This window comes from Leptodactylus fuscus, chromosome 6 (assembly GCF_031893055.1).
Source record: "Leptodactylus fuscus isolate aLepFus1 chromosome 6, aLepFus1.hap2, whole genome shotgun sequence".
Lineage (NCBI taxonomy): Eukaryota > Metazoa > Chordata > Amphibia > Anura > Leptodactylidae > Leptodactylus > Leptodactylus fuscus.
In genome coordinates this window covers 113,986,453-114,047,400 of record NC_134270.1, presented here as the reverse complement: position 1 = coordinate 114,047,400, position 60,948 = coordinate 113,986,453, and the positions used below count along the sequence as shown (strand labels likewise).

The following is a 60,948-nucleotide window of genomic DNA, read 5'->3' as shown; positions in this document are numbered from 1 at the left end:
AAATCTTGTGCCACTGTTAGGACTAAGGGAAACAAGATTATCTTCATAATCACTCGTTCCCTGTCGTCCTCAACAGCGGCACAATGTGGGGATATAGCAAGCAGGTCCCCAAGATGGGTGGGACAAACCCATGACCGAACTTAAACTGGTCTGGGCAAAGGCAGTGGAATCTGCCACTTGGTCCTTCAGGCGGTAATGCCGAATGAAGGTGGATTCAGATGCCCAAGAGGCAGCTGCATATATTTGGTCCACAGACAAAGCACTTCTTTCTGCCCGTGAAGTGGACACTGCCCTGGTTGAATGGGCATGAAGGAAAGATGGAGCCGACAGCCCTTGGGCGGTATAGGCGACTCTAATAGTCTCGGTAACCCACCGTGATATTGTAGCTTTGGCGGCTTTGGCGCCCTTGTTTTTCCCCGTGTAGCTGACCAACAGGTTTTCAGTCCACCTAAAGGGGCGAGTGCGCTGCAAGTAGATCTGCAGGCATCTAACCACATCCAGCTTGTGCCATCTTTCTTCTTCAGCAGAAGAAGGGAACGGAAAAAAATACTGGAAGGGAAATCAGTTGGTTCCTGTTTACAGCAGATGGCACCTTGGGACGAAACCCAGGGAGGAACCTAAGCTGTACATGGTCAGAGAAAAAGGTGGTATATGGCTCCTCAGCGGACAAAGCTTGTAGTTCACTAACGCGTTTGGCAGGTGTGACTGCCAATAGCAGCGCCATTTTGCCGGTTAGCGACTTGAGGGAGACCTCTTCCAGAGGTTCAAATGGCTGGCCACATAGGGCGTTCAGGACCGGAATAAGGTCCCATTGGTGGACAGGGGTGTTTACCACCGGTCTCAGCCTAGTTGCCCCTTTAATAAAGGTGCTCACTAAAGGATCCTGAGACAAACGCCTCCCCAGATAGGCGGACAGGGCCGCTACGTGTACCTTGAGTGTGGCCGCAGCAAGAACTCTGTCTAGTCCGTCTTGAAGGAAGTCCAGGATCACCTCCGTAGGGGGATCGGTGGAGTCCACTTGATGCTGCAGACACCAGGCATTAAAGATGTTACCTATTCGACGGTAGTTCCTGTTAGTCGAATCTGCTCTGGCGCTGGATAGGGTCTTCAAGACGGCTTGTGACAGTCCTCTATTTCTCAATAGGGACTGGTCAACCTCCAGGCTGTCAGGTTGAGTCTCCTCAGATCCTGGCATCTCAGCTCTCCTTGGGTTACCAGGTCTGGGAGTGGGGGAAGCCTCCAATATATGCCCTGACTCATTTGTATGAGCTGAGCAAACCAAGCCCTTTTTGGCCAGAACGGGATTATGGCTATTCCCGAGGCTTGGTCCTGTCTTATTTTTATCAATACCTTCGGTATGATTGGAATTGGAGGGAATATGTAAAACAGCCTGAACCTCCATGGGATGGACAGGGCATCCACCGCCAAGGGATTGTCCTCCTGGTACAGAGAGCAGAAGGTCCCCACCTTGGCGTTGAGTCGGGTAGCCATAAGATCGACCTCCGGGAGACCCCATCTCTGGACGATCTGTTGAAATACGTCTGGATTGAGAGACCATTCTCCTGATACGGTAATACCCTGACTCAGCTGATCCGCTACTATGTTCAGGGAGCCCTTTATGTGAACAGCGGATAACTGGACCAGATTCTTCTCCGCCTAGGCAAATATGAGATTCGTCTCTCTCAGCAAGGTTGGTGACCTGGTGCCCCCTTGTTTGTTTATATAGACTACCACCGTCATATTGTCTGACCGGTTTTTGACAGACTTGCCTTTCAATTCTGGGGCAAAGTGTACTAGGGCCAGGTACACTGCTCTGAGTTCCTTGAGATTGGATGACCCCAGCACCGGACATCTCCATCGTCCTTGTACAGTTTTGTCTTGACAATGGGCTCCCCATCCCCACTGGGATGCATCTGTTGTCAACAGGGTCCACACTGTCGGGACCGTGGACCTTCCGTCTTTCAGGTGTATCCACCATCTGAGGGAAAGACGGGTAGCGGGAGAAAAGCAGATCTTCTTGTGCAATCCCCGTGGAGACCTGTTCCAGGTTCTCAACACTTCCATCTGCAGGGGACGCAAATGCCATAAAGTCCAAGGCACCGCCCTGGCCGAGGATGACATCAGGCCCAGGACTCTCATGGCGGTCCGGATGGTTACCTGCCGAGTGCGCAATAGGAATCGTGCACTGGCTTGGATTCTTTCCTTCCTTGGACTGGAGAGGAAGATCTGCATCGCTTCTGAATCCACAATAAATCCGAGGAATTTTCTTCAGGTGGATGGAACGATTTCGGACTTCTCCCAATTGATAATCCTAACTCCTGTAGGAAGTTGATGGCAAGGTTGAGCTGCTGGAGGAGAGCAGCAGGAGACTGAGCTTTCAGTAGCCAGTCGTCTAGATAAGGGACGATGAAAAGACCCTGAAGTCTGAGGGCCGCGGCGACCGGAGAAATCACCTTGGTGAATACCAGTGGGGCGGATGTGATGCCGAATGGCAGAGCTGTGAATTGATAGTGCTCCCTGTGGCCGGCCATAGCGATGGCAATCCTGAGGAACTTCCTGTGGAAATGAGCAATGGGGACATGTAGATAGGCGTCCTTCAAATCGAGGGTAACCATCACCTCTCCTGGCTGAAGAAACACAGCCACGGAATCCACGGTTTCCATTCGAAATGACCTCTTCCTGATAAACTGATTGAGGTACCTCAGATCTATTATCATCCTCCAGCCCCCGGTGAACTTGGGGACCAGAAAGACGGGGGAGTAAACTCCCAGACCGAGGTCTGAGGCTGGTACCTTCTCCAGGGCGCCCTTGGTAACATAGTCGGCAACCAAGGCTTCTAGACTGGCCTGCTGAGAAGGTGGAAGAGTTCGGGTGGAAACGAACCGATCTGGAGGTGGAAGATGAAAGTCGATGTGATACCCGTGTTGTATGATCTTCAACACCCATGGGTCTTGGATATGGGTGAACCATGCTCTGGAAAAGGAGGAAAGACGTCCTCCCACAGGAAGGGGGGCCACAGGGAGCTGCCCCACGTCAAAACTCAGGCTTCCTCTTGGTGTCCTCCTTGGAAGCGCCACGACCAGCTCCCCTAGGGCGATATCTAAAACGCCGTTGTTGGGAAGGGCGTCTATAATTAGAGGAAGAACCTCTGCCTCTAGGGGGAGCACGTCTGCCCCTGGATGCTTGAGGTAGGGACCTTCCCCTACCTTCAGCTAATCCCTCCATAATGGCGTCTAAGCTTTGGCCAGACACCCTTCCCGGCTCAAAGGGGAGAGCACAGAGTGCTGCTTTAGACGCAAAATCTGCCCGCCAAGGCTTTAGCCAAAGGGGTCTACGGGCCGCAGTAGACAACGCCATAGATTTGGCGGAGATTTTAAATTGATGGCAGGAGGATTCCGCCAAATAATCTGCAGCCCTATGAACTCTTTTCATAGAGGCCAGAATCTCATCTCTGTCTACGCCCAAGTCTATATCCCGCTCCAAGGCGGCTAAGCGGTTGCGCAAAAAGTCACCAACCATAGAGGAGGCTATGGCCACAGAGGCTTGCGCGGAGGAAGCTGAGTAGACCTTCTTCAGAACGGAGTCCGCCCTACGATCCAGAGGGTCCTGAGGATTTGAACCATCTTCCAAGGGCACCAGGTTCTGCGGGACAGCTTTGCTACGGCCAAATCCACCTTCGGGGGAGGCCCCCAGGAATCCCACTTGAAGATCCTGGAAAGCGAATGTCCTTTTTCTGGCTGTTTCCACTGCTGCACCATAAGGTCGGTCAGCGTGGCGTCCGCATGGAAGGCAATATGTCCCCCAGAGGCAGACGTGGAGGCTTCCCCGTCAACATCTCGGCCCACTGTAGACCGGATGGACTTCAGCAGCCTGCCCGTTTGTTCATAATGGAACGCAGGTCTGCTGGAATAACTGAGTCGTCCTCGGAGGAATCATCCTCTGCCACCCGCAGGTGTTACAAGGGGGGGGGGGAGAGACGAGGAACGGTGCTCAGAGCATGGTCTCCTGGTGAGCTGAGACAAGGTGCAATGGATCCCTTTGAGGGAATCATCCTGCAAAACAAAAAGGAGAGTACAAGCAAGGGAAAAACTATTTACCCAAGCGATGCCCAAACTCACCATCTCCTTGACCCAGGCCATCATATCTCTGGGAGAGGGCTCCACAGGTGGAGGACCTCTGCTCCCGCGACAACGGGCCCACACGTAGCCTGAAAATAATAGGCAAGTTATAGGACCAGTAGTACCCCGCAGGGAACAACCTTTCAAGCCGCTACCTACCATCAGGGAGCGGTGTGTCGCAATCGAAGCAGGAAAGATGTTTCCTCTTGGAAGAGGTTTTCCTCCTACCATCCCCAGGAGGGGTAGTAGAGGATGACATATCCTACAGAGAGAGATAATAGACCATGCAACACTGTCACCATGACATCATACCAGCTTTTTAAAAAAAGGGTAAATCTTACCAGGTCCTGTAGACCGGACAGCGAGGTGACTTGGCGCCCAACGTGCGACTCGAACCCACGACCTTGAGATTAAGAGTCTCATGCTCTACCGACTGAGCTAGCCGGGCTGGCGCTGTGAACAGGATCTGAACCTGTGCGGGGAGACCCCATTGGATTTCGAGTCCAAAACCTTAACCACTCGGCCATCACAGCCGGTTCCCAATAAAGTTTGCAAACTGGAAAAGAGTTCAAGATCAATGAACACCACAATCGCACGCCTTCAGCAGATACTGCAGGAAGGTCTCTGACACCAGGCCAGCCAGCCTCTTAATTCTGGCCGGCTGGAAGTGGGCGGAGCCACAATCAAAGCAGGTGAGGCAACCTGCCCAGACAACTAACCCTGTAATCAGGGGTCTGCAAAGATATACATTCCCCCCCACCAAGAGGCCCTTAACACGGGCACTTACCCCCACATCTCCCCGTCTTTTCCGGCCTTTAATAAGGCCTGAATCTTCCCTGAGTGAGCGGCCGCCAGCGCCAGGCCGTTGCCATGGCGTCATGATACTTCCGGCGAAACCGGAAGTGCGCGCTTACAGCGGCCGGCGGGGAACAGGATACACAACAGTGTGGTTCCACCCGCCGGCAGTCCGCGCGGCCACCAGAGGCAGCATGCGGAGTCCCCGGACTCTCACCAAAATGTCAGGTAAGTCACAAGGAGCAGGGGAAGCGGAGGAGAGGGGGGGAGGGGGGATAGAGGGGGGTAGCCACACATGGCTAACAAGCACCTTCTCCCCGCAGGGCACAGAAGGTGACAAGAAGAAAACAACCGCTCAGGAGGTGAGTGATCCTGCTGAGCTTCTCAAAGAGGACACAAGTCCTCCCACCTGTCCTCTGTCCACACAGGACAGAAAAAAACACGCAGAGGGGAGGTTCTTGTGCCCTCTTATAGGGCCTGCCACGCATTTGATTGGCTAATTAAATATCCGCCTGTCCTACCAGCACACAGGGGCAGAAATACCCCACATTGTGCCGCTGTTGAGGACGACAGGGAACAATATGTTAGCAAACTTTTAGGAATTTGAGAAGGTGACAGGTAATGTTTGCATGTAAATTGCATTTTTTATTGCACTACCACTTATTATGTTCACTTTGTCAACTTTCTATTTATTCTACATCATACACTTTTACATAGGGTATATTTTTAAGATTGAAAGCCTCTTTACAACCATCCATGTTTTATTAAACCGTTTCGAAAAATCTGCCCCAGTGTTAAAGGAGTGTTCCTTTAAAGGGAAAGTGTCGCCAGGCAACGACCTATTGTTTATATCATGTTTTTATATCACTTTTTTTTATCACGTATTTAAGAATTTTTGGTAATGTAATTTTTAAGTTTCCATGTTATTATCTATGTTTATAAAAATAAATACAAAAGAAATCCTAAATCTTGCAATTCCAATTCTTGCCACTATGATCATTTGCAAAATCTCCTCCAAGTGTACCAATACAAATATATGTTTGACTCAATAGGTGGTAGTAAGATAAGGGGCTGCTGCAATCCTCTGACTCCGATTATATCTTTTAGGAGAACAAAAGACCAGACAGTTCTAAATCTAATCTTTGTTACCCTAATGGGAGATATATTTGGGCCTTTGACTCTAGCTATTGTGAAACTAGAACTCTCCATATGCCACCAGTAGTATGTGTATTGCCTAATGTGTATATGTACATAATATACTCCTCCCCTCACCCAATTTACCATACAGAAAATACAACCAGGCCTCTGTTACGTATATTGCAGACACCCATATAGGAGAACTCCTTGTAGTTGTAGGTTCCTGTCTTACAGAACACTGCCCCTGTCATGCTCTATCCGGCCCTGTGCATGTGATGAATCACACCACTGTATAAGGATCAGCTCTATAGTTACTAATTGTGATTCTCTGCACATACAGTAAAAGAGGGAACCTCACCCGTAAACTAGAGATTTATGTAAAGATGCAAGGTTTTGTCATCTTGGAACAATTCCTATGTTGCCCCATGTGTTGCAGGCCAATCCATAATTATATGTTTCTTGCTCTAAGTGGTAAGGGTCACTCAAGGGGGCACTACCATGTCTGAACACAAAGGACACTTCATATTGCTGCCCAAACAAGAATGCTAAACATTCCTGCACAAGCGGCACTCCTAATGCCAATGCTGGCTGCATAGGGTTCAGGCACGTCAATACTCTGCTTATTCAAAGGCATTTTAAAAGAAACTTAAAAAAGGGTTCTCCACATAGGACAAGCCGAATTTCATGAAGCAGCAGCCCCCATGGCGAGCCAATCACAGTGGTGGAAAGGAAGAATTAAAAGGCGGTTAATGATGTCTTTGTTGTGCCAATTCTTCCAGAGCTAAAGCAGTACCTGGCAAAAAAAGAATTATGTCTATGGTCCAGGTAGGGTATATGAACAAGCCTTTTAAAGGAACATTTCATTCATGAGCGTCATTGTGTGCATCACCTCTCTGCAGTAAAGTAACTGAGTGTATCATCTCTATGCAGCGACATCACTATGTGCATTACTCTGGTACTGTGTCATCACTATGTGCATTATCACTATGCAGTGACATTACTGTGCACATTATCTCTATGTAATGACATCACTACGTGCATTACTCTGGTGCTGTGTCATCACTACTTGCATCACTATGTAGTGACGTTACTGTGTACATTATCTCTATGTAATGACATCACTATGTGCATTACTCTGGTACTGTGTCATCACTACCTGCATCACTATGCAGGGACGTTACTGTGCACATTATCTCTGAAATTGCTATGTACATTATCTCTATTTATTGACAGTTTTGTGTACATTATCCTGGTGCTGTTGCATCGCTACGTGTAATATTTTTGCACTGTGACATCACTTTATACATTATCTCTTTTTAATGACATCACTGTGTACATTATCCTGGTACTGTGTCATCACTACGTGCATTATCTTTACACAGTAACACCACTGTATACATTATCTCCATACTGTGACATCACTGTGTGAATTACCTTGATACTGTGGCATAACTATGTGCATTATCACTATACAGTAACATCCATGTGCGCATGATCTCTGTGTAATGACATCACTGTGTGCATTTCCTGCACGCAGAGACATTGCTGTATACATTATCTCTAGGCTGTGACATCACTGTGCATTATCCCTATTCGGTCACCGAGCTGTGTGCATTACTGTGTCATCACTATGTTCTTTATCTCTTTGCCGTGTCATCACTGTGGGCATTATCTATATGCTGTGGCATCACTGTTTGCATTATTTGTAAGTGCTCTCTCCACACCCATAAGAATTTTGGAGGGGGTTTCTCCTGGCAGTGTTATGTGCTGCAACCAGTACGCTGTTCATCTTATTAATAGAAGAATCTGCTTGGTGCATCCATGGGAAATGATAACCTTTTGTGGGAAAGCTTGGAATCCATCTTTCTCACACTCCTAAATGGAATATATATTAAAGCTAGGTGGGCAGCCATTTAGGATATCAGGAAAGCTGGATAGAGTTTCTTTGGGAGCAATAATAGTATCCATATTGTTCGACACCCAAATTCCTTAGACTCCTGCCAAATATATATATGCGTGCAGCAATATTGGAATGGTGGCTTTTGTCTCCTGCATTACAGAGTGATTTGACATTCAGGATTCAAGGAAAGCTGAGTAACACTCTTTGGGAGCACTTTTTATGATACAGACAAACTGAGGGCATTGTGTAATATCTGTCTAACTATTTAAAGCTTATAAGATAACCCATTCCTATAAATAATTTTCCAAAATAAAAAAAAAAAAAATTCCCTTGAGGTCTAGTGTAGGTTGTGTGGGGCAGAGGGAGGTGCAAGGCTCAGGGGTGTGTTGTTTGAATTACAAAGTGACACTGGAGCCCTGTCCACACTGATATAACCAGCAGCTCCTTAGCAGCAGCAGCAGCTTTCTGCACAATGTCTGTACTTGTAGCTCTGGTCAAGAAAATTTGGTGCATTAAGAAGTTCATTGTCTTGGTTGTCACTCCTGTGATCTTGTGTCCTATCCTCCTCACACTTCCACCACAGGTAAGACTGTATCAGTTATAACTTCTGTCCTGTAGGGAGTAATGTAAAGAATACTAAATCAAATAGTAGAGTGTTATTTTTATAAGGAAGACGTATGCTTAAAATAGTGAGGCACCCAATTTTTCAGCCAAAGACCCTGTCACTAGGGCCAGGTGTTGGCTCTCTGGTGGGGACAGCAATGAGCATCCATATGTATCTGCATTAATGCTCACAATAATACAAGTAGTCCTTCTCTATAACTTTAAGATGATATAAAAATATAGACATCTCATGTGGATCTCATATTCAAGGGTCACCGAGATTCTGTTTAGTTCACTATGAAGAGCATAAATGAAAATTTACAAAAAAAGGGTCAGAGGATCATTTTAGTAGATCAAGTAAAGCACAGCAGCAGAGATCTTGTAGTGCTGTAACTGTGTAACTGTATACAGTATATGAATCCCAAGCATTGACTTGGGTGCAGGGACAACAGTGTTTGTGGGTGTATGCCATTTATATGAATGTGGTATATAATGTAAATAACTAATTCTCTGAGGGTACACAGGCACACTGATACAGGTACTATGTCATACATCTAGTAGCCCCTCCCCTAACAGTGAGCTGACTGGCGAGGATTTGTCCAGTTAAACCCTGCTGGTGGTAACAAGTCACTATAGGTGAAGTTAGTTATTGAAATCAAGGACTGACCATTTATATGACTGTCTGGCTTTCAGAAGGGGTTACTAGGTCCATATGTCATCCTTATGCCATTATGGAGAAATTAAGAATAGTTGGGCAATGGACCATACTCTTTAAAATGAGGTACTAGATACTGAATTAGATGACTTTTACTAAATTTGATTATTATAGAAATGGAAGCTAATTCCGAAAATCTGTACACCATCCAACAACTTTAGCCATCAGATTTCAATAGTTTGTTCAGGACCAGGTAACCCATTATTCACCGTGTTCATGGATGTCATTTATGGCCGCAATTAGATAGAAATCTAATCTAAGGTTGTATTCATGACTCAATGCCACATGTTATATTCTTTTGCTTTGTGAAAAAGTTCAGTTTTTGTTTCCATTTCCACCCTGTTTGCAGAAGTCCTTTGGGCACATTCATTGTGTCATTTCCTCACAATATCAGAAGTCCCAGCAATAATTGAATTGTATTGTTCTCCATAGACATGGAGGTGTCAATATTCAATGGAACTTGCATATCAGCACTCATTTACATTGGCCTTTTACTCTGGCTAATGGAAAATACACAATAGATACAGCAATTGTTTTCCATGCACATACACGAGACAATGTGTTTCAGATAATCTTGAATCTTTCAAGGTCCAATCCAGCATAGGGGCAGCCACATGTTGCCAAATCCACATTCATTCACTAATGGTCGTAACATACAGGCCTGTATGGACGCTTTTGCTACATAAAACATTGAGGCTACCCTCACAATGTCAGTTTCTGCATCTGGTTTTCTGATACAGTTTCATCCTAAAATCTGGAGTGAATTACAAAAATAAGGGTAGAAAAAAAAGATGTTAGGCATAAATCAGCCGAACCTGTCAATTTCAGCAAAACCATCTAATGTGTATGGGGTTCTACCCACTGTCCTCCGATGCCAGACGATAGAAAAGATAAGAAGTGGGCAGATGGATTATAACTGTCTAATACTTTTGTCCTTGGGTAGACAAGCTTCTGGTCAGAAAATAAGTGATATAGTGGTAGATTATCAATAATCATCTATCAATACTACATCTAACATAACCAAAACATAACCACTCACTTTAGTGTCATTTGAAATGTAAAGGGTCACTACAATCAAAACCTTAAAGGGATTTTCGACTCTTAAATTTTCTCTTTTACTTAGGTTAGAAAAAAAATAAAATAATGAACTGTCCCCTTTGCTCTGGTGTTCTCCCAGTCCGGTCCTACTGTATGGCTGCCTTCTTGCGGTGGAATTCCTTGCTGTGATGCTGCGGATTCCTTCTGGTGAAGGATTGGCATTAGTGGTCACGTGTGGCGGGGACTTTCGCCGGAAGACAACAACTTTGCTGCAGGACCAAACCACGCTGAGAGTCACCTGAGCACCGGCATCTGCAAACTTTCTGTTTCAATTATAGCTATACGGAAAACGCCAGCGTCTCTGTAGGTATAATTGACATGCTGTGATTTACAAAAACGCAATGGTTTTTGAAATTGCAGCATGTCCACTGTGGATGTTTTTCTGCAATGTATGGATGGGATTAGTTAGAATCCCATCCACTTTGCAGGACTGTAAAACACTGCGGTCTTTGCCGCAGCATACACGCCACATGGGGCTTCAGCCTAAACAATTTTTTTAAGCTAAAAATATTGATGACCTATCCTATAGATCAGGTCTTTCGGGGTCTGACACTCTGCACCACCACTGCATAGTGGCTTACAGGGATCCTATTATTAAAACTCAATTTTTTTCTCACTAACACGTTGGAATAGCCTTAACCAGTGCCGGATTTAGATTAAAAAAAAAAAATCTGAATATTCATATTATTTTCTTGTGGCTCGTTTGTATATTCGTGTTCAGTAAGTTGCTCTTGAATTAGTTCCATATTGTCACTTTAAGTTGGTGATACAGCCGTGTCCTCACATACAACGTGCTGCATTGTTTCCAATTGAGTAGTACTAGTTGGCACATACATGTCAGCAGTAATCGGCGTTAGCTTCTTTACCTCATACTCTTGTAGCTTCTTTTTCTTGCGTTTGCAAGCGCCACTTTCAAATCTTTTACTCATTCTTAGATTAGCTGAACAAATACTTTATTGTGGAGAGCGCAATCCTTCGTTGCTGCTCACCGCGTCGAATACAAAGTAGAAGAGAGAGTGACTTACGTCAGCTTCCGGTTTTTGTATGTCGCGGGCAAGTTGTTGCAGCCCTCTGGTGGTAGCTCCGCCACAATCGTAAGCAATACATTTTTATGTTTGTTTATTAGTCATATAAGTAGTGTGTGTAACTATGGCGACCGCCTGGGAGCCGGGCGGCCGCCATAGCCGCCGGGTGTCTACTGCTTTATGCAGTAGATAACTGGCGCTAATGTCTCCGATCGGTCCCCAGACCGATTGGAGGCATTAACTCTTCCGGCACCATGGTCAAAGCTGACCGAGGTGCCATTTTCCCGGTGGCGCGTGGGAGCCGCCATTTTTCTGGTGATCGCCGGCACCCGGAGTAAGCTCTGGGGTCGACGTCATGTTACTATGACAGCCTTGTGAAGGCTCCCCAGATTGTAGGCTATGCTACATATCCTGAAATAGAAGTGCCGATCTAATAAATGCAAAAAAAAAAAGTAAAAAAAATATTACACGTGTAATACATTGAAAGCAATAAGGAAAAAAGCCTCCCATTGATTTCAATGGGGAGCGCATGTATGCTGGCTCCCATTCAAGTCAATGGGAGCTGCTTTTTACATGCTCATTCTGAACGTGTTTTAACGATCAGAATGAACGCACCGTAACTCCGTGTGAAACCTCCCTAACAATGTTTTTGTGATCATATATTTATAACCTTCACAATGGAAGTAGAATGTTGTTCTTTTTTGCTGTGGTCTTAAAAATCTGGTTTGACACCAGTTCACCTCAGTATTCCCCTCCTACATTGTCACAACCAGGATCAGGTCAGGACGCTGACATATTAGGATTTGTATTGTGCAGTCCTCATATTGTGGAACTATACTCATGGAACTGAAGGGAAAAGGTATTCACAGGAAAAAATTTTTGTCATACATTATTAGTACACCCTGCACCCCACGTCACCCTCTTATTTACATAGAGCCTGCGTGCCCATGTACCCCTCTTGGAGGGGGCCCCATGCCAAAGGTTCGCCACGGGGCCCCGCCATTCCTAGTTACGCCACTGGTAGAAACCTGTCTATTAAGGGGTTGTAAAGACTTTTGATGTAAGGGCCTTTCTGTACTTCCACCTTATTGTATTGTACTGTTTTGGGCATAGACCATGCAGAGTATAAGTTACCACATAATATTGAAAGGGGAAGTGTATGTGCTGGTACGGATGTCATATACATTGTATTTCATGTAATTTACCATACGGGAAAATGAAGTCACTACACTCAACAAGCAATATAACTCAAAGTGTGTGAGACTGCTGAACTTGTAGTCTGCATATGAAATGGTTGACCATCTCTGTTAACCAAATTGGAGTAGTCTAATGGGTGTGACCCATCCATGCAGCTAAGGGTTGGTTCACAATAGCACTTGTATTCTGTCCGCAAGGAGTCCGCATGGAGACCCCCAAACGGAATACCAACGCTAATGCAAGTGCTGTGCAGTTAAGCACACGGAGCCCATAGACTATAATGGGCTCTGTGTTCTGTGTGCTTGCTGCGCACTGCCTGCACAATTCATTCGTGCGGGCAGTGCGCGGCAAGCACACAGAGCCCATTATAGTCTATGGGCTCCATGTGCTTTGCACATCGCTTGCGATTGCATTCTGTCCGGGGGGGGGGGGGGGAGGCTTGGGGGTGTCTCCATGTGGACTCTTTGTGGACGGAATGCAAGCGCTAGTGTGAACCAACCCTTAGGGTCACGCACTCATTCAAATGGCCTGTATTTAGTGCTACACAATATATGTCCAGCAACCATCATCCCCGGTGAACCCTAGACCCTCAGTAACTAGTTGGTTGTTGGGCCTCTGTTATTCAGCTTTGGAGCCCCATTTTCATGTGAATTGACATTTTATTTGTATACAAATGAGCCAAAAAGTTCTTTGTTCGCAAATCTAGAGCTGAGACCAAAGCCCTGGCAAGCTAAGGCACCTTTCCCCTTCTTTGCATATGAATAAAATAGTGCATTACCTGAAAATGGGGCTCCAGAACTGAAGATAATGGTATATGTGGAAACTGTGGAATTACATCTACAAGATTGACAGACTCCCTTTAATTCCTCCCTTACATATCTTGCTCATGCGCCGATTGCTCATCTGCATGGGATATACTAGGACTTGCAGTACCACTTCAATAACAGCAATGGGTGTTTTGTGAGAGCAGCAGCTGAAGAGTTATTGAACATAATTCATAGTATAATCTTATGAAGCTCCAAAAGAAGTAAAAATTCACTGTAAAGCAGTTGTTGTCTGGCATGTCTCTTCATGGAGTACTGTTCATTTCCAGCCATCTAGCTCCCTTCCCTCCTCATTAGACTCTGAGCTTCTGATTGTCCCAGTTTCTGTATTGAAGCAGAGTGTGAACAATACCTCACTTGTATAAACTGTTTCCATCATCAAAATCTTTGGCAATGTAACCTCATTGTAACGTTCCATGGAGCGCAGCTTGTTTTCTCTAACTCCATCTTTATGTAATATGGTGTCAGTAAGCGGCTATAATCCAGTTATGTTAATAAATCTGCTTTTAAAGTGGATTATATGTTATCCTTACTTGTACATTTCCATGGGAATTTATTGCCTTTGGTTACAGACTTGATTGACAGTAAAAGCTTAAGCCTTTAGTAAGAGTAATACATAGTCTGAATCTTGGGTTAGGGGCTCATTCATTGTTAACATGATCTCTCAAGTCCCAATTTTCCAGCCTAACTTCAAGTGCTTGGTCTCCAATGCAAAATCTGTAACATCCACCCACCATCCATGTGCCATTATAATTTTGTGACAACGAGGCCTTTGGGTCAGCAGACTTCAGGATCAGCAGCAAATACTAATTTTGCACACTCTATAAACATAATATAGAATATTCACCATCTCTTGGTTTCGCCACCCAGCTGTCCAAGAGTCCTGATTGTCAAATCTACATGTGTCACTATACACCTAAGCAGATTTTTTTATTTAGGAGTTTGCAAAGGCTTGACTATGCCTATGAGAACTGAATTGGTAGCAATATTGGAATTTTGGCTACCGCTGTTTTAAAGGGGCTGTCTGATATTAGATGAATCCGAAATAAAGCTACACTTACCTAAGGACACAACCTTTATAATATCTTGCATCCCTCTAGGATTTTCCAGATATTTTTAGACTTGATGTTACTTGTTCTCTACATTGGTTCTAGAAATTAATGAGTGATTGTTTTTTGCAGGAAGGAAAATGCCTCTATGTGGTCCTACTTATGGCTTTATATTGGTGCACCGAAGCGCTGCCTCTGGCTGTCACTGCTATGCTGCCAATAGTACTATTCCCCTTCATGGGAATCCTGCCCTCCAGTAAAGTCTGCCCACAATACTTCTTGGATACAAACTTTCTGTTCCTCAGTGGGCTTCTCATGGCTGCGGCTATCGAAGAGTGGAATCTGCACAGAAGAATTGCCTTAAAGGTGCTCATATGGGTCGGAGTCCAGCCTGCTCGGTAATAGATCTAACTTATTCATATGAAGAATTTGTCTCCATAAGTGGCATTGTCTCCATTATAGTAATTTTATTCTAAAACATAGGCAATTTTACAGCAGTTATAGTCTTGTCTATAGTGGGCAGTATTATAGTAGTTATTTCATCTTCATAATAGGCAGTATTATAGTAGTATATTACTGTATACTGGGGTGGTCTTATATTCTCGTACATATAGGGAAGTATTACAGTAATTATATTCTTGTTCATGGGTGCAGAATTATAGTAGTTTTATTTCTGTGTGTAGGGGCAATATTATATTAATTATATAGTATTATTGAACATAGCATCATAGTAGTTAAATTCTTGTACATAGGAGGCAGTATTATATTACTTGTATTCTTGTACTTAGTATGCAGTATTATACTACTTATATTCTTGTACATAGAAGATAATACTATAGTACTAGTATCCTTGAATATAGTATGCGCTACTATACTATATGTATTCATGTGCAAAGAAGATAATATTATAGTACTAGTATTCTTGTACCTAGTAGGCTGCATCATACGACTTTTATTCTTGTCTATAGGAGTCAGTATTATACTACTTACTTATGCATACTTTCTTATATTTCAGAGCCCCAGAGATGCGTAGAAAAATCACTTTTATTCTTTATTCACATGAGGATCTCGGAGCACAGGAGGAGTTTTCCTCTATTGCTGAGCAGTACTGTAATATAACTAAACACTCCCATCCTGCTTTCCGCTCATCCCCCTGGGCAGTGTGAGTTGATCCTCCCATTAAGCTGAATGCATGATGGGAGTGTTTAGTGATGATGCAGCAGTGCTCAGTAATATAAAAAAAACCCTCCCCCTGTGCTCCAAGATCTTCATTTGAATAAAGACTAAGACTAAGGCCCCACGTAGCATCCCGCAGCGACAACACATTGCGGTTTTCCCTGGAGTGCTCCTCACCGAAAGTTTGCAGAAATTTCTTTTGTGGACTTTCTGCTTCAGTTATACCTATGAGGAAACTGCTAGCGTTTCCGTAGGTATAATTGATGTGCTGCGATTTCCATAACTGCGACAGTATTGAAAATCGCAGTGCGTCTGCATATTTTCCCGCAAAGTGGGGAAGAGATGTGCTAGAATCTCATCCACTTTGCTGTTAGGGTGCGTTCACACGATGTAACATGCTGCGTGATGTGGCACGTATATGGCGTGTGAGAGTTTGCGCGCCGTATACGCTCCCATTGATTTCAATGGAAGTTAGGACCGTATACGCCGCGTTATTTTGCGGCCACAAAATCACGGCTGCAAAATAAAGCGGCGTATAAGATCTTAACTCCCATTGAAATCAATGGGAACGTTTACGGCGCGCAAAGTCTCACTCACCGCATACATGCCACATCATGCAGCACGTTACATCGTGTGAATGCACCCTTACTGTAGAATGCTGCAGTTTTTTTTTCAGCGTTTCCACCATAAAAGGGCCCAGCCTAAAACTGCTTTTTCTATGCATCCCTGGGGCTCTGAAATATAAGAAAGGAGTCGTTTTTATTCTGCTGACAGCATCTACAGTGCTTTAAAGAAGCTGGGAGCAGTGATAGACTCCCTATAAATACCATCTCCATGCTATGTCTACTTCTCTTGTATTCTTTTGTAGATTAAGGCCGGTGTGCAACCGGCCTGCCATGAATTAAAAGCACGGGTGGAACATGGGAGACATGCGGATGTCCCCTGTGTGCCGCCCGTGCATGGGCCGTGCTTCCGCAGCTCCTTTCATTAAATGAATAGGAGCCATGGAAGCAAGGGGCGCAAAATAGGACAGGTATAGGACTTGTTCTATATTTTGTGGTCTAGACTGTCGGTTCGCAAACGGGACCATGAAATTCACAGTCATGTGTAAGGTCCCGTAGAAAAGAACGAGTCAGTATGCTATCCGTGAAATACACGGATAGCACACTGAACACCACCATGATCATCTGCAGCGGGCTTAACAAAAAGAGAGGGCAAAGGTAGCAGAGTAACACAGACTACACAGAGTTTATTTGTAGTCTAACTATAAAGATATGTGTTTGCATAGGAGCTGTATACACAGAACTTTAGGATATTTTGGAACAGGGCTATTCAGAAAGTTGCTTCCAATTTTAGATACATGAAGAATTTATCTAAAAAGTGGAAATACCTAAATCAATCTAGTCAATGAAATACTATAGTGCCATACCCAGCAGAGTAAATATACTTCTCTTTCATTCCAGTAATCTAATCATTGAGATATTCTGTTGCCAAACCCCGCTGCAGAGTAAATGTACGTCTCTTTTCATTCCAGACTCATACTCGGCATGATGATAACAACAGCGTTCCTGTCCATGTGGCTAAGTAACACTGCATCCACCGCAATGATGCTTCCTATTGCAAATGCCATTCTTAAGAGTTTGTTTGGTGAAAAATTTTGCAGAGAGAATGCCATTAAGAGCCAAGACACCACCCCAGGTAATTGTAAGTGGTAACTGGATACATACTACAGCAAATAACTCCCATAGACCTTCAAGCCTACACCAATAATAGGTCCAGTTCTTAGGATCGTTTTGATATACACATAGACAGTGGCATAAGTAAAGTCTTGTGGATCCCAGTGCAATCTTTTCAGTGGGGCCCTCTACCTCATCCCTGCAGCAAATTCTTGATACTGATGGTTACGGGTGCTAGAAGTTTAATGTTAGTGTGGTCAGGGTAATCTGTGGGTCTCCTTGGTTTATGGGCCAGATGGAAGCTGCAATCTCAATACTGATACCAGTACTTATGCGCCCCCTAAGGCTCCTGGGCCCCAGTGTGACTGCACCCTCTGCACCCCCTATGCCCTAGAATCCTGGCATAATTTACATCTAAAGTACTGTTGTAGATTCTTTATACATGTATTAAACATTTTAGACACTTTCTGTGCCTGGGGCTTATTTTGAAGAGGATGGAATTTGACAAATGAGGGTGGTATTAGCCAATCTGCCCCAGTGTATTCACAGTAGAAAGTTGCAGCCAGTGGCGTAACTAGGAATGGCGGGGCCCCGTGGTGGACTTTTGACATGGGGCCCCCTCCCCCCACCGACGCCGAAGACCTCGACCGACCCCCTCCTACGCATTCCTGTGTGTTCTATTATCCCCCATAGTGGCCCCTGCACACAGTATTATCCCCCATAGTGGCCCCTGCACACAGTATTATGTCCCACTGTGGACACCCATAAACAATTATTATACTCTGGGGTCTTTTCAGACCCCAGAGTATAATAATTGGAGACCCGGGGGAATAAAAGCATAAGAAACTACTGTTTCTTACCTGTTCCCCGACTCCTACACTGTCGGCCTCCGCTGCCGTCCTTCTGCAATGACGTTGGACGTCATATGACCCGGGACGCAGGCCGGGTTCATGTGACGTCAGAGACGTCAGACAACTAGGAAGGAGGCCTGGCCAGGATCATGGAGAGGTAAGTAACAGTGTTTTTTATGTTTCTTACCTCTCCGCCAATCATTATACTCGGGGGGTCTGAAAAGACCCCCGAGTATAATGATAGCAGCGGTAGCGGCTGTCACCGGGCCCCTAATGTCCCGGGCCCTGTGGCAGCTGCCTCTGCTGCTATGGCAGTAGTTACGCCACTGGTTGCAGGACATTTTATTATATTACAGAGTGCTGGGAGGAGAAAACTGTACATTGCTTAGTGCTATGGCCCATTTGCTATAAACCTCAGTTGGGCTCCAATGGGGTTTGTATTAGACCTAGGGTGAAAGGAGGACAACATAATGGAAATTTTTGAAAATATAGTCACTTTGAGCTTGGAGCGAAGTGGTACTCCACTATAAAATCTGACCAAAGTCCCGTATACTGTCCTTCTCTATGTTGTTAATAGACAATCTGAAGGTTAGACCTTTAAACCTACCTACAAGATACAGGATATAAACTCATTTACGGCTTCCTAAAAGAAGTTTGCATTGCTGTTTTAATTGCACGTAGGCTGTTATGTTGTTTTTCCTGCATTATTGTGGTAGTTCTATCACCTTGTGCAATACTCTCATGAGGGTGTTGCCACTTTCCTCTTCGTAGTAATGGCAGTGCCCTAGTAGCTCCAAAGATCTAATTTGTATATTGCCAAAAACAGCAATATCTCCGCAAAAGAAACACAGATTCACAAAGGGAAAACACTATTTGATCTGATCACTCCAACCAATCTCTCTGTGTGAGTGACATGCTGGGTTTTGGTGACAGATTCCCTTTAAGGGTTCATGTATACAGTAATGAAATGACCCTGTATAGTGGGACACGAAGTACCTATACGTCCATACTACAAACCCATAGGCTTTCTATATACCTCCATAGTTTTCTCCTATTTGGTTAATATGAAATTGGAATTGCCTGAAGGTAAACTATTGGTCTATAGATTTCTATGGGTACCTTTTTATGGATCAGGTCTATATAGATTATACAGTTGTGTCTGTACATAAAGCTTTAGAAAAAATAATTCCTCCCATTAGATTTTGGCCCCTGACCTGCAGTTTTAGAGGCAGCACTGTGTGTGTGTGGTTGTTTGCATTCAGCAAGTCAATAACCTACAACCTATATACACCTTATGCATACATAGATAAGTGATAAATTATTGTTTGCCGCTGATTTTTTCTTTCTTTCTTTTTTTTTGCTACCAGCTACATTACAGGAGAATGGTTTACACTCTGTCCCCACAGAATTGCAGCTTCTTACCGGTATTGATGAGTAAGTAATTGGCTTATACTTGTTAGCAGTTTCCATTTTCCCATAATCTACACCTCAAAATAGGTGACCTGGGCTGGGATGGATTTTTGTTGATATGAAGTAAAGCCATTGGATACCTTTGTTATTTTTTTTTTGAAGTGCTAGAGCTTTTTCAGTGTTATTCCATCAATGTTTGATCGGTTTAGCCCATATCTTAGGTCAACCACCAATCAGTTTACAAGAGACTCTCTTATATAACTCTAATACATTGTAACTAGCCTTGCAGCTGTGTGAGCCATACATTGTTGAAACAGATGTTTCCATTCCATGAAGTTGCTTTTCTGTACCAGCAACTATGTCAGGAACTGCAGATCATTCCCATATAAGTGAATACAACTAAGCTCTACAGAAGTGGTTCTTGGCTTTTTAAAGCAAATTACCCCTTGGTGAGAAAATGTCCCAGCTGAGCACCTCCAAAGTAGTGATCACTTATAAACCTTAATAAAATAAGACTTTTCTTTAGAGCTTTCATTAACAATTAAAGGTCCCTTCAGTGCCCCCATATGTAGTATAATGGCCCTTACACTTTAGTGCCCCACATGTAATATAATGACCCCCACAGTGTCACCCATATGTAATATAATGGCCTCCACATGTAAAGTAAGATCCTTCACAGTGTCATAGCAATCCCCATAAAGTATAATGTCCCATAGTGGCTCCTCCATATAGTATAATGTCCCATAGTGGTCTCCTTACAGGATAATGTCCTATAGTGGTCCCTTCATGTAGTATAATGTCCCTGAGTGGCCCCTCCATGCAGTGTAATGTCTCTGAGTTTCCACTACATTAATAAAACCCCACATACATAGGCATAATCTTACAATTTTTCTGGGGTTCAGTCAAACACGATATTTTTTGGGTGTTTGTCATACACAAACTAGAATTATACTCTGAGGGTCTTTTCAGACCCTCAAACTATAATTGACACAGGACACGAGGACGTAATCAAACATAAAAACATTTTTACTTACCTGTCCTGGGCTCCGGCTCTTTTCCCTGTGTTGCTCCAGCCTTCAGAATTGATGTAAGATGGTCACGTAGCTTATCCGTCATTACACTACGTGATCCATGTGACCGCCTAAAGTCATCTCTGTAGTCCAGAGCACCACAGGGATAAAGATGGAGCCCAGGACAGGTAAGTAACATTGTCTTTATATTTGATTATCTATCTGTGGCCTCCGCTAATTATACTCGGAGGGTCCAAGGGGATACATTAGTATGGTGCAAATGTAAGGAGACACCTGAATAAATGGAAAACAGTGTTTGGGAATGACCATCCTCTTTGTTACATATTGCTAGGGTTAGGTATTTGTATATATCTCTATGATATACATATATCACATGCACCCAATCTTTTAAAAAAATAAATAAAGATTGACTTGGTTCCAAAATGGCGTCTTTCAAAATACCTTTGGACCATCCTAGAGTCTTTATACCTTTGGATTATCCTGTAGTTCCAGTCACAGCCAAACTTGTGTATGAGGCACTGTACCAATGTAAACAATGAACAATCCTCATTTTGATAATCAATGGGGCTCCCTGGTATTGGGACCCCAACAACCATGCATTGATATCTTACCAAGGTGCAGTTTATAGCCGTATCAGCATTATAAGGACAGCTGTGTGGCTATTGATGACAGTCAACAGAGAGTTTTAAAAAAGGAGATTAGAGCACAAAGTATATCATGTATCTATATATCCAACTATCGACTTTTATATTATATAGGTGTAGTATAAGACAGGAAAAGGGTCCTGTAACCTCAAGTATTATTGTCAAGAGGTTGTTGTAGTAACACAAGACATTGGATGTGTAGATTATGTATGTCCAACCTCGATTCCTACTGGAAGGTTAGAAAGGGACAGGCAAGGGACTGTTTAGCTTTCTTATCATCTTGGTTGGGGCAGATTATGAATACAGCAGGGACGGGTTCTATGTAGTCTAGATATTGATCATACTCTTTTGTTTGACAGCAGGATATGTTAGCACTAGAGATGAGCGAACACTAAAATGTTCGAGGTTCGAAATTCGATTCGAACAGCCGCTCACTGTTCGAGTGTTCGAATGGGTTTCGAACCCCATTATAGTCTATGGGGAACATAAACTCGTTAAGGGGGAAACCCAAATTCGTGTCTGGAGGGTCACCAAGTCCACTATGACACCCCAGGAAATGATACCAACACCCTGGAATGACACTGGGACAGCAGGGGAAGCATGTCTGGGGGCATAAAAGTCACTTTATTTCATGGAAATCCCTGTCAGTTTGCGATTTTCGCAAGCTAACTTTTCCCCATAGAAATGCATTGGCCAGTGCTGATTGGCCAGAGTACGGAACTCGACCAATCAGCGCTGGCTCTGCTGGAGGAGGCGGAGTCTAAGATCGCTCCACACCAGTCTCCATTCAGGTCCGACCTTAGACTCCGCCTCCTCCGGCAGAGCCAGCGCTGATTGGCCGAAGGCTGGCCAATGCATTCCTATGCGAATGCAGACTTAGCAGTGCTGAGTCAGTTTTGCTCAACTACACATCTGATGCACACTCGGCACTGCTACATCAGATGTAGCAATCTGATGTAGCAGAGCCGAGGGTGCACTAGAACCCCTGTGCAAACTCAGTTCACGCTAATAGAATGCATTGGCCAGCGCTGATTGGCCAATGCATTCTATTAGCCCGATGAAGTAGAGCTGAATGTGTGTGCTAAGCACACTCATTCAGCACTGCTTCATCACGCCAATACAATGCATTAGCCAGTGCTGATTGGCCAGAGTACGGAATTCGGCCAATCAGCGCTGGCTCTGCTGGAGGAGGCGGAGTCTAAGGTCGGACCTGAATGGAGACTGGTGTGGAGCGATCTTAGACTCCGCCTCCTCCAGCAGAGCCAGCGCTGATTGGCCGAATTCCGTACTCTGGCCAATCAGCACTGGCTAATGCATTGTATTGGCGTGATGAAGCAGTGCTGAATGTGTGTGCTTAGCACACACATTCAGCTCTACTTCATCGGGCTAATAGAATGCATTGGCCAGCGCTGATTGGCCGAATTCCGTACTCTGGCCAATCAGTGCTGGCCAATGCATTCTATTAGCTTGATGAAGCAGAGTGTGCACAAGGGTTCAAGCGCACCCTCGGCTCTGATGTAGCAGAGCCGAGGCTGCACAAGGGTTCAAGCGCACCCTCGGCTCTGATGTAGGAGAGCCGAGGGTGCACTTGAACCCTTGTGCACCCTCAGCTCTGCTACATCAGAGCCGAGGGTGCGCTTGAACCCTTGTGCACACTCTGCTTCATCAAGCTAATAGAATGCATTGGCCAGCGCTGATTGGCCAATGTATTCTATTAGCCTGATGAAGTAGAGCTGAATGTGTGTGCTAAGCACACACATTCAGCTCTACTTCATCGGGCTAATAGAATGCATTGGCCAGCGCTGATTGGCCAGAGTACGGAACTCGACCAATCAGCGCTGGCTCTGCTGGAGGAGGCGGAGTCTAAGATCGCTCCACACCAGTCTCCATTCAGGTCCGACCTTAGACTCCGCCTCCTCCAGCAGAGCCAGCGCTGATTGGCCGAATTCCGTACTCTGGCCAATCAGCACTGGCTAATGCATTGTATTGGCGTGATGAAGCAGTGCTGAATGTGTGTGCTTAGCACACACATTCAGCTCTACTTCATCGGGCTAATAGAATGCATTGGCCAATCAGCGCTGGCCAATGCATTCTATTAGCGTGAACTGAGTTTGCACAGGGGTTCTAGTGCACCCTCGGCTCTGCTACATCAGATTGCTACATCTGATGTAGCAGTGCCGAGTGTGCATCAGATGTGTAGTTGAGCAAAACTGACTCAGCACTGCTAAGTCTCTGCATTCGCATAGGAATGCATTGGCCAGCCTTCGGCCAATCAGCGCTGGCTCTGCCGGAGGAGGCGGAGTCTAAGGTCGGACCTGAATGGAGACTGGTGTGGAGCGATCTTAGACTCCGCCTCCTCCAGCAGAGCCAGCGCTGATTGGTCGAGTTCCGTACTCTGGCCAATCAGCGCTGGCCAATGCATTCTATTAGCCCGATGAAGTAGAGCTGAATGTGTGTGCTTAGCACACACATTCAGCTCTACTTCATCAGGCTAATAGAATACATTGGCCAATCAGCGCTGGCCAATGCATTCTATTAGCTTGATGAAGCAGAGTGTGCACAAGGGTTCAAGCGCACCCTCGGCTCTGATGTAGCAGAGCTGAGGGTGCACAAGGGTTCAAGTGCACCCTCGGCTCTCCTACATCAGAGCCGAGGGTGCGCTTGAACCCTTGTGCAGCCTCGGCTCTGCTACATCAGAGCCGAGGGTGCGCTTGAACCCTTGTGCACACTCTGCTTCATCAAGCTAATAGAATGCATTGGCCAGCACTGATTGGCCAGAGTACGGAATTCGGCCAATCAGCGCTGGCCAATGCATCCCTATGGGAAAAAGTTTATCTCACAAAAATCACAATTACACACCCGATAGAGCCCCAAAAAGTTATTTTTAATAACATTCCCCCCTAAATAAAGGTTATCCCTAGCTATCCCTGCCTGTACAGCTATCCCTGTCTCATAGTCACAAAGTTCACATTCTCATATGACCCGGATTTGAAATCCACTATTCGTCTAAAATGGAGGTCACCTGATTTCGGCAGCCAATGACTTTTTCCAATTTTTTTCAATGCCCCCAGTGTCGTAGTTCCTGTCCCACCTCCCCTGCGCTGTTATTGGTGCAAAAAAGGCGCCAGGGAAGGTGGGAGGGGAATCGAATTTTGGCGCACTTTACCACGTGGTGTTCGATTCGATTCGAACATGGCGAACACCCTGATATCCGATCGAACATGTGTTCGATAGAACACTGTTCGCTCATCTCTAGTTAGCACTTATGTAATAATGTAGGTAGTAGTAGAATTCATGAAAGAGATTGGGAGGGAATGTGGATTAAAGGTGAGCGTCAGGAATATGTTTGGGGGCAGATTGATTCTCGTAATGGAGTTTACACCAACCAGCCATGCTATAAAAACCAGATGAAGTGAATGTTGGATTATTTGTTACAATGGAAAATGTCAAGGGGTAGAAAAAAATGGTTAAGTGTAAAGAATTTATGAAAAGAACCAGACTTAAATTTGTAAATATTAAAAGTTAATAATTTTTGCAAATATAATTAATTAAAAATCTTGCAAAGATTTTCTCTAACCATCTGAGTGGTGAGAGTTTGTTGTCTTGATTGGTTGCCAATGGATATGACCATGAATTCAGGAACTCTCTTTGGTCTGGCATTTGTCAGAATCCCAGCCATGATTTCTTTTTCTTCTCATTAATGTAGTGTCCCTGAATGATAACCTAGCCATAATAAGGAAGTCATGGCTGGGTTTCTGACAATTGTAAGACCAGAGAAAGTTCCTGTATTAATGGTTGTATCCATTGGCAACCAATCAAGACAAAAGAATGCTGCCATTAAGATGGTTAGAGAAGATCTTTAAAACTCTGCAAAGGTTTTAATAATTTGTGTTTACAAAAATGTTTAAACAGGACCTTTCACCATCTCCACCAAATCAAGTTCTTAGCTTTGGTTAATAGATGTCAATCCACTGATTCCAGCCAGGGCCACATCTGCCATGAAGCAAAATAATAATAAATTTTATTTATATAGCGCCAACATATTCCGCAGCGCTGTACAATTTGTAGGGTTCAAATACAGACAAAGATACATTACAAAGAAAGTCATTTCACACAATGGGACTGAGGGCCCTGCTCGCAAGAGCTTACAATCTATGAGGTAGAGGGGGTGACACAAGAGGTAGCAGGGGCGGCATTGCTTATACAGAGGTCAGACAATTTGTAATAGAGGTGACTGTCATTACATAAACATAAGACTTTATGAGCCGTCGACAGTCGTGTCCTTTAACATATGGATGGAGCTTGGACCTATAAAGTTAGCATGAGATGACATCATATCATGTGGGGAAATGTGGGAGCGGGGACAGAGGAGGGTTAAGGGTTTATGTTAGACATTGTAATAGGCTTGTCTGAAAAGATGCGTCTTTAGTTTGCGTTTGAAACTGTAGAAATTGGGAGTTAATCTGATTGTCCAGGGTAGAGTATTCCAGAGAAGTGGTGCAGCTCGGGAGAAGTCTTGTATACGAGCGTGGGAGGTTCTGATAATAGAGGATGTAAGTGTTAGGTCATTGAGTGAACGGAGAACATGGGTTGGGCGGTAGACAGAGATGAGGGAGGAAATGTATGGAGGTGCGGCATTATGGAGGCAAAATCAGTATCTTGCCTCTGGTGGCAGATTGCCAAGTCCATGGCAGGGCGGCACATGGGCAAACTAGCTGAGCTGTATCGTTTGGACCAAACTCGTATGAAACTAAACTACTATTATTATACTCTAGGGTCTATTTAGACCCTAGAGTATAAAAAGAGGAAAAAAGAGGTGATCAAGCAGAAAAGGGGTACTCATCCCCCCCGGACTTCAGCGCTTCTGCCTGACATCAGAGATTGCTGAGGCCCAATCACTTGAGTTATGCCAGCGTTATTATGCGTCATAAAACCGACATAACCGCAGAGGCCCAATCAGTGGTCTCTGATGTCAGGTAGTAGTGCCAAAGAGAAGAGGGAGCCGAGGGAGGTGAGTAAGACTGTGTGTTGTGTTTGCTCACTTCTCGTGGGCCTCTGCTCATTGTATACAATAATATTAGCTTGTGAGTAGTGAACCCAAAAAATTTGGGGCTGGGCTGAAGCTGAAATTTTTGTAGAATTAGTTAGGTCCACTATGTGATACTATACTGGCTAGACAACAGGGTCAAAACATCTCCAAAACAGTGAGCCCTACGGGTTTTCTCAAAATGTGGTTCAATGAAGGACAACTGGTGATATGGGGATAGGCATTGCTGGAAAAGTTAATGATATGAAGGTGCCAGAGCGAATTGGCCAGGGTGACCCCTATCAACAGCTAAAAGCACCTACAATGGGTATATTTGTTCATCTAACAGCTATCTCTCATGACCTTTCCATACGCATGCATGCTCATCTCTCCAGAGATAGGAAGATAGGAGAAAGATACTATAAGTATCTTCAGGGAACAAAAGAAGCCTCCATGTTCAAATCCAAAAGCCTGAATCTTCTGGACCCAACAATAGTCTTTGAGTTGGGAGGTTGCCATACAATTTAGATGCTAATGTGGTCTAAGGAAATTGGGAGGATAATCTGACATTAATCTGATGTGAATGGCCAATTTAAGATGACCTTCGAACTTTCTGATGCTGTTTCATACCCTGTTTTACCCACATGGTTATGTGTACTTGACCTGTATATATTACTTATTTGTAATAATTTCTACAGCAAAGAAGCACCAGAGAAGGTTGAGGTATCTATTGAGAATAATTCGGACATGGAAAAAGAACGGGAATATCAAAATAGAATTTGGAAGGCTTTTCTCATCTCTATTCCATACTCGGCAAGTATTGGAGGAACTGCCACCCTCACCGGGACAGCACCCAATCTCATTCTTCTTGGACAACTGAAGAGGTAATCATCATGTTTCATTGTCTTCAAGGTGAATTGCCTTTTCCAGTAACAGGCATGTATGGCCTGACAAGTGTATGTGTGTGGGAGTTAGGGGGGTGTGGAGGTGATGAGTGAACTCTCAGATTCCAGCTAATATTCTGAAACCCATGGTTGGAAAAACAACGTTTTTTATACATCAATTTTTATATCCAACACATTGAGTCAGATAATGCCATACTCACAAAGGTTCAGAAAACTGAGATATTAGGTGCTGTTTAGTTAGGATTTGCTTTAACTGTCCCTGCACGTGGCTGTGACCAGGACACAACAATGTAGTCAATGAGATGTTCATTTAGACCAATAAAATAGTCAATATTAGAGCCCACAGAGCTAATATTTTGCTAGACATTGTAATGAGATCTATTAGGTTATTTGGGGATTAGCCTATAAAAATGGAATACAGAGGCAAGTGTTTGGGACCTAAAAAAATTCTGAATAGTGTTGTCTTCTCCTGGGCTTTTGGGTTGGTTGAATCTTTTTGAACATATCACAGAGATTTAAACTTTTTTTGTTTTTCTTCCTAAGTTTTTTTCCAGGATGCGATGTGATAAATTTTGGCTCCTGGTTCGTCTTTGCATTTCCGTTGATGGTTATATTCCTAATCATTAGTTGGTTATGGATTTCACTGTTGCATGGAGCTATCAGCCTAAGGTACGATGGAAATCTCAGCAAATTAAAGAATGAAAAAATAAATACATGTATTTTTACATATAGAAAATACATAAATATACAAAATTATTTTTCATGTATCCATCAGCTGCAAAAAAAAGATTAAGTCGGAGATTAGAACGGATGCAGAAGCTAAAGCCAAGGAAGTGGTATTGGAGGATTATCGGAAACTGGGCCCTATAATGTGAGTATTATAATGTATAATATAATATATAAGGTGGAAAATCAAATGTTTTTATCCCAGTTATTTTACATTTCTTTATGCAGCCACTTTAACTATTAAATAAACTTCTGATGGAACAGAAATTGGCTGATAATTGACACACGTAAATATGCGAACGATCACCCAGCTAACAGTGAAAATACTCAGATATTGGATGATGGCATCATTTATGTAACCTAAAGAGTCACAACTGTCAGAGCCACATTGCCCCATGTAAACAGGGTAATGTGCTGCTGACAAATGCAAACTGCATGGGCTGCACGATATCTTCATCCCTATGCAGTAACAATGATATTCTGCATGTAAATTCAACAGATAAACAGGTAAAGACTGCAAACAAATATTTCTGGTTACTGATGCCAAGTTGGTCCATCTAAAGGGGTTTTAGACAAATGCAGGTATAGCTAGTCCAGTTTTGTGATTATTAACGGGAGTCTGTCAGCAGGAAAATCGTACTTGGAGTAATCCCATCACCTTGTATTGCTCTTCATACACTAAGCTGGGTGGCTCTTAGAGAAAGTAATCCACAGCACAGAGGGAAGCCCAGAGAAGATAACTTCCCCAAAAACTTTAAATTGCCAGTTTTCTCAGTAATGGAGCTGCAATGCTGAATAACAAAGGAATATTTGGAAAGAGTGTAAGGAGTACTCCAGAGTACTGGGATTACTTTGATTACGATTTCCTGCTGACAGACTCCCTTTCACTCTCCTATTCATTTGGGATTTTGATCTTCCAATATCTGTCTGTAAGGTCTTCCTTATATCCATTCAGATTTATGCCTTTTGCTGCTCTACTACCCTGCAACTAATATGTTTTTTTTCTTCAGTTTTGCAGAGAAAGCAGTCTTCGTCTTCTTTTGTCTCTTTGCCATTCTGTTGTTTACACGAGATCCAAAGTTTATTCCTGGATGGGCATCAGCCTTCAGACCTGGGTGAGACAGAAATGTGTAGAGCTGAAATTTATCAAGACTATAGAAGAGTAAAGTCACTTAAACAATAGACGTAGGCTGAGGCCCCACATTGCGGAAATGCAGCTTTTTTTGTTGCAGATTTTGCTGTGTTTTTTTGAGCTGAAGCCAAGAATGACTACAAAAGGAATGGGAAATATCTAGAAGGCTCTTATACATCTACCTTCTGCTCAATCCACTCCTGGCTGTACCTAAAAAAAAATGCAGCAAAATCTACAACAAAAAAAAAGTTGTGTTTCCGCAATGTGAGGCTTTAGTCTAAGGCTGCATTCACACGGAGTAAACGCTGGCGCCGGGCAACGCCACCGCTAAATAGCGCGGCGTTAACGCCGCGTATACGCGGCGTTAACGCGACGCTACGCGGCGTAAACGCGGCGCTATGTGCAAAAAACACACAAAAAACGCCAGCGTTTACTCCGTGTGAATGCAGCCTAAAGGGGTTTTCCCAGTATTTATTATTAGCCTTAACTAAGGTTAAGGCCCCACAGGTTGGAACTGCGCGCTAAAGTGCTGCAGGAACAACTGCGGTGTGAATGCATCGTGGTTCTTCCCGCAGCGCCTCGAACAGAATGTTCACAGAGTTTCCCTCCGCAGACTTTCTGTTACAATTATATCTATGGGAAGGGGCCACACGGTGGCTCAGTGGTTAGCACTGAAGCCCTGCAGCGCTGGAGTCCTGGTGTTCGAATCTGCAAGGAGCTTGTATGTTCTCTCTGTGTGTGCATGGATTTCCATCCCATATTCCAAAGACATACTGATTAGAGATGACCAAACACTAAAATGTTCGGGGTTCGAAATACGATTCGAACAGCCGCATACTGTTCGAACGGGTTTCGAACCCCATAATAATCTATGGGGGGAAATGCTCGTTTCAGGGGTACACAACATTCAATCAAATTCTACTTTCCAAGTCCATGAGTGAGGGTCGGGCTGGATTCCTCTCCCTGCGCAGCGTCCCCACATCCTCCTCTGGCCTTGAATTCACTCTGCTAGGCATCGGGCCTGGGCAGAGCTGACTGTGCATACCCGCACTACAAGCAGACATGCGCAGTCGGCTCTGCCCAGGCCCCATGCCTGGCAGAGTGAATTCAGAGCCGGAAGAGGACGCGGGTCGCTGCGCAGGGAGAAGACCTCTAAAGGTAAGAGAAGAACCAGCGTTGATTGGCAATGTATAGCATTCTGCCAATCAACGCTGGTTCTGCATCGAATCTTAACTTCGAACAGCTAGTAGTACTCGTGAGTAGAACAGCGAGTACTACTCGCTCATCTCTAATACTGATAGGGAAAAAATATACATTGTGAGCTCTATGTGGGGTTCACAATCTACAAAAGAACAAAAAATTTTTTTTTTATATCTATGAGAAAGCTGCCAGCATTTCCATAGATATAATTGACATACTGAGATTTTCAAAACCACAACGGTTTTAGAAATTGCAGCATGGCCGTGCCGTGATTTTTTTCCGCAGAGTGGCCATGGGATTCGCATAAATCCCATCCACTTTGCAAGTACTATAAAACGCTGAGATTTTTACTGCCGCGTTTCCAGCCTGTGGGGCCCTGGCCTTAAAGGGTGTTTCTTCTGCAGGGGCTTCACTATTTGCTTGAGATAATCTCCCCCAGACCCCACTAATAAGTGCAGAAGGAAACATATTTCTGTAATAAGATATATTACAAAGTTTCTTATATTCACTCGCACTATTCATTTATGAAAAGTTATTATATAAGTGGAGGCACACTTTAAACTCTAATACTGTAGGTTTTATATGAAACATAAATTCATTCTGATGTTTTAATTTGCTACTTTTGATATGATCTCAGTTTTCCCTACTTGACCATTCACGCTTCATGCTGGCCATGAGTTATGTATGCCTGAGCCTGATCGGAGATCATTTTCACTTAGTTAGAAATTGCATTTAGCCGGTCACAGCTGGAGAATTGTTAAAAATGTTAATCTGCTTAAATCTGTAGAATGCTCTAATGTAATAAATTCTGGCCGGCAGGTTCACCTCTGATGCAGTCACAGGAATTACTATCTCCATCATTTTATTCTTCTTCCCCTCTGAAAAACCTTCGTTATCATGGTGGTTCGATCTTAAAGGTACGGAAGTAGCTACTCTATACTATAATGAGTTAAGGGGGTTTCTAATTGCAGACATTTATAGCATAGCCACATATTTTCCAGGCCTACAGATTGTAAAGTGCTGTGGAATATGGTGATGCTATATAAATATCCTCATGTCCTCTGTCACCTGCAGAATTAAATACCGCTAGAAAGCTGAGAGTGCCCCTGGCGAAGAGCTATCAGTGCCGTTACCAATAGCTCTTCAATGTCAGAAGGGTGTTTCTGACAGTCTGACAGTGGTGGGGATGTTCCTCACCACTCAGTGTCATGGCTGGGTGGTAAGGAACTCCCCCTCTGACAGTACAGTGCTATGGACTCTACTGTCAGGAGACCCTGATGACACTGAAGAGCTACGGTAACGGCACCAATAGCTCTTCACTAGGGGCACATAATGGGAAAGCCGATAGTGCGCTGAATTCAGTCGGCTTTCTAGCAGTATTTAAAATCGCAGGTTCCCAAGGACCTGAATGGTGCTCTTTAACCTGTATTATGTGGCTTGGCTGAATAGATCATTATGATAGTAAAACCTGTCCCTGCAGTTCAAATAGCTACTTGTGAACACGGGAGAAGAGGTGGATCAACTTGGGTGTTGTTCTGATCATGTGACCCAGAGTAGGAAGCAACTCCAAATCCTAAAGTTCGACCCAAATAGAACTCCGGGGGGTAAAAGTCCCTGCTAAGTGGTTAGAAGTGCTGGAGTCTTGGATTCAGTACTAGACAAGGAGAACATCTGCATGGACTTTGTATGTTCTTCCCAGTTTATATGAGTGTCCTGCAGGCACATAGTAATAGTGAATTTAGATTGTGAGCTCTATTTGGGACAGTGTTAACCAGTGGCATAACTAGGAATGGCAGGGCCCCGTGGCAAACTTTTGACATGGCCCCCCCCCCCCAACCGACACTGAAGACCGACCCCCTCCTCTGCACTCTATTATGTCCCATAGTAAGCCCTGCACACAGTATTATGTCCATTAGTGGCCCCTGCACACAGTATTATGTCCATTAGTGGCCCCTGCACACAGTATTATACCCCATAGTGGCCCCTGCACACAGTATTATGTCCATTAGTGGCCCCTGCACACAGTATTATCCCCCATAGTGGCCCCTGCACACAGTATTATGTATTATCCCCCATAGTGGCCCCTGCACACAGTATTATGTCCATTAGTGGCCCCTGCACACAGTATTATGTCCCCATAGTGGCCCCTGCACACAGTATTATGTCCATTAGTGGCCCCTGCACACAGTATTATGTCCATTAGTGGCCCCAGTAGACAGTATTATGTCCCTTAGTGGCCCCTGCACACAGTATTATCCCCCATAGTGGCCCTTACACACAGTATTATCCCCCATAGTGGCCCCTGTACACAGTATTATGTCCCACTGTGGACACCCATAAACAATTATTATACACTGGGGTCTTTTCAGACCCCAGAGTATAATAATCGGAGACCCGGGGGAATAAAAATATTTTTAAAAAATCCAGTTGCTTACCTGTCCCCAGCTCCTATGCTGTTGGCCGCCGCTCTTGACCTTCTTTAATGACGTCAGACGTCACATGACCCTGGAAGCAGGCCGGGTTCATGTGACGTCAGAGACGTCAGACAAGTATGAAGGAGGCCTGGCAGGATCGTGGAGAGGTAAGTAACAGTATTTTTTACATTCCCTTACCTCTCCTGGTCCACCGATCATTATACTCGGGGGTCTACAAAGACCCCCGAGTATAATGATAGTATTTGTGGGGCCCGCGGTGTCACTTGCCGATCCCAGCCCTGCCAGGATCGGCAAGTAAATAGAGCCCGTAATGGCCTATTAAAAAAAACAAACAAAAAAACCGCAGCGGTAGCGGCTGTCACAGGGCCCCCTAATGGCCCGGGCCCTGTGGCAACTGCCTCCGCTGCCTCTATGGTAGTTACACCCCTGGTGTTAACCCTACTTGTAAAGTGCTGCGGAATATGATGGCACTATATAAGGTTAATACACGCAGAGATTTTGCAAAATACACATAATACCTACAGTCTTATCAAATCAAGATATATTTGTCTTAGGCTGTATTCACACAGAGTAACGCCAGGCGTTTTTTGTGTGTTTTTTGCACATAGCGCCGCGTTTACGCCGCATAGCGCCGCGTTAACGCCGCGTATACGCCGCGTTAACGCCGGGCAACGCCACCGCTAAATAGCGCGGCGTTAACGCGGCGTATACGCGGCGTTAACGCGGCGCTACGCGGCGTAAACGCGGCGCTATGTGCAAAAAACACACAAAAAACGCCTGGCGTTACTCTGTGTGAATACAGCCTTAGAGTAAACTAACTGGAATCACACAAATGCCACAAGATGTCACAGTAAATGGATAATGCACAAAGTAATGTCACAGGCTCTGCTTCATGTCACAGTAGAACGATAATCTACTCAGTGCTAGCTAATAAATTATACAAACAGAGATGTTACAGTATACAAAAAATACAACATCACGCAATAATGCACATAGTGATGTTACAGTACACTGATAATGCACACAGTGACTTCGTAACACAATAATAAATTATATGGTGATGCCTCAGTACATTAGGATCTCGTACAGCAATGTCACAGCACAACAATTAGGCTTGGTTCACACCTGTGCAGATTCCATCTAAAATCAGTATAAAACTGGTGGAAACCCAATGGATGCCCAGCGGACCCCATTATAGTCTACGGGGTCAGTGGGTAACTGCTTTTTTAGTGGTCCCGAACGATAGAGATGAACGCATGTGTGAACTTAGCGTAAGGCACGCTGTGAATTTAAGGAACAAACATAAGGCACAGAGTAATGTCAGGGCTCAAGAATAAGGCTCAACGTGATGTCACAGATAATAAACAGGATGCTATGGTACAAGCAGAATCTACGCAGTGACATTACAGAACATAAAGTATAGAGCAAGGTCACAGTTCATAGATAAATCACACATAAGATATATCAGGATTCAGGCACAAAAATATGTAATTGACAACATAATGATGTCATCACGCAGGTATAATGTGAACAGCGCTGTGACAGGTAGTGCAAGAGTATAATACAAATGATAATGTCCCAAAAATGGTAATAGAAAATCCCAGAACATTTACAGTGTTAATTCTGATACATTACTCAGTGATAGCCATTAAGAAAAATATCATGGCACTTGTCTCCTTCCTAGAATAGTTGTAATGGATCATTTTGCTTTACACTGATATAGAAAAAGAATTAATCATTAATACATTGTCTATTCCTTTCCATAGCCCCCAATATAGAGAGTAAGCCCCTGCTGTCATGGAAGAAAGCTCAGGAAACTGTACCCTGGAACATCATCTTACTGCTGGGAGGTGGATTTGCCATGGCAAAAGGATGCGAGGTAAGTGATGAAGCCAAAGAAAGATGGCATTGCTTATAAGACCTGTGGTCTCCAACCTGCAGCAGGTTCTCAACCATCAGCCTCTTGACCTACGTGATCTTCTTTCTATTTGGTTGTCCTATACGCTTATACCTGTACTAATGTGAATGCTGTGTGTACCTTTCTCATTTAGACATCTGGTTTATCCACTTGGATTGGAGGCCGCTTGCAGCCACTTGAAGGTCTTCCACCAGCAGTTGCTGTCCTTCTCATCACCATACTGATTGCCTCATTCACTGAATTTGCCAGCAACACAGCCACCATCATTGTCTTCCTACCTGTCCTGTCTGAGCTGGTGAGTAGTCTGAAGGGGTTTTCTGGAATGAAAATATTGATGGAAGTGGGGCAACATGGTGGCTCAGTGGTTAGCACTGCAGCCCTGCAGCACTGAAGCCCCGTGTTCGAATCCCACCAGGAACAACATCTGCAAGGAGTTTGTATGTTCTCCCCGTGTTTGCGTGGATTTCCTCCCATTCTACAAAAGACATACTGATAGGAAAATAAATGTATATTGTGAGCCCTATAGGGGCTCACAATCTACATAAAAAAAAGAAAGAAAATATTGATGGCCTATCCTCAAGATCTATGATCAGTAAAGAATAGAGCAGGAAGCAGATGGCTCCGTTCTCTGTGTAGTGGCCAGAATAGGTCACTGCAGATCAGCTGCCATTCACTTGAATGGAATCTAAGCTGCAGTGACTCAGTTCAGCCACTACAAGAGAATGGAGCCATTTGCTTGCTTCTTTATTTTCTGTGTATCGGTTGGATATGATATTGATGACTGATCCTTAGGGTAAGTCATCAATATTTTTATCCTGGAGTACCCCCTTAACTCCAAAGGGTGGCTGTTGGGAAGCATTAATAGGGCTACTGTCTTATAGGTCACATGGCACATAATTATTAAAAGTTCCTTTAGTGTCGTAGTGGCCTAAATCTACATTGTATTGAAATGAAAGGAATCCTCACTGATCATAATAATCTACTAATTTATGAGAAAATGAAGCTGTGCTTCATAGGAACCCGCTCACCAATCAAAATAACCCACTTACCCATCAAGGTAATCCACTCACCCATCAAATTTAATCCACTCAACCATAAAATTTAATCCATTCACTCATCAAAGTAATCCACTCACCCATCAAATCTAATCCACACACCAATCAAAGTAATCCACTCACCCACTCACCTATGAAAGAACCTATCCACCCAACAAAAGGATCTACCCAGTAATCAAATCTTGTACACAGAGACTAGAATTCAGTGTCTCTCCTTTTTTTAGGCAATCCGTCTGAAGGTGAATCCATTGTACCTAATGATTCCTGGTACTGTTGGCTGTTCCTATGCATTCATGCTTCCTGTGTCTACACCTCCCAACTCTATAGCATTTTCTACGGGACATTTGATGGTCAAGGACATGGTAGGTATATTCTGATTGTCCCATGAAATCGCATTGAGATAACTGATAAGATTCCTGTGCAGTCATTATTTTTGATAATTTTCATATTTGTTGTTTTTTTGTAGGCTAAAACAGGACTGTTGATGAACCTGATGGGAGTCCTGCTTCTTAGTCTAGCCATGAACACTTGGGCTTCTAGTTTATTTGGACTGGGCTCCTTTCCTGATTGGGTTGGTGTCAATTTTTCGGACAACATCACTGCCTTAGCTACTTCTACATACAACATGACCACCGTGGGATAACTCTGGAAATTTCATCCATCCATTATGGTCACAAAGAACGTCATTGTGATAACATACACTAATGTGAAAATAAGACTGCCAGCAATTGTGAAACAAAATGGCTGCTCTGTAACCTTCAAGGAGTCACTTTCAAGAACTACTGTGTTTTTGGTATTTGATTGTTTCTTACTGATTGTTACACAATTGTGTATTTTCTAATTCATCGATTCTTCCAGAATTGTAATAAGATACCGGTAATGTATAGGGCTGCACGTGTATGCAGTCTCATATACCTCAGGTCAGCTACTCATTACATGCAAAAAGTCCTTCTCATTGAATCCTCATAGGATGAAATGGATAGGACTGAATACTTTGGCCTTAAAGGGGACCAAGCCCATCATGAGTAATAGATGACTTTCCTAGGAGGCACCAAGTCTGTGAGGCAGTGTGCTTAGGGATAGTATTAGACTACTTGTAGTCCTTGTAGTCAACAATTAAATATATCTTCAGATGTATCTCCTATTGTGATATCCTTCCATAAATGTCACATTACCTTCCTTGGTGGGCCTGTGTAGTTGGTGCTTTTGACTTTTGTACGTAGATGTGATGAAACATACCTAAATGACCGGACGCTTGCAAAGTCCTGTGATGGTCTTCTTGGATCATTATTGCAAGCCTGCCCTACGTTTGATACTGGACCCAACACAATCCCCATTTTGGGAAGAAATGGTTGTGGGTTTCTTCACCTTTCATTGTAGGTGATATGGGTGGCACGATCTTCAGGCTGATTCTCTGTGAGAAGGTAGAGCTCTGTGTCTTCAAACCATCCATAGAAAAAAGTTATGGGGTGCAACAGAACGTTCCCTCCACCATCTCCATGGTCCTATATCATTTGTTGATGCCTTCGAGTCTAGGTGCAATGGTGTCTCAAAAATGTCTCTCAGTATTTGTGTATGCTAAATAATAAAATCAATATGTGTAGATTTGTAAAATGAAGGTTGTATTATATGATGTAATAATATTGGACAATCGCTTTGTTTGTCTTAGGGTGATTGTAATATGTTGTAGTAATTGTTCATGTCTGATATGTTGATTTTGTCAGGGTTTATCTGGTTTTCTGCAGGCTGTAGGTTTCATTCACACATTCATAATGTCGCTGCATTTTAGTATAAGATCTCGGCCTTCTTCAGATCCAATGGACCTAACTTTGGTAACCAAGTGTAATCCACTTGAACTGTTGTTTCAGGACTTGTGGAGGTAATGTGGCTGCCATATCACTATGGTCTTATATTGGTATGCAATGCTCAAGGTACAGGACAGTCGAAATCATTTTGGGTCAAATGAGGTCACTTCATTAAGATAAAATTGGGAGATTTATCAAAACTATCTGATAAAAAACTGACCTTGTTGTTAATACCAACCAATTACCACAATGAAAGCTGAACCCTGATTGGTTGCTCTGGACAACAAGACCCGTTTTTCTATTGGCAAATGTAACTAAATGATGTAGACTCCTGGTTCCAGATTTCATATGGAGACATATAGATTTCCTCTTGAATGTTCTTTTGGACACTATTAAGGAGCTATTTTTCCTTAGTAGATACGGGTTTAAGGGAAAGAATCTTACAATATTGTTATGTATTAAGGCACCATATGGTGGCGCCATATGGCGTCAGTCTAATCTGCAGGCAGCATACCATTGAGCGGAAGGGACTGAGTGGATTGATGTATAGTTTTGTGAGAAATGAATCAGTATAACTTTTAATGTATTCATTTATTTCTTTATTCTTTCAATGTTTAGTCCAGTGGGCGGTCCTACCAGTGACTGACAGCCTCCCCTCTATGACTGTGTATACAGAGATAGCTGCCAATCACTGAGAGGACCACCCACTGGACTCCTAGGCATAGAAAGAACAGAGCTAAAAGTAAATAACAGGCTATTCTGAATCTTTCCCCATAAAACTATATATCAATCTGCTCAGCTCCTCCTGCTTTGATGCCTACAGATCACACAGCATCTGCTGACAGACTCCCTTAAAGTTCTTAGAGTTTGATACCAATCTTTACGGCTGCTATAACCCTAGTATCCTCCTCTATGATTTTTAATTTTAGAAATTCCATGTACAGTAATTGGTGACTATAATATATTATAGATCTATATGTATATTTGTATTTATCTTCTGCCTTCTTTTAAATGGGAAAAGTTCAACTGACTGGGACTGATCTGCAATACCCAACACAGCCCATGGGCAAGAGTGGCACTGTTTCTCAGACAACCTATTAAATGTGTGGACAGTGTGATATCTTTGTACTGGGGGTTTATTCAGTGGAGAAATAAACTAAATTATTACTACATTTGTTCATTTTACTTTATTGATTTGAAGGAAAAGTTTCCATGTTATTTGGAACTGGACTTGGGGTCTGGCATTCTGTCCAGGGGTGTAACTATCGTGGTTGCAGCAGTAGTGGCTGCCACAGGACCCGGGACATTAGGGGGCCCAGCGACAGCTGCTACTGCTGCATTTCTTTCTTTTTTTTAAATAGGTCGTTACTCCAGCCGGTAACTGGCCCTATTTACTTAACTCCCCTAGTTCCTGGCAGGCTTCGGGTGTACTTGCGTGACGTCCCTGACGTCACATGACCTGTGCCTGTGTCCTTATGCGTCATGACGCAGGCCCCAGGTCACGTGATGTCCCATACATCATTGAAGATGGCCGACATCAGCGGGGAGTGCAGCAGAGCCAGGGATAGGTAAGTAACAGTGGTTTTTTTATGTTTATATCCCCCCTGGGTCTCCAGTTACTGGGGTCTGATATAAAATTAGGATACCAGTAAAGTATATGAGATAATAAACCCTCCCAAGAGTTTTTGCAGCATCTTACAAGTGAACTATGTATAATGAAATTAACCAGCAGCCAAGGTGTGTTATAGGACCTGTAGCTGCTGAAGAACCTCTTTTCTAACCACTTCCCATTTTGCGCCGTACTATTACATTGAGTATGGCAAATTGATATAGCAGACAGATTAACCCCCCATATGTTGTGGCCAATATCATGGTTTTTTTTTAAAATTTTTTTTTAATGTGGTGTGTGAGCCCCATATAGGGATCACAATGTACATTATTTTTTTTTCCCTATCAGTATGTCTTTTTAGAATGTGAGAAAATCCATGCAAACACAGGGAGAACATACAAGCTCCTTGCAGATGTTGTTCCTGGTGGGACTCGAACCCAGGACTCCAGCGCTGCAAGGCTGCAGTGCTAACAACTGAGCCACCAAGTTGCCCCCAATATCATGGTTTTGAGGGGTTGGCATGGCAGCCAGTGATCTGTGACTGACTACGTATACAAGCAGAGCTAAGCAGCGCCTATGCAGCGCCACTCATCTCTGTGTTGCAAAAAAGAAAAAAAACAGCTTAATTATTGGGACCCAATATAACGCAAACCACTATATAGTGAGTAGCTCTGTGCCATGTAAAAAAAGAAGAGAGCTATTGGGAAGAAATAGTTGCATGGAATCTATCAGATTTGCAGCTGATACATGGGTGGTTGGTGTTGCTATAAGCATGGGATTGGCCTGATATATTTAAAAATAACACATTTTAATAAATTGCTTATTAAATAATCTCAAATGCAATCAGCAGTTAGCCTTCTTACTGATGGGTTCCCTAAAATGGATACATTTATCATGTCCTCTTCCGGGGAAAACATACTAGACAATTTGACAAAACAGGAAAAAAAATGTAATGTGGGTAGATAATAGAGTCTAAATTTTACATGTGCTCCCTTTTTTGATAGAATGAAAAGATTAATTTTATTAACAAAGGGTTTATGTAATAGAAGCTTATAAACCCATTGTTACCCATTTTAAAGTGTTCACATTTTAAAATAAGTTGATGACCATCTCTGCAGAGAATTGGTGTAATTCATTTTTTATATAATATTTACTACTAATAATAACAACTGACCACCAGATGGCAGTAGTGTTTCATCATCTTTTATGCTTCCTTCAGAAAGCTCTGTCAAATGATGTAGTGTCACAAAGAATGCTTACAAAAATAGAAGTCAGTGGTTTATTTTTGTCAATTAACAAAATTAAGGGAATAAACAAAACAGAAATCTAAATCAAATTGGTATTTGGTGTGATCGCCCCCTTTGCTTTCAGCAGAGAACATCAATTCTTGTAGGTACACTTGTACAAAATTTTGAATTATAAAAAACCCCAAAAACTTGATAGTCTTCAGTAGTTGATACCTTTTTAATGGCTATTTAATAATGATGACAGATTACAATGTTTCGGAACTCAAGCTCCTTTCTCAAGTAATTTAGTTGAGAAAGGAGCCTAGACGTTCCGAAACGTTGTAATCTGTCATCATTATTAGTTAGCCATTAAAAAGGTATCAACTAGGGGCCACACGGTGGCTCAGTGGTTAGCACTGCAGCCTTGCAGCGCTGGAGTCCTGGTGTTCAAATCCCACCAAGGGCATTAAACCATCTGCAAGGAGTTTGTATGTTCTCCCCATGTTTGCATGGATTTCCATCCCGTATTCCAAAAAGACATACTGATAGGGAAAAAATGTATATTGTGAGCTCTATGTGGGGCTCACAATCTACATTTAAAAAAAAAAAAAAAAAGGTATCAACTACTGAAGACTATCAAGTTTTTTTTGTTTTTTTTATATTTCCTACCCACTGGCTAACACGATGCGAGAACAAACATTTTCCTTATACACAATTTTGAAGGAACTCATTAAGAAGGTTGCGATCTTCTGTGGATGTAGACTTGCTCAAATCCTTCTGTCTCTTCATTTAACCACTTCTGGATCACCCATTGGGTATATATGTCCAGAAGGTGGCTGCCTTGTTCTGCCAGGACGTATCGGTACATCCAGGGGTGAACCGAAAATCACGGCCGCAAAATAACGCGGTGTATATGAGACTAACTCCCATTGAAATCAATGGGAGCGTATACGGCACTCAAAATCTCACACTGCGTATACGTGCCAGGTCACGCGGAACTTTACTCCGTGTGAATGCACCCTCAGACAGACTGGATCATGTTGAGGTCGGGGCTCTGTGGGGACCTTATCTTCACTTCCAGGACTTGTCACACCAATGGATCTATAATTCTCTTTTGTTCTTTAACTTAATTTTGTTAAATGACAAAAAGCAACTATTTTTTCTCCACACCTGCCTAAAACTTTTGCACACCACTCTCTTTATCTTTCTCTACTGACCATGGCAAAGCAACAATCGTGGTACTTTACAATGGAAATCAAGATGAACAGAAATATACCTTAGAACTGTGGTCTCCAACCTTTAGCTCTCCAACTTTGACAAAACTACAATTACAGGCAGGTTGTTGAGGTTTAAGAATTTCTTTTCTGACTAAGTGTTGGTCTTGTACAGTATATTAAAAATAGACCAAATGAGTTGGCCAGTTTTGTCTTTGAGCAAGTTCTAGATAAAGTTATGAACATGGAAGCCCAAATAATGCTACCGGTCAGTCACCAATAAAAGAGTCGAACAGTGCATTGGAAAACCATTATTCTGTGCCTAAATAATACCCCCATACAGTGCTCAGTAACTGTACCACAACACTACATACAGCTTTCAATAATGCCATATTGAGTAACAATGAAGAACCATTATAAAAATGCCATAGTAAAGATTAATATAAAAAAATTGGTAATACAGTACATCTTATTAAAAAAATATGTTTCCTTCTCCAATTATCAGTCTGAGTTACTTTTTACATAGTAGCCTATGGAGAGGGGAGGGAAGGACTGCTGGAATAAACACAATCCGCTACATTGTGAGTGAGTGATATTTTTTTGATACCACTGTATATTTTAAAATAAGATTTAACAATAAATCAGGGCTCGTTCACATCTGCACCCGGGAGTCCGTTCTTCAGGTTTCCGGATCCTGCGCAAAACACGGCAGGAGACGGAAACCTGCCGGCATCTTTCAAACCCAGTCATTTGAATGGGTTTGAAAAGTGTCTGGCCATGAGCACCGGTGAGCGTTTTATGCTCTCCGCGGCGAAAACGTTTTTTTTAAACCAGACACTGAGTCGGACATGCTAGGCTTTGGGCCTATATGGTAATATCCCAGACCACGTGACATGTGGGCATTACCATATAGGCCCGAAGCCTGCTAGGATTAACATCGGATCCCGGAGAGGTGAGTAACAATGTTTATTATGTTCCCTCACCTCTCCTGGTGCTCCGATTATTATATTCGGGGGTCTGAAAAGACCCCTGAGTATAATTACAGTTCATGGGTGTGCAATTGTGGGGCATAATAGAGCTTGAAGGGTCCACTGTGGCCTCTGTAACCTCTAATATGCCCCACAGAGGCCCCTCTGCAATCTCTATTATGCCCCACAGTCTATTGTGCCACTGTGGGGCATAATATAGGCTGTAGGGGCCGTAGTGGGAGATATATATACCGTATATACCCGAGTATAAGCCGAGTTTTTCAGCACAGTTTTTGTGCTGAAAAAGTGCTCCTCGGCTTATATTCGGGTCATTACGGTAATTTTCTGCTAGCAGGCCAGGATAGCAGACCCCGCCCCCCCACCACTCCACCACACGCCAGGTGACGTGGCCACGTAAGCTCAGGCCTGCACCCGGCGTGTGTCTGCTTCCTGGCCTGCTAGCAGAAGTACCGTAAGTACTTCTGCAGCTCTTAATGTACAGCATCGCCACGCTCCTAGCAGGAGCGCGGCGATGCTGTGGGCCCCGGCACCTGCCCCGGTGTCTGGATGCCGGGTCTGTAAATGTAATGGCGCCGCTCTGCAGAGCGGTCGCCATAGAAACCGGCACCTCCGCTGTATTGCTTACAGCAAAGATGCTGAACTTATGCCTGTGATCTCTGATTGTAGGCATAAGCTTTGGCATCTCCGCTGTAAGCATTACAGCGGAGGTGCCCTCCGGAGATGTCCTCCCCCCATTTCTGCCTTCCCCATACCTTTAAAGTTGCAGGCCGGCTCCTGCGCAGCGAACTCGCAGGAGCCGACCTGTTCCGACGACAGCCGGGAGCCTAATGAAGGCTCCCAGGCCTGTCATCGCTATATTACTATATAGTATATATAATAGTAATGTAGAGACTCTCCCATAGATGGCAATACACTTGTATTGCCGTCTATGGGACTTGCAATCAAATGACTGCAGGTTCAAGTCCCCCAGGGGGGCTAAAAAAATTGTAAAAAAAAAAAAAAAAAAAAAAAGTTAAAAAAATATATATATAATAAAATAAATAAAAGTTCTAAATCACTCCTTTCCCTAGAATACATATAAAGGCGGGTTCACAGCACAGCACATTCAGTGTCTGTCGGTGAGCGTCTTCTGCTGCCCATGGCGAAACCGTTATGCATAACGGAGATTGGGCGCTAGTGTGAACCTGCCCTCAAAGTAGAAAATGACTGTGACACACATACACATTAGATATCCCTGTGTCTGAAAGTGCCCGGTCTACTGAATATAGGGTATGTGTAGTGCTTCTATTCCATCTGGAAGGGGTTAATAGGAGCACTGCAGATCCCCTATATTCAGCCAGGCTGAATTCCAACTGGGGGTAAAAAACCCAGTCCTCAAGCTCAGGGAAGGGGCAGACAGACTACCAAAACACCCACTCCCCTTCCCCAGCATCTACTGCACCCAAGAACTCGGCCATTTTAATTTTTGAAATTCTCCAGTAGCTGCTGCATTTTCCCCCTAGGCTTATACTCGAGTCAATAAGTTTTCCCAGTTTTTTGTGGTAAAATTAGGGGGTCGGCTTATATTCGGGGTTGGGTGTGTGGAGAAGTAAGGAGTCAAAGATGTCTGTGTTTCAAACTTTACAGAGGCAAGTCACAGCTGGAAGAAGTGGTCATGGCTGTCTGAAGGGAAGACATGGGAAATGTGGGAATACGTCTCCAGTGAGTATTACTGCACAAAATATTTCTACATTGTATTTATTGTAATGTTACTGCTAGCAACCCCTGTCTGGGGGGGGGAGGTGTCTTTTGATCGTCCGCCTCAGGAAGCAGAAAGGCTAGGTTCAACACTGGTTCACATGGTAGAATTTGATTTCCGCCATGTAAACATACCCTTAGGGCATTGCCATACCGCCTTCCTTGTGATGTGCGCATAAAATGTGCTGGCCATGTCACTCTCTTGCACGCGACCGACACATCAAGTGCTCAAATGAGTTGTAAGGACCTATTCACACGGAGTAAATGGGCGCGCAATGCGCCGCGTTTACGGGACGTTTGCGCCGCGATTTTGACAGTGCATGTTTGCGGTCACGTTAGCGTCGCATAAACGCGCGTTAACGCAACCGCAAACATGCACCGTCAAAATCGCGGCACAAACGTCCCGTTTACTCCTTGTGAAAGAGCCCAAAAATGGCCGCTGTCAGACAATTTCCCTGCTCTTCCGGAAGTCTACGTGGTCACAAAATAGCAGGATCTGGCTGATAACAGAGAGCAGTAAAACTTTCTGTTATAAATTCTATACAGCATCATACTGTATTTGGAGCAGTTAGGGGATCATTACTGTAGGAGGTACTAAGAAGGTATCATCTCTATGGGGGCACTTAGGAGGCAAAGAAGGGAACTATTACAGCACAAAGGAGACTGCGGTGTAAGGGGGCGTTCACACTACAGTCAGTGTCCGACAGGTAGTGTGCGCTCCTAGTGTCCGTTCAAAATCTCGCACGGACATTAGCCTACATGTCGGGTTTTTCTGTCCGCTTGAAAAGTCGGACATCTTTACAAGCGGACAGTTAAGGACAGGCACAGAGTGCAAAAGAACGCACCTGATCGCCATTAAATGAATGACAAGTCTCACGGACACAGCTAGTGTCCGCTCCTAATGTCCGTGCCAGATTTTGAACGGACACTAGGAGCGGACACTACCTGCCGGACACTGACGGTAGTGTGAACGCCCCCTAAGAGGTCTAGCTTTGTCAGTAGTTATATGTACACACACCAGTGTACATTGGAGGAGACAAAAAAGTGCAGGCTGAGAATTTTTTTTAAATGAAAATCTATTAGCAAAATGTATTTTAGCCCATAAGCAACTGACTTCTAACTCCAACTAGAAGAAAGTTTCCTTAGAAAACACGTCAGATGTGAGGGTGTGGCATATACAGTGCCCTGACTTCTCAATGTCAGCTGTCTGTGGTGTACACAGTGTGGGACATCATTTGACATTGACAAGTCCTCAAAACCTTTGCAATGAATTTCCAAAATACTCATAAGAGGTAATTATTCTAACTATTAATAGCAATACATGTGAAAATTTATCTATCTATCTATCTATCTATCTATCTATCTATCTATCTATAAATTATATCTATCTATCAATTTATCTATCATCTATCAATCATTCTATCTATCTATCTATCTATCTATCTATCTATCTATCTATCAATCATTCTATTATCTATCTATCTATCTATCTATCTATCTATCTATCTATCTATCTATCTATCTATCATTCTATCTAATCATTCTATCTATCAATGATTCTATCTATCTATCTATCTATCTATCTATCTATCTATCTATCTATCTATCTATCTATCTATCTTCCTATCTATCAATCATTCTATCTATCTATCTATCTATCTATCTATCTATCTATCTATCTATCTATCTATGAAGTGGAAAAAATGGCAGCACTCCAACATTTAGAAAAAGTGTGGGTTTATTTCAAGCAGCGACGTTTCGGTTCTTATCCGAACCTTTTTCAAGCCATAAGAACCAAAATGTCGCTGCTTGAAATAAACCCACACTTTTTCTAAATGTTGGAGTGCTGCCATTTTTTCCACTTCTTATGTAAAGTTGAAGATTAGCCATCTTCTAGTTTGGCTTTGCACCCGGTATGCTGTGCTGCTTCTGCATTTTTTATCTATCTATCTATCTATCTATCTATCTATCTATCTATCTATCTATCTATCTATCTATCTATCATCAATCATTCTATCTATTAATCATTCTATTCTTCCTTCCTTCCTTCCTTCCTTCCTTCCTTCCTTCCTTCCTTCCTTCCTTCCTTCTTTCCTTCTTTCTTTCTTTCTTTCTTTCTTTCTTTCTTTCTTTCTTTCTTTCTTTCTTTCTTTCTTTCTTTCTTTCTTTCTCTGTATAGTTTAGTATTAGTCTTGGTGTAATTTGTTGTGTTCTTCAGGATAAAGATAATATTTAATGTGGTCCTAGTGTGGTGTATTATGTGATAAATATATAGTATGCATATAAATATTGCGTGGGTTCATATATCTTGAGGCTTGTGCCCCAAACCTTTTTATTGCTTGACTGTGTTGTTGGTGCAATTTTCAGGTCCCACTTTTTGTTTTGTCAAGGCCCACACTTTGTGTAACATTACCTCTGCCTACATGTAATGCCCACACACATGGCTACTTACAACTTAAAAAGAAAATTTGTGGTAATGTTCTCCCCTCCCATATAATGGGTAATATACCGTGTATTACAACACAGGCCACTCATTCTGTGTGTATTCTTTAGCTATAGCGTAGTTCCTCTTTACAAGTTCATGCGAATTTGCTGACAGTAATGTAATAACTTATTGATCAATACTTCCTGTTGTGGCTGAGCCACAGGATATTATCAGACTATCATTGCATGAACTACGTAGATGACAAAACAAGGCAACAGAAGCAGATGATAGGTCTATCTATCTATCTATCTATCTATCTATCTATCTATCTATCTATCTATCTTATCTATCTCTCTTCTATCTATCTATCTATCTATCTATCTATCTATCTATCTATCTATCTATCTATCTATCTATCTCTCTCTCTCTCTCTCTCTCTCTCTCTCTCTCTATCTATCTATCTATCTCCTATCTATCTATCTATCTATCTATCTATCTATCTATCTATCTATCTTATCTATCTCTCTTCTATCTATCTATCTATCTATCTATCTATCTATCTATCTATCTACTATCTATCTGTCTCCTATCTATCTATCTATCTATCTATCTATCTATCTATCTATCTATCTATCTCCTATCTATCTATCTATCTATCTATCTATCTATCTATCTATCTCCTATCTATCTATCTCCTATCTATCTATCTATCTATCTATCTATCTATCTATCTATCTATCTATCTATTCCTCTATCACATAAAAGGTAATTACATAGACTATTAATAGCATTTCATGTATACATCTATCTACTAACCTATGGACACCAAAACATAAGACTCTGAAACATATGCTGTACAGTTTTCTAGTTTTCAACAGAGTCTGGCGGAACTCAAAATTATTGAAAAATACACAATGGCTGTCATCCCTATGGCTGTGGGTATTTTTTCATTATTAGCATAGGGGCCACTTTGGAACATGCTGCGTGGAGGGGCCACTCTGGGACAATCTACACATTATACTGCGTGGCAGCCATTATGGAACATTATACTGCGTGGAGGCGCCACTATGGGACATTATACTATGTGGAGTGTCGCTATGGGACTTTATTCTGTCACTGGGATCTTTGGTATGAATGGGGAAGGTGCACTTTTTGAATAGCCCAGAGACCTTGGTACCCCCACCAGTATTCTGCCCCAGTGATAAATAAATGCAGTTTACCACTCGCTCCTTAAACATTACTAAGGCCATTATATTATATGTGGGGGCACTGTGAGGGTCATTATTTTACATGTGAAGGCAGTGTGAGGACCATTATATGACATGTGGGCCACTGTGGGTACCATTATATTACACATGGAGGCACTGTGGGGTCATTAAATTACATGTGGGGGCCATTATATAACATGTTGAGCACTGAATGGATCATTCTACTGAGTTGTGAGGACCACTATACTACATTTGTAGTAGGACCATCCTACTGAGTGTGAGGGCCATTAAACTACATGTGGGAGCAATGACAAGGCCATTCTACTGAGTATGAGAGCCATTATATCATGGAGGGGGGGGGGGAGGGCATCCTGCTGACTGAGGGGCCATTACATAACTGTTAACAAAGGCGTCAAATGAAGCCTAATCTTGTTAACACGTACAAGTGATTGTTGCTTTGGGGGTACTCGGGACGTTTTCTCACTAGGGGGGCCTTCGCTTGAAAAGATAGAGAAGCACTGGTCTAAGGCCCCATGCACATGACTAAGTGTGCTTTACATGTGGGGCTAAGTTTGCAGCACAATAAATCTGGATGAAACTTGGAGTGACAGTATCCCAGTATCATCTGTGTGCATTCTACTACATTCGGCTGATTATAAATCAGGTACTATCCTGCTCTGTGGCATCAGAATAGAATGAATTGGAAGCTCCCATAGACATGATGTCACTGAGTGTCATCCAAGTGTATTCTGCCGCAAACTTGGCCCCACATCAAAAGCACACGCGGTCATGTGCATGGGCCTTAATGCATCTTGTCCATTAAAAATCTGAATACTTGCTGTGGTACAAAGAGGCAAAAAGAATTCTAAAAAAGGAATTAAACATAATGAACATAAAAGTTTCCACAATTACATAAAAGACAATTACTTCCAAGAAAAACACACAATCATAAGTGAAAATCAGATCACAAGTATAATACATGGTTACTATTTTTGGAATAACAGAAGTTTGTATAATTTACTGTAAAATAAGAAAAGTTCCTCAATGTAATTGTTTATTTTTCTATTTTCAGGTGTAATAGGACTAAGAGTTTATGTAATAAATGGGGTAAATGAGGTAGAGGAGCTGCCGCAAGGGTCATAATATGAAACACTGGACCCTAATTCACAATCTGTAACCGGGACCCCACATACCATGTGCTGCTTATTATACTGGAGTTATGGCAGTGTCACCTTTGAACCCTTCCGCAGAGATTACTGCCGGCTACAGCTGCAACCTCTGTACCCTTTATAGTTATGTTTCTGTCCAAGCCAAAGCTAATAAGGCCAAGCGAAGGGCCCAAAGTAACCTTTTGGCAGCATGGGGTCCTGATACCTCTTGAATTGGTTCGATTTATGTGCAAACATGAGGCCTGTTAATTACATGGCCTTAATTAATCTTCTGTCCTCCTCACCTATGATCTCCTAAATATATGGTATCGGCCTTAATGGGTTCACAATGATCATACTATGGACTCTTTGGTTTATTCTAGAGGATCTATAGCTTGATAAAGAGCTCACAGAGTGACATGTGACTCTATGAGGTCCAGATGGTTTGATGGTTACTCTGCTTTCCAAAAGGTGAAACCAATCTACTTTCTAAGAATAATGGTGGTCCAAGCCACAAGTATTAGACTCGCTACATCTACCAGTTTTTTATAGACATTTGACTCTCTAAGACTAAATCATATGCAAGATGTTTCTTATTCCAATTCATATTCCTTCTTTTTTCCAGATTATTATTTTCGCAGAGCTTTCAGAGGATTTACTTAAGGGTCCATGACTGGTCGTGTAAGCTTTCATCTGCGTATTCTGATCCGGTTCCCAAAGATTGGAAGCAAACCTTATTACTTTTTATCTTGTGCTTTATCTTTTCGTCCTTAGCTGGAACCTGTCTTTACATATGGTTATCTCGTTCTTTACAGTATGCGTCATTTATCACCTCTATCTTGGCCCTAAGCACTGCCTTCTTTATATGCATTGTCCTTGTCCTTATCCACCCAGTCCGTTGTTTCTTAACTATCATCATCCCAACCCTAGGAACTAAGCAAGGTCGTCGGTTATTGTTATCGACCTGCTTTATGTTTATGGCTCTTAATATCTTCCCAAATATCTTCAGAAACCTCAGCTATATTTTCCACATCATTAGATGCCTTTCCCAGCACTCTTCAGAAGAGGTCTTAAACTCTACCAGCACCTTCCGAGATCTGACAGGTGAAGTAAGGAACATGGTTAAAAAGACCACAGATGTGATGGCAAAGATTCAGTTAAAGTCTCCTCCAGAAGTGAACCTCTTAGCCAATGTAAATACTACTGAGATTTCTAGTCAAATATCTGAAGTAGCCAATAACATGAAGAAGGACTTTGAGACGGCGGAATTGATTTTTAAGAACCTTAACATAGTGACTAATAGGGTTATTGCTGGATTTTTTATCGTGTATGTTCTCCTTAATTCCACGTGGTACTTAAAAAACTATCTGACTGACATTAAGTTTGACAACAAATATATTACAAGACAACTGGTGGAGATGGCCCAGAAAAATAATATTACAGACTTGAATAATAGCTCCACCCTAAGATTAATAAAATCAACCGGATTCAAGATGTCGAGAAAGGAACTTAGTTCTATCTTGTTTCGTCTTCTGATGATCTTAATCTTTGCTCTGCTCTCTGGGCTCATCATAGCCATGGACCACATTGTCTTTCAGCTCTCTGTTGCGGTCAGCGAATGGGTTGAAAATCTACCAGCTATACAAGTGACCTTTCATGTGAATTATCGTGCCCAGGTAAGTATGGTTTATTGTCAAGAGGTAGCTGTCATTGGATAATTTACTGTAGGAGCTTTAGTAGGGTAGGACAATATAACCCACAACACAGTGCTATAACCTACCTGAAGTTTATTTGATTACTATGTTTTTCTCCTTCTTGCCCCTTCTTTGGCAATGTAATTCCTCTAAAGAAGGAATTCCTTTTTTTGTCAGTAGCAAAGAGATTGGGACCAGCGAAGGATTGGGACTTTCCTTTCACAGACCTCATTGCAGCTTCATTGCCTGTCTTTATGATATGAGGTTCCTTGCCCTTACAGTAGAATATTTTGATGTGTAAGCAGACTCTGCCATCTTCTCAACCATGGGTTCCAAGACCTCAGTAGAAGTACATATACTTGCACAGCCTTTAGAAAGAATATGCCACACATACCTTTTGTATGTTTATTGCCTCAGTAGTTTTTGAATGAGACCGTTTTTATCCATATGCTAATTAGCCTCCAGCGTTCACCCCGAAAGTCTCAGCGAGCACTGTCTGCTGTGTGTACAGCACAGGCTACTACTGCTGATGACTCATCTCCCTGCTCTCACACACATAAGAGAAGGGAGTTGCTTGCTGAGAACTTCCTGATGAAGCCATTTAAAAATGAAAATTGGCCTGGTCTTTGAGGGGTTAATATTTGCAATTGCCTACTGTTGCTTAAATATTTGGCGATGTTCTTATTCTGATCACGTTCTTTTTATTAAGGTCTCCTTACTTTCAATAAAAGTAAGTGAAGTTGCTTCACATACGGCAAAACGCAAGTTGGACTTTACTTTCTTCCATGAACACTGCAAGCAACCTCTGAGTCCTCCAGATCCGTCCGTCACTGCATCAATTGTGTCCATCTATTGCATTTTGTTTGTTGTGGTCTTTTTGGAAACATATGCTCGACGTCTGTGCCGCAAGATATCTGCCATGTTCTATAGGTCAAGAGAAGAAGAAAGAATTACATATTTGTTTCACCAGATAGTAAAAAACTCCTAATATGATCAGAGGCAGCAAGAGCTTTGATTTATAATAATAATGTTATGCAATGCCTAAATTGTCAGCCATGGCATGGCAGACAATGTTCCCGCTAAGCTTTGCCTATTAACTTGTACATCTATTGAGCTGATTTGTCAGGATCCTTGGTAAGGTTCCTTCAAAGGTGGCCAAACTGAACACATGGCATCAATGGAAACTACAGGTCTTTCTGCAAAAAACAAGACCTGACATGGAACTGTTGACAAAAATAAAGAAGTTACAGGTCTTGAAATGTGTGATACAAACATTTTTAATAATACAATAAGGTTACTAATGCAGGGGACATGGGGTTATTGCTACTGTGAGGCACAGGCCATTACTAAACAACTGCATGACTCTGTCACATTAAAGGTTATGCACATTTTTGCCTTTTTTGTTGCTCAATGTATTTACATACTGACCAAGAATATTTCCCCCATAAGACTTTATTAAAAAAATGTCCCATGGTTTGTCTCGGGCAGCTTGCATTTACGTGTATACTCTGCATGTATCCGACTTTCTCTCAATTCTATCAGAAAGCTTCTCAGACAGTTCCCCTTAGTTTTGGCAGGATGATTCTGTCAGCTGACGGAGGAGAGGAAGGAATAAGACACTAGCTGTGTAGAGAGAGTACACCTGGTTATGGAAATGAGGCAGTAAAGAAGGAGAAGGGAGGGGGAGAGCTGAGCTGAAGATGTACTCATGGATGAGAAAGCAAAACAGTCAGGAATCAGGTGACCAGTGCCATTAACTTTAGTCTGAATGTAAAAGAGGATGCAAATTAGAAATGATAGTTTCTAAGTGTATGGGGAAAAAAAGCTCAATCTAAGCAACGGCTAAATGCAATGTTTTTCTAAGTGCAGGATAATATGAGTTTATTAATTTCTGGTATACAAATGTTTCCGTAGTCTATAAGGGCACTATTACACAAGTGTTACCTGGCTGGTGCTTCAAGTCTCTTTTTTCTACTCCTGTTCCATCTTATTGCTCAGTGATAAAGAAGGAACTGTAAGGGAATTTCTAGTTGTGCAATTCCCTAGTGCTGCTGCTGGAACAATGGAAGAAGGGGAAGACAGACAGTGAGCCCTAAACTCGACCCAGCCCCTGTCCCTACCTAATTGCCAGAAATGTCCTAATGACAGGAGCAACTGGGCGGCGATCCCCTCCCTGAATAAGTGCACACAGAACAAGACAAGACAAACAACACAGAAGAGGAGTCAGCAAGCCAAGGGTCAAAGCCAGAGAGAAAAAGCAATACAAAATCAGAATCCAAAAGAGTAGTCACAAGGGAAGCCAAAGGTCAGAAGTCAGTAATACAATAGTAAGAGCAAATGGGAAGCTAGCGAGGACAAAGTCACAGGATGGAGTCACAACAGCCAGCAAACCTGTATGGGCTGGTGACCTGTATGTAGGAAGCCAGGACCTGCCTCAGACTTTATTGGTAGACAATCACACAGACAAGGCTAAGATTAACTATTTGATGAACAGAGAGAAACAAGGTGCAGGAGATGAGTGTGGTGGAAATTCAATCATGGAGGAGAGGTAATAGAGCAGTGTTCACACAGATAAACAAAAAACTCTAAGCAAAGACTCAAACTGAACTCGCCTCTTGCACTGCAGTGTGCGAGTGGAGAATGGCACAGAGACCCGAACAGGCAGAGACGTTACAGGAACATCCTTATTCCCTCTAAAGTTTGCTAACACTGACTGCTATGGCTTATTGCCCAGGTAAATAAGTAAGGCCCTTTAAGTATTGATTTTGCCCACTATTTTATCATTTGATATAATCGTAAAACTTTTGAGACAGCTTGTTTTCAGGGATACAGACTTCTGTGTATCTAACAACGAAGACATGCTCAGCCTAAGAAACATGATCCATGTGATAACTGCATTTCTCGGATTGATTTGTCTCAAACAGAATGCACAGCATCAGGGTCTGGGAAATACAGCTGTCACATGGACTGTGTTTGTTGTCCAAACACAACGATCTGACTGGGCCCTTACTACTATAATAATTTGATTTCATTAAAAGATAAGTTTACATCTCTTTTCAGGGTGTCAGGAAAGGTCAGGTCTGATAAAAACTAGGTGAGATGGAAATTAAAGAGAATCTGTCAGCAGAATATTGGTTATAAACCTAATCTCAGTACTTTGTAGAGGTGATTCTACAGTTTCCAAAAATTGCCTCTGTTATTCAGCAGCTTTGGAGCCCCATTTTCATGTAAATTGACATTTTATTAATATGTAAATGGAGTGAAAGAATGCTTTGGGGTTGTGCCTTAGCTTGCATGGGCTTTGGTTTTAGCTCTAGATTTCTAAAGTATTATCCCCCTCATTTACATATGAATAAAATAGTTATGTCTCGGAAAATGGGGATCCAAAGAGGCAAATGTGGTAACTGTAGCATTGCCTCTTACAAGGTGCTTAGATTAAGTTGATGACAAACTTTCTGCTGACACGCTCCCTTTACATGGAGTCACCATAACTGTTCCAATTGAACTATAAGTCAAATAGCCAGGGTTCACCACTGCTCTCTTCGCACCAAAGCATTACCGTGATTGACACGACCAGACAGTATATATGTCAATCATAGCAGGGAGGTATGGAAGGATGGAGAGATTGGAACTTGAAAAGCGTAGTTGTGCGATGAGAGCAATGCTGACACATCTGTTGCACCAAAAAATGTATTAACATAAAATCTTAGCAATGATTGAGAAGTAGAAAAAAAGCACTTCAGTCTAGGTCCACTTGCGGAGATGACTTTGGTGGAGAGAAAAGTCCTGCATAGAGGACGGAAAGTGGTGGAAACCCAACAGACACCTGGCGGACCCCATTATAGTCTATGGGGTCTGCGGGTATCTGTAGGTAACCGTTCTCTTAGCAGAAATGTGAACTTAGCCTTATTTATGTGAACCCCGGCTATCTGAGTGCACTTATAGTATAATAGGGTCTATTATTGTGGCAAATATCCTTTAAGAATTAAAAAAATAATGTAAAATAAGTGACTACAACTAAACCTATTAGGCTACCCCCTGTGTTTTGATTTCAGTGACGTTCTATCTATTGAGATGAAGCTAGATTTGTGTAGGTTGTTATTTGGTATAGTCCTCACACTTTATTTGCTCGACATACACCTGGTAACCATGAAACATCTCAGCAGAAAATCCCAGGAGCGTCCAAGTAGGTTGAGAACATCTTGTGGCAGAATCACATACAGTCCTATGAAAAAGTTTGGGCACCCCTATTAATCTTAATCATTTTTAGTTCTAAATATTTTGGTGTTTATAACAGCCATTTCAGTTTGATATATCTAATAACTGATGGACACAGTAATATTTCAGGATTGAAATGAGGTTTATTGTACTAACAGAAAATGTGCAATATGCATTAAACCAAAATTTGACCGGTGCAAAAGTATGGGCACCTCAACAGAAAAGTGACATTAATATTTAGTAGATCCTCCTTTTGCAAAGATAACAGCCTCTAGTCGCTTCCTGTAGCTTTTAATCAGTTCCTGGATCCTGGATAAAGGTATTTTGGACAAACAATTCAAGTTCAGTTAAGTTAGATGGTCGCCGAGCATGGACAGCCCGCTTCAAATCATCCCACAGATGTTCAATGATATTCAGGTCTGGGGACTGGGATGGCCATTCCAGAACATTGTAATTGTTCCTCTGCATGAATGCCTGAGTTGATTTGGAGCGGTGTTTTGGATCATTGTCTTGCTGAAATATCCATCCCCGGCGTAACTTCAACTTCGTCACTGATTCTTGAACATTATTCTCAAGAATCTGCTGATACTGAGTGGAATCCATGCGACTCTCAACTTTAACAAGATTCCCGATGCCGGCATTGGCCACACAGCCCCAAAGCATGATGGAACCTCCACCAAATTTTACAGTGGGTAGCATGTGTTTTTCTTGGAATGCTGTTTCTTTTTGGACGCCATGCATAACGCCTTATTTTATAACCAAACAACTCAATTTTTGTTTCCAAAATGAAGCTGCCTTGTCCAAATGTGCTTTTTCATACCTCAGGCAACTCTATTTGTGGCGTACGTGCAGAAACGGCTTCTTTCTCATCACTCTTCCATACAGCTTCTCCTTGTGCAAAGTGCGCTGTATAGTTGACCGATGCACAGTGACACCATCTGCAGCAAGATGATGCTGCAGCTCTTTGGAGGTGGTCTGTGGATTGTCCTTGACTGTTCTCACCATTCTTCTTCTCTGCCTTTCTGATATTTTTCTTGGCCTGCCACTTCTGGGCTTAACAAGAACTGTCCCTGTGATCTTCCATTTCCTTACTATGTTCCTCACAGTGGAAACTGACAGGTTAAATCTCTGAGACAACTTTTTGTATTCTTCCCCTGAACAACTATGTTGAACAATCTTTGTTTTCAGATCATTTGAGAGTTGTTTTGAGTAGCCCATGATGCCGCTCTTCAGAGGAGATTCAAATAGGAGATCAACTTGCAATTGGCCACCTTAAATACCTTTTCTTATGATTGGATACATCTGGCTATGAAGTTCAAAGCTCACTGAGGTTACAAAACCAATTTTGTGCTTCAGTAAGTCAGTAAAAAGTAGTTAGGGGAATTCAAATCAATAAAATGATAAGGGTGCCCATACTTTTGCACCAGTCAAATTTTGGTTTAATGCATATTGCACATTTTCTGTTAGTACAATAAACCTCATTTCAATCCTGAAATATTACTGTGTCCATCAGTTATTAGATATATCAAACTGAAATGGCTGTTGCAAACACCAAAATATTTAGAACAAAAAATGATTAAGATTAATAGGGGTGCCCAAACTTTTTCATAGGACTGTATATCTTGATTAAAATGCATATTTACATTAACAGAACCATCTGTTGTCACTGCTCTCCTCTCCAGAAAGGCATTAGCGTCTTAGCATTCACCTCGCTTTCTGTTTATTGCTTATAAATAGAAGATGAAGCATTTGTTTAAAGTTTAACAGTGAGGGATTGAGACAAGTGAAGTAGTCAGAGCCTGAGAGGTTTCCACTAAAGACACGACTTTTACATTTTAAGTATTCCCATGGAGCAAAACCTTTCTGGGTCTTTAGATATCACAACCTCCTGAAGAACTCCATGGGGTAAAAAGCAAAAATGGGCAGCTCATTAATATATAAAGTTGAACATATACTTGCCACAGCTGGTACAGTTTTATTTGTAGCTGTGTCCTCCCAAACCATACCGAACGCCTCCCTTCATTCATGTGAATGGAACCGTATGTGTGAATCTAAGCAAACAGGAAGGGGGAAACTGAGTGTCAGTTTATTGTAAGGGGATCCCTCTAAAGTAGAAGAGTGGAGAACCCCTTTAATTATTAATATTTAGAGATGAGCGAGTAGTGTTCGATCGAGTAGGTGTTCGATCGAATACTACGGTATTCGAAATACTTGTACTTGATCAAACACTACTAGCTGTTAGAAGTTTAAGGTTCGATGCAGAACCAGCGTTGATTGGCAGAATGCTATACATTCTGCCAATCAACGCTGGTTCTTCTCTTACCTTTAGAATTCTTCTCCGTGCAGCGTCCCCGCGGCGTCTTCCGGCTGGAATTCACTCTGCCTAGGCATCCGGCTTAGGCAGAGCCGACTGTGCATGCGCCTAGGCAGAGTGAATTCCAGCTGGAAGAAGACGCGGGAACGCTGCGCCGGGAGAAGACTTCAAAGAGAATCCAGCCCGACCGTCACTCGTGGACTTGGTAAGTATAATTTTATCGAATTTTGTGTACCCCTGAAACGAGCATTTCCCCCCATAGACTATAATGGGGCTCGAAATCTGTTCGAACAGTCGACCAGTGTGCGGCTGTTCGAATCCGATTTCGAACCTCGGACATTTTAGTGTTCGCTCATTTCTATTAATAGTTAATTCATCTCCATTCTACCAAACAAAACAAAGGAGTAGACTCAATATCCCAAACAGAGCATCACTACCTGGCGTCACAGGACAGAATAGTACTAGACTGGCTGCTAATTCCATTGAATTACATGGACCCACAGATGGAGGGACACTTTATGGCAGATAGAACTCTATCCCTATTACTACATTCCTCTATAATGACTTTACTGACTGGAGTCACAGTCAACCCTCTATTAATGACCAGCTATAGGTCATGGAGATGGGTGAGAAAAAAAATTGGACTTGAATCTACTGTATTCCCAATGGTTGCCCTGGTACCAAATCACACTTTTCAAAGAGGGAAGCCGAATTCCAATTCATGCAATGGTATACAGTAGAAATGGGGTTAGATATGTAAGGCATATTTGTCAAGGTGAAACTTACACCCCACTTGCATAGGACACAACACAAGAATACCCTGACATACAAGGATCCCTTGATTAAGGGAATTTTTCTGCTTTATAGAGGAGATACTTCTTCAGGACCACTGAAGAATGAAGAAAGTCCAACATTATATAGCTCATGAACGCCCATATCCCTCTTCTTCAAACACAAGTGAGAACTCTTTCTTCAGCAATCCTGATCAAAGGTGATTTCCATGAACAATAGATATTGAGTTATTAGAAATTGTGTTGATTGATCTGCTGCAAATGGCCAAATGGTTGGCACAACTATCACCTCTCACAACAATTGATTTATTGGATGCCACGATTAGCTTAAATGAATATATCTCAGGTACCATTCATCAAGATATGGCTTTACTGATGATTCATAGAGCATATATCAAACCATTTATACAATCCAAAATGTCACCAGTGCTAATAGAAAGAGTATTTACGAGTATTTTACAAAAGTGGGTGAACCCAACCCGTTCCCCTTGCAATAATTATTAATTAAGTAGAAGATTTAATTAATAATTAAGTAGATTTATTTTGTATGGATCTACTGAAGACGACCCTGCACAAACACAAGGGGCAGTTTTTTCCAATCATGGTCCATTTATAAATACAATACCTATGTGTATTAGGATATAGCAACAGAGGAGAGGGTGGGGGTGGGATTGAATTTTATTTTGTTCTACTTTATTCTGTACCTTCATTTTTGTTTTCTTGCCATGATCTGATTCTTAGTTTGAACATTGTGTTAAAATTTCAATTACATTTTTTTTTAAATATATATATGAAAAATTCCAAAAACAGCTACTTGGCGTTCCAGTTATACAGATGGGGAATTAGTTTCAATCAGCGTAACCGCCTTTGCATGTCAAAAAAGGGGAAGTGGGACGACATTACAACTTGGGGAACAGTTTGCTGTTTATAGTTACACATGGCCATGTGTATGATCAATGTATAATGTTACAATGGTGAACTTTTGTACCGAAAGTTATAACACATAGTTGTCATAAGATGTAAATATGTTGCTTAACCATGCTGATGTAATTGTCTTGTAACACCAATGCCTATGTAACCATGGATTGTGAATTGATGTCATTGTCAATGGACCATGTATAAATAAAGTGGGAAAAAAATAGTTGGCAGTCTCACCGAGATAGCTTTCAATCTCTGAATAGAACTGACTTTTACAGACCCCAGACCTCCTCTACTATGGGAAACACACTCATTATGTGGAACCAAGAAAATGGTCCAAAAGGAAGTCAAGTCCACACAAAATGGGAATTTGCTTAAGTTGCATTATAACATAAATGTCTTAAGTGGTTGTAATAAAGCCGGGAAACTGTATAACATGGAAGTGATGACATTACATTGAAATAATTGAACTCACTAACATACTTTATGAAAATGTACAAGTACAAAGCACAGTGTATGGCTGGGTTGACACCTGTGTTGGCTCTCCGTATGAGGATTCCGTTCCCTTCTCCACTTGAAAAATGTGGAGAGATAAGCGCTGCAAGCACTGGGCAGAAACCAGGCGGAGTCCATTATGGTCTATAGGGTCCACAGGTTATCGGGTAACCACTTTTTTAAGCGGATCAGGTTTGCATTTGGGGGGTGTGTGTGTGGGGGTGTCCCCTTGGGGATGGTTTCCCAATGCAGATATGAACCTAGCCTAAGCTGACACACTTGAATAAGAAATGTGCTGAAAACCAGATATGTGATTTCACCAGTCACGCTAAGAGGGGTGTTTATGTACATTTACTGAAAGCGAATACAAAACAAAAATCCCCCTATAGTTCCAAACTTTATTCACTGATGTGTAATAAGCAAATTAAAACATAACTTTTATTAGGCTGCCAATAAAAAGATGGGTATGAATACACCACTGTGCAACCAGGTGTCCTAAAATATCAAATTCTGTAACTCAAGCCAACTACAATGTCACAACACTGGGGTATGTATGCATGTATGTATTGGAGTCTGATATAGAGTTGGGGGGTGACACCAGCACCTGCCTTTCCTGGGGCAGATACTGGACCTAAGAGCTCTAGTAGATTCACTCGGGTTTGGCAATGAGCAATTCCATTAATACAGATGGAAACGCTCATTTCACTGACAGAGCCGAGTAGTAAGTGAAGATTCATTCACTGCTCAAAGATCCTTGGACCCTTGACCCCTCCCTGTTCTGATGCTGACAGGGTCATTTACCACTCTCTCCTCATAAAGTAGGGGAGGGGGTAAGGCTTATGGAGGCACTGTACTGTATTGGAAATTAGGGGATGTTACATGAGGGTATAAGGATGGGCTATGTCCTGATATCTACACCTGTCACTACTGTCTGTCAACTCTCACTGATGCCACGGACCAATCATCAAAGAGGAAGAGGCTCATTGTTGTTCTGGTCGCCTACAAATGCATACAGCCAGTGTGCCCTGGCCGCAACACTGCAAATTCCACAGCCAGGATTCTCACATATAGTAAAGCTAGGTTCACACTAACGTCGGTGTCCGACAGCTAGTGTCCGATGCTGATGTCTGTGCAAGATATTAGCTGTGTCTGTTTACAATTTGCATTATTTTAAATGGGATATTATGTAGTGTCCTTTTGTGTCAGTGGGTGTCCTTAAGTGTCTGTTTACAAATGTATATGTAGGATTTAGCTGTCTGCTTGAAAAATAAAGGACACTGCATGATGTCCCATTTAAAATCATACAAATTGCAAATGGACACAGCTAGTGTCCGATGCTAAAATCTTCAGCGGACATTAGCATCGGACACTAGCTATCGAACACCTACACTAATATGAACCCAGCTTTCATCAGAAGGTCAAGCTGCATCACCCTGCTCCTCAGCACAGATAATATAAGATAAGATAAGAAAATCCTTTAATAGTCCCAGCATGGGGAAATTCAGTGTGTT

At 42.6% G+C, this 60,948-nt stretch overlaps 2 protein-coding genes and 1 non-coding gene across 3 annotated transcripts; 2 read left to right on the top strand and 1 right to left on the bottom strand.

Annotated features, from left to right (window-relative positions):
* Window positions 1-4,569: 4,569 nt before the first annotated feature.
* On the bottom strand, window positions 4,570-4,651 carry TRNAS-CGA (transfer RNA serine (anticodon CGA)). The gene has a single exon. It is a non-coding gene; the product is annotated as a tRNA-Ser (tRNA).
* Window positions 4,652-8,405: 3,754 nt separating this feature from the next.
* On the top strand, window positions 8,406-36,706 carry SLC13A3 (solute carrier family 13 member 3). The gene is made up of 13 exons (XM_075278645.1): window positions 8,406-8,533; window positions 14,594-14,859; window positions 17,172-17,335; window positions 19,532-19,598; window positions 26,974-27,159; window positions 27,724-27,849; window positions 27,956-28,051; window positions 28,917-29,021; window positions 31,058-31,155; window positions 34,440-34,552; window positions 34,725-34,886; window positions 35,871-36,008; window positions 36,113-36,706. The coding sequence occupies exons 1-13, from the start codon at window positions 8,423-8,425 to the stop codon at window positions 36,287-36,289; spliced, it is 1,809 nt and encodes a 602-aa protein (XP_075134746.1). The 5' UTR covers window positions 8,406-8,422; the 3' UTR covers window positions 36,290-36,706.
* Window positions 36,707-37,418: 712 nt separating this feature from the next.
* OCSTAMP (osteoclast stimulatory transmembrane protein) lies at window positions 37,419-51,689 on the top strand. Its single transcript, XM_075279064.1, has 3 exons — window positions 37,419-37,525; window positions 49,633-50,683; window positions 51,411-51,689. The coding sequence occupies exons 1-3, from the start codon at window positions 37,419-37,421 to the stop codon at window positions 51,687-51,689; spliced, it is 1,437 nt and encodes a 478-aa protein (XP_075135165.1).
* The last annotated feature ends 9,259 nt before the right edge of the window (window positions 51,690-60,948 follow it).

What these genes read in the sequence shown, in the direction of transcription:
- SLC13A3 (XM_075278645.1), top strand. Translation starts at nt 8,423, where the DNA reads ATGTCTGTACTTGTAGCTCTGGTCAAGAAAATTTGGTGCATTAAGAAG. An exon ending in GTCGGAGTCCAGCCTGCTCG is followed by an intron (nt 14,860 to 17,171) that starts GTAATAGATCTA and finishes TTTTCATTCCAG; the next exon opens with ACTCATACTCGGCATGATGA. An exon ending in CGGAAACTGGGCCCTATAAT is followed by an intron (nt 28,052 to 28,916) that starts GTGAGTATTATA and finishes TTTTTTCTTCAG; the next exon opens with TTTTGCAGAGAAAGCAGTCT.
- OCSTAMP (XM_075279064.1), top strand. Translation starts at nt 37,419, where the DNA reads ATGTCGCTGCATTTTAGTATAAGATCTCGGCCTTCTTCAGATCCAATG. An exon ending in TTGTTTCAGGACTTGTGGAG is followed by an intron (nt 37,526 to 49,632) that starts GTAATGTGGCTG and finishes TCTTTTTTCCAG; the next exon opens with ATTATTATTTTCGCAGAGCT. An exon ending in ATGTGAATTATCGTGCCCAG is followed by an intron (nt 50,684 to 51,410) that starts GTAAGTATGGTT and finishes CTTTTTATTAAG; the next exon opens with GTCTCCTTACTTTCAATAAA.